General features: G+C 32.1%; 8 protein-coding genes, 1 non-coding gene and 1 pseudogene across 9 annotated transcripts; 5 read left to right on the forward strand and 5 right to left on the reverse strand.

Annotated features, from left to right (window-relative positions):
* Positions 1 to 5,951: 5,951 nt before the first annotated feature.
* On the forward strand, positions 5,952 to 6,800 carry LOC146924085 (lachrymatory-factor synthase-like; annotated as a pseudogene).
* A 944-nt stretch (positions 6,801 to 7,744) lies between these two features.
* Positions 7,745 to 10,970, forward strand: LOC146924086 (laccase-4-like). The gene is made up of 6 exons (XM_085709119.1): positions 7,745 to 7,846; positions 8,152 to 8,303; positions 8,521 to 8,765; positions 8,870 to 8,998; positions 9,178 to 10,098; positions 10,603 to 10,970. The coding sequence occupies exons 1-6, from the start codon at positions 7,760 to 7,762 to the stop codon at positions 10,731 to 10,733; spliced, it is 1,665 nt and encodes a 554-aa protein (XP_085565245.1). The 5' UTR covers positions 7,745 to 7,759; the 3' UTR covers positions 10,734 to 10,970.
* A 103-nt stretch (positions 10,971 to 11,073) lies between these two features.
* TRNAR-CCU (transfer RNA arginine (anticodon CCU)) lies at positions 11,074 to 11,146 on the reverse strand. The gene has a single exon. It is a non-coding gene; the product is annotated as a tRNA-Arg (tRNA).
* A 934-nt stretch (positions 11,147 to 12,080) lies between these two features.
* Positions 12,081 to 12,605, reverse strand: LOC146924088 (uncharacterized). The gene has a single exon (XM_085710924.1). The coding sequence runs from the start codon at positions 12,603 to 12,605 to the stop codon at positions 12,081 to 12,083; it is 525 nt and encodes a 174-aa protein (XP_085567050.1).
* Positions 12,606 to 14,539: 1,934 nt separating this feature from the next.
* On the reverse strand, positions 14,540 to 15,435 carry LOC146924089 (uncharacterized). The gene has a single exon (XM_085710925.1). The coding sequence runs from the start codon at positions 15,432 to 15,434 to the stop codon at positions 14,907 to 14,909; it is 528 nt and encodes a 175-aa protein (XP_085567051.1). The 5' UTR covers position 15,435; the 3' UTR covers positions 14,540 to 14,906.
* Positions 15,436 to 18,284: 2,849 nt separating this feature from the next.
* Positions 18,285 to 21,868, forward strand: LOC146924090 (rRNA-processing protein fcf2-like). The gene is made up of 6 exons (XM_085709123.1): positions 18,285 to 18,474; positions 19,243 to 19,479; positions 19,809 to 19,869; positions 20,623 to 20,700; positions 20,789 to 20,904; positions 21,432 to 21,868. The coding sequence occupies exons 2-6, from the start codon at positions 19,244 to 19,246 to the stop codon at positions 21,541 to 21,543; spliced, it is 603 nt and encodes a 200-aa protein (XP_085565249.1). The 5' UTR covers positions 18,285 to 18,474; position 19,243; the 3' UTR covers positions 21,544 to 21,868.
* Positions 21,869 to 25,306: 3,438 nt separating this feature from the next.
* Positions 25,307 to 27,578, forward strand: LOC146924091 (transcription factor DIVARICATA-like). The gene is made up of 2 exons (XM_085709124.1): positions 25,307 to 26,162; positions 26,899 to 27,578. The coding sequence occupies exons 1-2, from the start codon at positions 25,765 to 25,767 to the stop codon at positions 27,317 to 27,319; spliced, it is 819 nt and encodes a 272-aa protein (XP_085565250.1). The 5' UTR covers positions 25,307 to 25,764; the 3' UTR covers positions 27,320 to 27,578.
* A 3,875-nt stretch (positions 27,579 to 31,453) lies between these two features.
* On the reverse strand, positions 31,454 to 36,336 carry COI1 (RNI-like superfamily protein). Its single transcript, XM_085709125.1, has 4 exons — positions 35,919 to 36,336; positions 35,402 to 35,775; positions 32,880 to 33,351; positions 31,454 to 32,527 (listed from the first exon to the last, which is right to left on the reverse strand). The coding sequence occupies exons 1-4, from the start codon at positions 36,018 to 36,020 to the stop codon at positions 31,694 to 31,696; spliced, it is 1,782 nt and encodes a 593-aa protein (XP_085565251.1). The 5' UTR covers positions 36,021 to 36,336; the 3' UTR covers positions 31,454 to 31,693.
* Positions 36,337 to 44,104: 7,768 nt separating this feature from the next.
* On the forward strand, positions 44,105 to 46,947 carry LOC146924093 (uncharacterized). Its single transcript, XM_085711827.1, has 12 exons — positions 44,105 to 44,139; positions 44,248 to 44,332; positions 44,434 to 44,532; positions 44,701 to 45,141; positions 45,251 to 45,481; positions 45,588 to 45,685; positions 45,824 to 45,917; positions 46,035 to 46,121; positions 46,211 to 46,297; positions 46,408 to 46,545; positions 46,619 to 46,740; positions 46,848 to 46,947. Exons 1-12 carry the CDS (start codon positions 44,105 to 44,107, stop codon positions 46,945 to 46,947), a joined length of 1,617 nt encoding a protein of 538 aa, XP_085567953.1.
* A 1,349-nt stretch (positions 46,948 to 48,296) lies between these two features.
* Positions 48,297 to 51,046, reverse strand: LOC146924094 (protein FAR1-RELATED SEQUENCE 5-like). Its single transcript, XM_085710926.1, has 2 exons — positions 48,705 to 51,046; positions 48,297 to 48,572 (listed from the first exon to the last, which is right to left on the reverse strand). Exons 1-2 carry the CDS (start codon positions 51,024 to 51,026, stop codon positions 48,552 to 48,554), a joined length of 2,343 nt encoding a protein of 780 aa, XP_085567052.1. The 5' UTR covers positions 51,027 to 51,046; the 3' UTR covers positions 48,297 to 48,551.
* Positions 51,047 to 67,201: the final 16,155 nt, after the last annotated feature.

Here is a 67,201-nt window from a genome sequence, read left to right on the forward strand (position 1 = left end):
CGGCCGCCCCAAGAGAAGTGATTTTAATTTCATCATTGAAAAGATGCACACTAGACTAGCATCTTGGAAGAACCGGCTTCTTAACAGAACAGGTAGACTGACTCTAGCTACTTCTGTCCTATCCTCTATTCCTTCCTACTACATGCAGATTAACTGGCTTCCTCAAAACATATGTGATAGTATTGATCAAACTACTCGCAATTTTATTTGGCGGGGCACTAGTAACAAGGGAATTCATTTGCTGAATTGGAAAAAAATAGCTAGTCCTAAGCGCCTCGGTGGTCTGGGTATTAGAGCAGCCAGAGATGCCAACATTTGTCTCCTTGGTAAGTTAGTTTGGGATATGGTCCAATCCACCAACAAATTATGGGTGAATCTTCTTTCTTGCAAATATACAGCGGGGCCTAATATATTTCATGCAAATGCCTCCAGCAGCAGCTCTCCTGCGTGGGCATCTATCATTCGTGCCAAGAACGTTCTAAAAAATGGGTTTACTTGGCGAGCTGGTTCGGGCAATTCATCTTTTTGGTTCAGTCATTGGTGTCATCATGGTTTGCTTGGCTCTTTGGTACCCATCATTGACATACATGACATTCACCTGACAGTTAGAGATGTGCTAACCTTCAATGGCCAACACACCCAAGCCCTCTACACTAACCTCCCTCAAGAAGTTGCTGACACCGTTAATAATTTCCTCACCGCTTTTAATCCTAACGTTGAAGACGCTTTTATTTGGAGTCACAACAAGAATGGTGTTTACTCCACTAAAAGTGGGTACATGTGGCTGCTATCTCTCAAGGAACCAGTTAATATTATCACGCCCCATCACTCTTGGACTTGGATTTGGAAGTTGCAAATTCCAGAAAAATACAAGTTCCTTATTTGGTTAGCTTGCCACGGCGCGGTTCCAACTTTGTCTTTGTTGCATCACAGAAACATTGCAGCTTCAGCAACTTGTATGAGATGTGGTGAACACGATGAATCCTTTATGCATTGTGTCCGTGACTACAGATTTTCCATGGATATTTGGCAGAAAATTGGTTTTTCAAATCATGACTTCTTCTCCACAATCAATGTGTACGACTGGATCAAATCTGAAACCAAAGGGCCTCGTTCTATCATTTTTCTTTCTGCTCTTTGGTGGGCTTGGAGGCATCGTAATTTGATGTGCCTGAACAATGAAACTTGGTCTCTCACTCGGTTATGTATCAATATTCACAACTCTGCTGATACCATCCGTAATAGCTTCCAGCTGGAAGGGGGGAACAGCCATTTGGATCGCATGGTGAGGTGGAATAGCAACAATCATCAGGGTAACATTCTTAATGTTGACGGAAGTTGCTCCGGCACGCCTATACGAGCTGGCTTTGGAGGTCTTTTGCGCAACAGTGCAGGCTTCTATCTTTCTGGTTTCTCTGGATTCCTCGCAGCATCGTCTTGTATCCTTCTTGCTGAGCTTACAGCAATTCATAAAGGTTTGCGGCTTGCTGCGGAAATGGGGCTTCAGGAACTGATCTGCTATTCAGATTCTCAGCTTGCTATCAATCTTATTACGGGTGTTTCCTCTAGGTATCACATCTATGCAGTGCTAGTTCAAGACATCAAGGATATTCTAGCTTGCCGCAATTTTACCGTTCATCATACTCTTAGAGAAGGGAATTATTGTGCCGATTTCATGGCCAAGCTCGGAGCCTCGTCAAATGATGATCTCTTAGTTCATTCTTCTCCTCCTCATGATCTCCTCGATTTGCTCAGGAATGACGCAATGGGAGCCTTGTTCCCAAGAGCCTAGCTTCTAGTCTGCTCTTTCTGTTTTTGTTGTTGGTTTCTTTTCCTTTTTTGTTCTGACTGTTAGCTTTTTTACCAAAAAAAAAAAAACATGTTATTTCTATATTTGCTTCTCAACATATTTCTTAAAATAATTAGGGTTCGCATAATTGTTTCTCATTTTTTATGATAAATAAAGATTTATATTTATTTGTTGAATCTCTATTGTGTCTGGTATTAATTCACTAGTTGCTACCACCAATACTGTTTTCTCTTTATTTACTACCACCAATACTGTTTTCTCTTTATTAAAATAGTGAAAGTACGTGTTTTTTTTTTGAAAGAAGTGAAAGTTTTTTTTTTTTTGAGGGAGAAAGAAGTGAAAGTATGTGTTTATCAACGAAAAGTCGAAAACATATATTTCACAAGAAAAAGTACATGATAGGGTAATAAAATTTTATATCATATTACTAAAAAAAAAAAAAAATTGATATCATATATTCCCCCATATCCTATCCTTATATTCTCTTGTAAGAAAAATTTCAATTTAGATCTTATCGTGACCATCCAATGTTCTATGAAGGCCTTAAATAATTCTGTTAAATATTGCTTGCTTAAAAGATGTTTCCGATCGAACTCAAAAATATAGGATGTCTAATTCCACTCTATTCCATTATGTTTGGCTCCGCTCCCGTCATTTTAAAATATAGAAAGAACCTTATTTTGAAACACTGACACATGAATTTCTTCTACTCGCCAAAGGTTAGATTCAAGCCTTAAGATTGATGAGAATCTTGTAAAGGTGTAGTACAATGATATGTTCCTTTATTCTTATGGCATGGTGTGGTCACATATGCCACAAATTTATCTCATTCATATATATATATATATATATATATATATGAGGAAAATAGCAGCATGTCAAAATCAAAGTGACCACACACAGGGCCGTCTTAACAAATTCATAGGCCCGGTTTTAATTTTATAAGGGATGAAAAAAAAATTAAATTCCGGGCCCCAAAAAAAAAATAAGCCATTTTAAAAAAAAAAATTATAAATCATACTTTGGTGGGTCTTGAACACATGACCTCACACTCAACAAAAAGTGGCCACGCCACTAAAGCAAGCTGTACAGACTAAAATAATTTGGTTTTATTAGATATATAACCATTATTTTTGTGTCTTACATATAAAAAAAATTATTTTGGGCCCCAAAAAATTGGAGGCCCGGTGTCGTCGCCCAACCTCGACGGGCTATGGGCCGGCCCTGACCACACATATTGTTCATTAAAAATATTCTCCTCAGGAAATTTGGTAGCCACATTTGAATATCTCAATTATGACAAGATCTACATTAATAAGTTAAAAATAGATCTGTTATAGTCATTAGTGTAGCAACATTAGAGGGATGCATATGTAAAACTTTTTTACACCGATGTATACAAATTAAATCTTGTAAATCAGTAAATGATGATATCCCTCTAATGTGTTACAAATATTTATAAGAAAACTTACATTTTATGTGTCCTCTCAACATTTGATCAACCTACTAGGTCAGCTACTGAGCTAAAAATACACATTAAAGTAATGCATCATTTTCTGTCTTTTTTCAGGTAAAGTATAAGACACTTAGAGTATGTTTGGATTAGGAAGGAAAGTTTGAGGAAATAAAGTATAAGGAAAGAATGTTGTAGGAATGAAAGTGAAAAGAAAGTAAAAGGAAAGTAATTGTTGTTTGGTATTAGTGAACGAGGAAGGAAAGAAAGATGCTTTTATTAGTAAATGACTTAAATATCCCTAATCATAAATTGATTATTAATTATATAGTATATTTAGAGTTAAATACAAAATTAATATATTAATACATGTAACTTATTGTCAGGATATTAATATATATACATGAATATATACTAATTTATTTGTAGATATGTTATACAAATATAATATGTTATATAACTATAATATTTATTTGTATATATGTGAGGGGTAAAATTGGAACAAACACAAAAATATACACTTTTTCAACTTTCCACGCTGTAGAGGTCGGAAACAATTTTGTGGGTGGGACCCACTTATCTTTCTTTCCTCTATCATTGTTCTCTTGAAACAAACCATGGAAAGATTTTTGATTTGTGTGCTTTCCATCCTTAACTAATCTTTCCTTCCACATTCTTGGGTTCCAAACACACCCTTAATGTGATGTAGGTGTGGATTAGGAAATAGGGTATGGAGGGCTAGAATGGAACCCCTTATCCCTCTTGTGACATTAGGCAACAATGCCATTGGCAATCATACATGACTTTCTAATATAGCTTTGTCTTGATATTCCTTTGGTAAGTTCAATTTCAATTTGTTATTTGAAAAATGCATCAGGAACATTATGAACATGTTATTGCCTATTTCATATTGTAGACATATAAATGAAATATTCATCTTGTCAAAATAAAAATAAAATTGCCTATTTCATATTGTAGACATATAAATGAAATATTCATCTTGTCAAAATAAAAATAAAATATTGATTATGTACCATAATTCCAAGCCTGTACATCAGTACATGTTTTATGTTGTTGAGTGGCCAATGGGCTTGACCAAAAGGGAAATAAATTACCTAAGGTATATTTGGAATATCATGTCATGAAAATCTTTTTGAGATTCATTTTCATGTAGGATGTAAAACCTTTTTACACATGCATTAAATCAAATAACACCAAATATATATGTTTAAAGATATTTTGGAAACTAATCTAAAAAAGTGACATTGGTTTTTTGACTGAATGCTTGTGTAAAATAGTTTTACACTCTTGGTGTATATAAATTAGTTCCAATTAGGCATCAAAATAACGCGTAAATGGTTAATAACTAAGAAATGGTGGAAACATCTAAGTCTGTCTTTGGAGGTATCAAATTATACCTTGAATATCCCGATTAATTTACAAGATAGATGCTACATGCATTTATTATAACAACTAGACCTTGACCCGTGCGATGCACGGGTATTTTTTGTTTGTTTAAATTTTTTTGACAATATAAACATCAAATTGGATAAATGTATTTTGTATTAGATTTCAATAAATACTACAATTATATTATTGAATAATTCAAATTAAAATCATTTTCAATATCACAAATCAAGTTACATTCAGTCTAAAAAGAGTAGATAAGTAACTATTAAACATTCGAAAATACGATTTGGAATTGAAAGTGTCAATAGTAACCATTACAATTTAAAGCATGAGTGTGTTATTACTTAAAGCCTTAAGTGTCTTATTATTTAAAGCATTGACAACCAAGGAAATTAACACAATCACAATAGGATTTCAAGCATCAACTTTCATCAAAACTGACACAATCACAATCCACAAAATCAAAATGAATAAAATAGCATTTATATCAAAATTAGTTTAGTGATCATACCATTAATAAGTTAGTATGGACGAAATATGCATCACAGTCACAATTTTTAGGATAAATTGAAGGAAAAAAGGGAAGAAATGGATGGACACCGCTGCCTTCTGGGTTGAGATCAAAGGAATAAGGGTTCACAAACGTTCAATGTTCAATTTTGTAAAGAAAGAAAAAGGGATTAATTAGTTTTTTAATGAGGGTGTTTGGTATTGGATATGAGGTAGTGGAATCAAAATTATATCACAAAAACAATTATTGACTTAGTGGTTGGAGTGCTTACATGAAACTATAATGTTGTGGGTTCGAATCCTTGCGAAGAGTTTTTTCATAAAGATTTTTTAAACCCTCAAAAAAGGCGGGATTAGGTTAAACAGTGGCGGGATTAGGGTTAATCAGCACTGTTTAACATTTATATATATTAAGATTAAGATTAAGATTAAGATGTGGCGGGATTAGGGTTAATCAGCACTGTTTAACATTTATATATATTAAGATTAAGATTAAGATTAAGATAAGAATTTTTCTATAGAAATATATATTAGGCCCCAGTTATTCTATTCTAGGTTTTTTCATAAAGATTTTTTAAACCCTCAAAAAAGGCGGGATTAGGTTAAACAGTGGCGGGATTAGGGTTAATCAGCACTGTTTAACATTTATATATATTAAGATTAAGATAAGAATTTTTCTATAGAAATATATATTAGGCCCCAGTTATTCTATTCTAGGTTTATGAGCTAAAATTGCTGCTATTTTTGTTGGTAATGACTGATACAAAGATGATATATAGCATTATCCTTCATATAAAAGTGCAAGTAATTACCAGATGAAACAGTGAAAATCTATCACATTAATCAGAAATCAGAAGGAATAACAGAAATTAACATGGTATGTAGATGTGACCTGATATGATTCATTAGCCAATGACCCTCCTTTTATTTTTCAATTTATACATTATGTTAGATGATTATATATACTTTATTTTATTCATTATAGAAAATAAATTGATTATGATATTAACATCACATTAAACCATGTCTTGTAGGCTATTGAAGAGGGGAATGGTAAATGGCATGGTTCAGTTTGCGGCATAATTTGTGCACCTATTGACAAAGTTTGGAACAGTCTCACAAACTAAGAAACTTCCTCAATGGATGCCAATGGTGGAAAGATGCACTACCTTAGCTGGAAATGAAGATGAACCAGGCTATGTTAGGCTAGTTTCTGGTTTCATGTTTCCTCAAGAAGATGGAGAAAGATCATGGATCAAAGAGAGGTTGATTTCAAAGGATTTTTCATCACATAGCTATGTTTATAGAATGGAAGCAAGTAATGTTGGTTTGGATGGATCTGTAAATTCACTAAAACTAGTTGACTATGGTGATGAATCAACTCTTGTTCATTGGTCTTTTGAGATTAATCCTCTAGAAGATGTATCTGAGAATAGCTTAGTGGATTATCTTGGATTTCTTTATAAATCTTGCATTAATAAGATTGAGGGTGCTATAGTAGCTGCTTCAACAAATGTTTCATCACCATAGTGAATAATTTTATTCAAACCATAAGCTTCTTTCCAATTCATATACATGTAAAGTGGAGTCTTTGTTATGTATATAATCTGGAGTTATAATGTGAATGATGAATAATAATTGTCTAGTGATTGTAATTTGTAAGTTACTAATCACAAGAAAGAACTGAATAATCATTGTTGAGTAAAATGACTTTGACTGTCTGCGGTAAATATTGTTACATCTTCTACCACTGTGAATTTTTCTCTGTCCTTTTCTTATGTGGTTGCACTTAATTTTCTAGCATATCTATGGCCAAGTGGCTATACAATGAGTTTTGTGGCATCACTTTCAATCATATTTTTTTGTTCATAATTCAATTCAATACAAGAAAACAGTTAAAAAAACCTTAACTAAGTCTTCATTACCAAATTATGAAACTATTATGACTTAATAAACTTTTTTAGCAATGCAAAAAATGTGAGTTTTGATGTTGGCCTAATAAGGTGAGTATAGTGAAGTACAAAGGCAGCAAGGTGTGACAAGGAATAAGAAAAATCAAATTGAAAAAGATAACCTATTTGAATCATTTTGGTGTGTTTTGATGGTACAACATATATATTTAATAAAACAGGATTTAGACAGGTAAGTCTATCTCCTAGCAGTGTATATTTGAAGAGTAACATTTAAAAATTAAAATATATACATACAAGGGAAATGATAGTCAAGAAAATTGAGAATAATGGTAATTGAAATGAGAAAAACAAGTATTTGTAGCTGAGCAGTATTTTTCATCACTGAAAAAAAATTGTCTGATGAAAATAGCAGCAACGGTTTACATCAAACAGGAAAGATAAGGACAACATTGTGTAGCATGCAAGAAATGGTATAATTTTCCAAAATGTGCATTTTTTTAGTAGTCACCTACCATATGTAAAAGGACACAACATCACAAATTATTCCATTATATATAATGTTAATGTGCTTGGTCATACTTAAGTATTGATCAAACTAGAGGAGATTAATAAGTGTAAGGGAAGGATTGAATTGACAAAGAAAAAATTTAATTGCTTAAGAGAATGGAGCCACGTTTTCTAGCAATTTTTTTGGTAGCTCTTTCATTTCCACTCTTTGTTCAGTCCTTGGTGCGTCATTACAATTTTAGTGTAAGTACACTTCTTATGCTCAATTATTCAGGTTCATTTTAAGTGAAAAATGTGACAATAATTACTAAGAAAAAAGGTTGGCATAAAAGCATAATCAAAATAATGCTTCCTATGCTACTGATAAAATAAGATCATAATTTTCACATATCAACATTTACTAGGTATTTGTATGATTTTTACTTTATTAAAAATTTACTAGGTATTTGTATGATTTTTACTTTATTAAAAAAAATGTCACCCTTCCCCAGCTATATTTAAAAAAATAAAAAATAAACTGAACATTTCATGATGGTCAATGTGTACAGGTGGTACTGAAGAATGAAACAAAGCTTTGTTCAACAAAATCTTTTGTCTCAGTCAATGGAAAATTCCCAGGGCCAACTTTGTATGCAAGAGAGGATGACACTGTAATAGTAACGGTCACTAACTATGTTGATCACAATGTTACAATCCACTGGTGAGAAATTCTTCTTCTTAATTTGAACTATGTAGCACCGACACTTCTGATTGAAGGTGTGTCTCGTGTCCAACATGACACCGACATATGTATTTACATGAAATTATTCAATTTTGTCAAATTATTATAGGCATCAACATGTCAGTGTCGTGTCTGATATATGTTTGTGAACTTCATAGATTTTGACTTGATTAATAATATTTGGACTTAATGACAGGCATGGAATCAAACAACTTAGGACTTGTTGGTCTGATGGGCCAGCATATGTCACACAATGCCCTATTCAGACAGGACAAAGCTTTGTTTACAATTTTACCATCACAGGTCAAAGAGGCACACTGCTATGGCATGCACATATTACTTGGCTAAGGGCTACAATGCATGGTGCTATTGTCATTTTGCCTAAAAGAGGCACTCCTTATCCATTTCCTAAACCTGACAAAGAAAAGATAATCATACTAGGCAAGTTTTACAATTACCAAAATAGTATTTATTTCTTAAACCATAAAAATTAGAAGTTGTGCTTTATGTTCATTTGTGTTAACCTGGATTTGTATGAGTTATAGGTGAATGGTGGAAATCAGATGTTGAAGCTGTTGTTAATCAGGCCACAAGTTCTGGTATGGCACCAAATATATCAGATGCTCATACCATCAACGGTAATCCAGGACCGGTTCCCGGTTGCATTTCTCAGGGTATAATTTACTACTTACATATATAACTAGTTTCTTATAATCTCACTATTTCTATAGTAGCAGTTGCGGCCACTTGACACCGCATAGACATCAAAATCATCTATGTTGCGGCTCAGATCATTGTCAATGACCTTTTATAAAAACTTTTTCGAAATATTGATATTTATCAACTTGTGCAGGTTACACACTACATGTTGAAAGTGGCAAGACCTATCTTCTACGCATTATAAACGCAGCCTTAAACGACGAACTATTCTTCAAAGTTGCTGGCCATAAACTAATAGTTGTTGAAGCAGATGCATCATACCTTAAACCTTTTGAAATCGACACAATATTTCTAAGTCCAGGCCAAACCACAAATGTTCTTCTAACTGCAAACCAACCTATTGGCAAATACTTAATAGCAATAACACCTTTCATGGATGCACCTATTGGCTTTGATAACATTTCTTCGATTGCTACACTTCGTTACAAAGGAACACCGCCTTATACTAAAACATTCTTAACAAATATTCCTCCACTTAATGCAACTCCAATAACAAAAACTTTCACTGATTCTCTTAGAAGCCTTAATTCTAACACCTACCCTACAAAAGTTTCATTAACCATTGATCACTCTCTTTTGTTTGCAATAACTGTTGGACTTAATCCATGTGATACATGCATAACTGATAACAGGCTTGTATCTGCTATAAACAATATCACATTTTTAATGCCTACTATATCACTTCTTCAAGCACATTATTATAATATCAAAGGTGTTTTCACTGATGATTTTCCTTCTAAACCACCTATGGTTTTCAATTATACCGGCACGGATCAGCCGGCTAATCTTCACACAGATAATGGTACAAAGGTTTATAGATTGGATTTTAATTCAAGTGTTCAGATTGTTCTTCAAGGCACTGCAATGATAGCACCAGAAAATCATCCATTTCATTTGCATGGGTTCAATTTCTTTGTTGTTGGACAAGGATTAGGGAATTTTGATCCTGAAAAGGATCCTTTAAGGTTTAATCTTGTTGACCCTGTTGAAAGAAACACATTGTCAGTGCCAAATAATGGATGGATTGCAATCAGATTCAGGGCAGATAACCCAGGTAGCAAAAAAATCACTTTTTCTCTTTCTAACTTTTATCTTTTGATTTTTTTTTTACCTTCATTTTTTGTTGTTGTTTGGGTAAACAACTTAATTAAGCACTTCTTATGATAAAAGATATATAAAATCAAAATGTTTTCATATAGGTTATAAGCTATTATGGAGAACTTATGGAAATAAGCTGAAAACAACTTATGAACATGTAATAGGCTAATTTCGTAAGTTTTTCCAAACAGTCTCGCAAATGTAAAATATAAAATAGGTTACTAAATGTGGCAATGATGTTATGTCATCCAAATAGTAAATCTTTATGGTTTGATAACATCATCATGTTATTTTCAAAATAATTTTGCTAAAGATTGGAATGTGGTATAAGCATAGTTTACACTATATATGAGTGTATGTGCTTTAAAGTCATATTTCTAATCAACATTTAGTTTATTAGGATATTTATATTATATTATGTTGTCTAAATTCTTGTGTATATTGTGTGTAAACATTGAAGGTGTTTGGTTCCTGCATTGTCATTTAGAAGTACACACCACATGGGGACTTAAAATGGCATTCATAGTAGACAATGGAAGAGGCCCCAATGAATCCATACTTCCACCACCAAAAGATCTACCAATGTGCTAGAGTTTTTGTGATGAAAAAGATTTGATATGTTTGTTATTTTGGAAACAAGGAGAGTGTAGAGTACACTAGAGAAATGATTTCAGGAGTGATGAAGAAACATCAAATTGTTTGTGGTAATTTGTATTTGCTGGAGGAATCAATAAAAAATTTGCTGCACATATATAGCAATTTAAGTTTAGGATCAAATATGTGAATTTTGATGGGAAAAAGTATACTAATGCTTCTGTTTTTTCATAATCTAATGTTTGTGCTTGTTTAAAACTCGAATTGATTAATTGATCATTTAGATTTCATGTATCATAGCATTTTGAGCAAAAAAAATGTAATATAAAAAATGAACCGCGCCAGGTAGGGGTCGAAGCTACGACCTTCCGCTTAGGAAACGGACGCTCTATCCACTGAGCTACAGGCGCTTGTTGATAATTATGTTACCAGTTAAGATATATTATCCTAATAACCAAGTTCACAAATAGATCCAAATATGATTCTCTCTACATGTATGTTTGTTTCAACGGTGAAAAAAATGATTTTGAGTGAGTGAATTGATTTTGAATAAAAGTGAGTTTCACGGTTATCGTATTTACCCTTCAATTGTGTCTCTTAAAAAAGAACAAGTGCATATGAATCCCACGCTCCAACAATTCTAAATAAGTGGGGTCGAATGCATTGATCAAATTATGCCATAATGTTTTATTGTACACCATATTTCGATCCAACTCATAAGTTTCTCTGATAGTTTTTCTTAGTTTTCCTCTACAATCTAGCTGTCCTTCATCTAATTATTATCCTTATTAAAGAAACCTATGAAATCGAAGAAGAATCATATATGATCCAAGTGAAACCTTCAATTTGGCATAAAATACATTCTCATGTGCAAGCCAAGGAGACTATTAACATAATTCGGCGAAAATAAAATTTACTATCATAAAGTTTGCAACTAGAATACTCAATAAAATTTGTTATCTCACTTACAAAAATACTCAATAAAATTTGTTATCTCACTTACAAGCATACAACACCACAAGCAATATATATAAAAAAAATGATCACTATTACCTCATGGTTAAAGTTTCGTTTCGATAATGTGTTATGAAATATACTAAATGACAAGATCAAAAATAGAGAAGATGATTAAAGATAGAGAAGAAGAGAGCTTTTGTATTATTCTCTTTACAAGTGTGCCTTTACACTAAAATATGAGTCTTATTTATAGGACACAAATGAGCAAATGAATGATCAAGGCAATTAAAGACCATTAACCATACAGTCGCTATTGAGGATTATAGGAAGGTGTAAGACTAAGGATCCACATCCACCAAGTTTATTATTCATAACACACACATATATTTATAGATGGCCTCCGGCTATCACTACAACATTTGTATATAACTTCATGTCATGATTCAGTGCAGCAATGGAAGAAGTATTAACAATCTTTTCATCAGCCAAGCTACGTTCACACATATCAAGTGCATCGCTAGCATAATTGACAGCCATGCTTATCATTTCCGGATCCTCACGCAATGCACCTTGTACCTCGATAACCACCGTATTGTAATCATCACCACATTCTTTGATGGGTTGAGAAGAAGGATATTTTTTCATAATCTCTTTGACTTGTTGTTGGGATTTTACTGCCTTCTCTATTGCCACATTCTTTAAAAATGACCTGCAAAAGGTAAGATAATCTTCGATCAAAGTAATTTGAGGGTAAGCTTCTATAAGTTTTAGACAACGCTGTTCGAAGTCTTTCTGACCAGATTCTTTGCATACACGTTCGTACAACTTAGGGCTTGGTGTTGGTGAAAGGGCATGACAAATAAAGATCATTGAAATAGTGAGCAAAAAGGATAAATATGTTGAATGTGCCATTTCTATTTTGTTAATTATAATGAACAATATAACTTACTTTAGGGTCGTTAATTTATAGGCAACTTCTGCCATGACATCCCACAAAAGATGATTTTAAAACCATTCTTTTTTTAAAAAGGATTATGCTGGATCCAGCGGGGAAAAAAACTTCCCAAAACTACCATATTGATTGTTGACCCATGAATTGTACCAAATTAGTTTTGAAAGTTGTCTAATGTGTATTATAAGCACAATTCTAAAATAAGGGCACACATTTTCATGAAATTTTGCGATTTTGTTTCTCGCAATATATAACAATGCCCTTAAAAACACTAAAAATATATATTTTCAAAAACTAAAAATGAACTAAAAACAATATTTATTTTTTTTGAAAAAATGCTTTTTCCTCCGCCATAAAAAGACTTCCAAGGGATTATTTTTTTTATTTGCCACACAACTATATGGTTAATTTGGAAGGTTCGCAATGATTTTATTTTTTTTCTCAAAAATAACGTCATCGTCTGATGTTGATTCGATTAAGAGTATCTCTTAACAATGACATTTGAGTAAACATTCATGTGCATCGTTTCTTTTAGTGAGTGGTTTGTCAACTCGATGGATTGTATGATTAGGTAGGCATTTTGCTTGTTGTTTAATTTTTTGGTTGTGGGTGTGTAATGTTACATGTTCTCTTTTTCAATAAAAATCTTTGCTATTAAAAAGAATACAAATTTCAAGTACTATATTATAAATAGTTGTACTGATTTGTAATTTTTTCATGCAAATTATATTTTCGCATTTTTATAAAACTAAAATTATTTTTCATATTTGTCTTTGATGAAAACTGATCATTCACAGAAAACTACACTAGTTTCTATAATTTCTAAAACATATTGCTAATATTTCCAAATTGATAATAACTTAACCAAACTTTTTTTTTAAAAGAACTTAACCTAACTTTTATGAAGTTTTTATTTGTTTATGAAATATGAGTTATTTGATTAAGGTCTAACAAATAATTTAACTGTGTAAATAAGACATTAAATCCACTCTACATGTATAATCAACGTCCAAACATTTTGATTGAGATGATAGTCGTTGTGTGTGGTTTATTAGTGGAATCAAAAACATTAAGGGTACCCTCATTTTGGTTGGAGATGATAGAGCGGAGGAGATAATTATCTTAAATTTGTTTTGTTTGGTTCAATTATTTCGAGATGATGATAGAGGAAGAGAACTTAGCGAAATTTCTTCTAAGTCAATTTACCAAATACAAAAGATTCTATAATTTTTGTAAAAATGAAAATTCTATAATTTCTCCCATCCGCTCTGTTAAATAAAAATTGCTTCAATTTTCATTTTTTTTTAATATGCAAAATTTGTGATAGCCATTTTAATCCCTAAATGTGTAACGATTAACCATAATAGTCCTTCAATGTATTGAAATTTTAAAATAGTATCTGATTGCGCATTGCGGTCCCGTTTAGATTAAACTTATTTTGAGCTTATGCAAAACAACTTCTACAATTAGATAAGGTTTTAGGTATTATTCATAAGTTTGTACCCGTAGTTTATGAAAAACAATTTTTAAAGAAACAATTTTCGTTAGTGAGAACTTATAAATTAAAATAAAAGCTTATTTATTTGCCTAAGTTGTTTTGCATAAGCTTAAAATAAGCCTAATTCGAACGTGTCATGTGCTAGTTAAAATAGACCCTACATTAAAATGCTTTATTAATATTGTCGTTTCAGTCTCTCAATATACTTACTTATTATTATATTGGTTTCTATAAATACTTATTTACAGTCGTATCAGTCTCTTTATGAAAAGAGTTAATGTCAACATTGATAAATCATTTAAATGTCAAGAACTATTTAAACTAACGAAGTACAAAATCATAAACTATTTTAAAATTTCGATACATTAAAGAAATATTATAACCGCTCGTTACGCATTCTAAAATATTATTTCTCTTTATCAAAATCATAACCACCCTCACACAAGACGTGAAAGAGAAAATTGGACAGGAATACAAAACACACACAAAAGCACTACCCCCACTAACAAAACAGGGGAACAAATAAATAACTACTACACACAGATGCATCTAACCAACCACACACCATCAAATGAACCAAACAGACCATAAAAAATTACTACACAACAGAACCAAACTCAGCACAAAAGCAGCAGAACAACACACAAACATTACCCCTTAATTGATACCAAAACATACTAAATAATTGATAACAAAAGTTTAAAATAAAAAATACAATTGGGTGAAAATTGTGGTTTTATTCGATAAATGTGAATTTGCTGATTCATAGATGGCCTCCGGCTATCACTACAATATCTGTATATAACATCATCTCATGATTCAATGCAGCAATGGAAGAAGTATTAACAATCCTTTCATTAGCTAAGCTACGTTCGCACATGTCAAGTGCATCGCTAGCATATTTGACAGCCAAGCTTATCATTTCCGGATCCTCACGCAACGCACCTTGTACCTCGCTAACCGCCGTATTGTAATCATCACCACATTCTTTGATAGGTTGAGAAGAAGGATATTTTTTCACAATTTCTTTGACTCGATGTTGGGATTTTATTGCTTTCTTTATTGCCACAGTCTTTAAAAATGACCTGCAAAACGTAAGATAATCTTTGATCAAGGTAATTTGAGGGTGGGCTTCTATAAGTTTCAGACAACGTTGTTCAAAGTCTTTCTGACGAGGTTCTTTACATATACTTTTGTACAGCTTAGGGTTTGGTGTTGATGAAATAGCATGAGAAATAAAGATCAATATTGAAATAGTGAACAAAAAGAATGAATAAGTTGACGGTGCCATTTCTCTTTTGTTAATTATAATGAACTATAGAACTTACTTTATGGTTCTTAATTTATAGGCAAATTTTACATGTCTTCTCACAAATGACGGTTTTAAAACCCGTTCATTTTAACAAAAAACACTAAAGTCAGTTTTTTCGCTTAAATCAAGTCAAGCAAATTCACTAGCCATTAATACTCTTGGCTTTTTTTGTTGACCCGACTCAATTCACACTAGTAATGACATCTTTTTAAAAAAATTGCCATTTCATTCAATTCATTCAGTTTTCACAAATCACGAGATACTAATGGTTGTCATTTCATTTTCTAGGATACTTGTTACATATGCATAAGCATCTAGGCACAAAATTTAGGCGCAAACACATAATAAAAAAAATTAAAAGATAAATAAAATAGTCATATCAATTACTCCCTTTGTTCCTATGTAAGCACCATTTGCCTCTAATAAAATAGTGCTTACATATAGAGACGAAGGGAGTAATATTAATTCTTTTCTTTTTAGTTTTTTTTTTAATTTCATATATTTTTTTAATTTCATATATGTACGCTCAACATATAATATTTAGTATTGTGCCTAACTAAATATTTCTTCACATATTTCTTCACATGTAGATCACTTTTGCTCACATAGAAGACAAAATACATAAACCGACGTACAATTTACATAGAAAAAATGTAAATTATAATGCATAAATAATTTAATCTCAAAAATCAATTTAATTGACGTTTCTGTATTTCAATTCAACCTTTCATCAAACATGGTCACATAATCATTGAATCAATGTTTGTGATAGAGAAGTGAGAAACTAAAGAGACGTAAAAGAGTTCTTCAAAAAGATTAAATGAATAGGGGTAATTTCGTATTATAATCAAATTTTAAAATGATTTGAGTGTAACTAGGTGTTCTTAGGATGTTACTAGAAAAAATCTTTTTGAAATATGGTAATCCAAACTAAAAAGAAATTTAATAAATAGTTATAGGATTTTTTTTTGACAAAAAATAGTTATAGGATTTTTGTTTCGCTAATAAATATTCTCTCCGTTTCAAAATGAATGTCACTTTGACCAACACACGTTGACTCAGTTGGTAAGGAACAAGCCACTTTCTTGCAGAAGGTTGTGTGTTCGATTCCCTCTGCCGATTTGAGGGCAGTGTTGGTGGGTGATCTGTAAGTACCTCTATAAGTGCCCTTTGGGCCCGGAGGCGTGCCCTGACCCTGGTGGTGACTGGAGCCGAACCCACCTAAACTTTTTTGTTACCAAAAAAAAAATGAATGTCACTTTACTTTTTCAATACAACTTTAATTTTTTTCTTCCTTTATCCTCAATAAATACTCCAAATTTTCTCTCACACAATTTTCAATGCAACTTTAAGTTTGTCTTTTTCTTATAAAGTAAGGGCAGTTTAGTAAAAATATTATATCTAACGATTATTTCATTCCATTCCTTAATTTGTGTGCAATTGGCTAAATCGACACTCATTTTGAAATGGAAAGAGTATATGATTTTGCTTGACCGGAATAAAATAAGATTTTGAATACAATGAATAGGATATAAATGGCAAAAGATCATTCTACAAATTTTGTTATTTCAAAATGAAGATTCAATTTAGTTCATGGGGAAAACTGTTCGATCCAATTTAGTCATTGAAAATAAATTAAAACACCTTTTAGTCTTTTAAAAAAAAGGAATGGGACAATTTATCCATGTCTACATTTTGTTTAATTGATGAAGGAGATATAGGTGAAAGAAAGGAAAGTTAAAAGAAGAGACAAGGAATAAAGACGAGATGATCATTTAGTATGAGAGAAATTGAAAGTAAAACACGAGAAGAAAGAATATCAATAATAAGATATTCTTTCTTCTCGTGTTTTACTTTCAATTTCTCATGGAAAGAATATCAATATTTGTAAAATAGCATAAATATCTACAAACAAAAATTAGAGATGATCTAGGTTGGGGGTTGGGTACCTAAACTGATTTGAGTTAAGGATTAAAACGTTAATAATCTAAAAGATCACGATTCAAGTCTAGACTAAAAGTAAAATAAATATGATTTTTTTTGTCAAGTAGTCTTGCATATATTATGCTTTTTTCTACCAACAAAATAAATATGATTTAAACATTAAAATAATAAGTTTGTTAATTCACACTAGTGATCACATATTTTTCAAAAAATACTTATCTCCAATTTTAAGATGTTAATTTCTAAGTTCTAAAATCAAGAGAGAAGATGTTTAATGGTATAGATTTGACACGGGAGAAAACTGCATATGTTTTCACGGGAGACAATCTATTCCCGCACGAGAAAGGTATAACAAATGGCTCATTATTCCAACTCACCTCTTTTGAAGAGTCCCTGTGATTAAATAAAGACAAAAATAATCACAATTTTACCGGAGGTAATAGTCATTTTGGTCATTGAACATGTAACGAGTAATCACAATAGTTCCAAATGCATCAAAATTCCAAAATAGTCATTGATTGTGTACTTCATTAGTTAAAGTAATCCATGATATTAAAGTAGTCCTTATCGTTGACATTAAATCTTTTCACATAGAGACTGATATGACAATAAGTAATTACTTAGAGAGACTAACATGACAATAAGGAAGTACATTAAAAGACTAATATGACAATATTAATGCAACATTTTAACGTAAGAAACTATTTTGATTAACATAGTGCACTAACAAAGATTATTTTGCAATTTTGTTATATTGGAGGACTAATATAACTACTCCTTACACATTCAAGAATTAAAAAATTTAACGATTAAAATTTCTTGTAATAATAAAAAAAACAATTAAAGTTAAAACCCTAAAAAAATGCAATTAAAACCTATTCATTGAACAAAACTCAGTAGCGCCCCAATCCCAACTGTACTCATCTTGCCGGAAAGCTTGCCGGAGAGTCTTCGGAGCTGGTTTGAAGGGCGCCTGAACCGGTGAGAAAGTTCTGGTCTTCATCTTTCTTAAGATTTTCCTTCCTCTCTCTCACGACGTTCATCTTCTTCTCTCCTTCCGTTCGTCACTGCACAGGTTAGATTTCCCTTTTTCCTTTCGATTTTTCAATCCTACTGTGTTGTTGTTGTAATGAATTTATTTTTTTATTTTGTTTCACCTTCAATTTCCACATAGCTTAATAGTATAATTATTTGTGTTGAATCAATTAGTTGAATCGATTGATAGTTAACCTAGCTGCCTATATTGCTAACAATTGTAAACAACCAACGAAAAATTATTCTTGAGATCCACGTTGTTGTTGATAGAGGCGCTATACAGCGGAAACGCATAGCGTAGCCGATGGCTAATGCGATCATGCGACACTGTCGCGGCCACAAATGACAGTGAAATCGCATCCGGGTGGTGGCTTAAACTTTATATCGCGTATGCGTCTGCTATTAGGTTTTCAGGGCTAAATTTCCAAAATGTTCTTATCTTTAAAAATTGTCTTTTTTAAAGGGTATAATTTTCATTTTTTTTTTTTTTTGAGGAATGGGTATAATTTTCATTTTGAAATCCTTTAAAAGGGTATGACAATCTATATTTTAAGGTTTTCCTCTTCTGGTCATTCAAGCTCTCACTTTGTGAAACTGATTGGTAGATTCTTCTATCTAAAGAATCACTTAGGCCTTAAGTTTATTTCATTCACATCGTTTAATATTTGGTTTTTTTTTTTTTTCATTGCATTTTGTGAATGATTTTATTTTATGTAGTTTTATTAATTATCATTCAGCTTGAGCTTTGATTTTTTAGGCTTAATGTATTTGGTTTTGGAATTTCACTGTGCATTTCATTTTGTTTCAGAATGTTAAATCTAAAGCCAGTGGTTGGCCTCTCATGGCAACCACAGTTGCCTATTCCATCTCTGTCAAAGGCAACAGGTGATCCATCTCATACTACATCTCAAACCAAGGAACCAAGTAGCACTATTTGGAAACCCAATTCAGAATTGGTTAATGGGCTATTTGTTCCTCCAAATGATCCGAGAAAATTAAACAAGTTACTGAGACAGCAAGTTAAGGATACTGCTGGGAAACAATGGTATGCAATAGATTATGATCTTAAGCATGTTACTGTTTCTTAATGAAACCAATGTTGAAATCTTTTGATTGATTGTCTTGTCTATATCATTTTTACGTTACTTAACTGGGGCATTTAGTAATAGGTTTTTTTTTTTTTTTTTTAATCAAATGTATTTCGTTAAGTATATGATGGAGCATTATGATATTGTTTAATCCACATAGCGAACCCCACTTAGTCGGATAAGACTTGGTTGTTGCTGTTGTGTATTTCCTTTGATTTCTCTCTCGGTTTTTTTAAGTTAGAAACCATTAATGGGAATTATCTAATTATATTTAATTCTTTACTAGGTTTGACATGCCTGCTCCAACCATCACCCCTGAGTTGCAGAAAGATCTGAAGTTACTACAGGTGCTTGAATTTGGACATTATATTTTATTATCCTCCCTTCCCTTCAATGTGAATCTGAAATATAGTCATTTTCAATATGCCAATGTGATATTTGCTTAGATTAAGCTGATAAGCATCATATTATACACGTGCGTTAGCATCCTAGATGATAAGAAAGAATGAAAAACAAGTGTAGAATACTGCTTTTCTGCAAAGATGTGGTGCTTATCATTTCAGTTAGATTTAGGAGAGTAGTTATTTTTGAGGTTTTCTTATTAATATCTCACATCAATTCTAGTCCACTTTACAAGCTAGATAGGTTAGTGTTGCCTTACAACTATCCTTCTCACAGCATTGGTCTCATGCTTCTTGCTGGAGATATTAAGTTTTCAATGATCCGTGGATTTGGCTTCTTCACTTGAGTTTTTGCCCCGACAAATAATTATTAGCCCTGATCTATAAATTGAATTTATATGCTGGTTAGAATATTGATGTCAGACTTTCTTGACATTGTGAAATAAACTGCAATGCTGATGGATGTGTACATTGAAAGTGTAATGATAAACGTTACCATAGTTCATTGGTTCTTCTCTATAACATTTTAAAATAATTATAGACATATTTTTACTGTATTTGCTAACATGGATTCCAATGTATCCATCAATTTATGTCAAGCTAACTAGCTTTATTGTGTACACAATTTCTCTCATGGCTTCATTTGCGGGTAATATGATCCTTACACTTTGATATGTATATATTGGTTGATGCTCACAGTTGAGGGATGCTATTGATCCAAAGCGGCACTACAAGAAGAGTGGTTCAAAATCAAAGGCTCTTCCTAAGTACTTTCAGGCAAGTTCAGAGTTGTTGAGCGTCCCATCAAAATTTGATTTCTGTTCAACATCTTTTAACCTTTTTGTTGTGATTTGAATATGATCAGGTGGGAACAATGGTAGGTTCTTCACTGGACTACTACTCAGGCAGATTAACAAATCGTGAGAGGAAAGAATCAATTGCAGATGAGTTGCTTTCCGATCAAAACTTTTCAGCTTACAGGTAAGATAGACATTGGAAAACATATTTGCCTGGTTAAGTTTGAAAGAGCATCCAATGCATCCATTTTGTATGTGCTTGTTCTAGCTAGCCTTCATTTGAGTGAATCAATATTGGAAATTCCCATTAGAGTCTGCTATTATCGTTTTATTTTTGCTGTGGTCCTTCTGCTAAACAAGTGTATGGTATGAAAATGTGCTCATAATGATTTGGCGGTAGCTAGAGTACTGTAGATGCAATTGCATCTGATACGCAATTAAAAATTATGTAACCAGTTTTATAGTTCTTGCTGTTTCATTGGTTAGTCAACAACTTCAATGTTGGTTAAAGTAGTTTCCATGATCAAATATTATGCATCAACAGGAAATAATATTGGTAAACAGAAAGGTTTAAGGTTCAACTTTATATGCATTGTGCATATTAAACTTGTATGAATTAAACAAGAATCTCTATTGATATAAGAAACTTGTTGCTGGTTGCTCGTATGCTTTTTAGGCACTTACTTTACGTCCTATTAACAATTTTTATAGGAAGCGGAAGGTTCGAGAAATTGAAGAGCACAGGCGACCAGCTGGGAATGAAAAGTGGAAGATCCAAGGTAAGAGTACTCGTAAGCGCGCAAAAGAAAGGAGGAAGTACTGAGTTTCACACACCTTTTGGAGTTAATCCATGGCAATTTGAGTTCATTACATTCAACCATGTTCACATGCCAAGAAATTAATGCTATGAAACAGGTTACAATTACCGAGTTCATGTAAAACAACTAAAGAATGTCGTTATATTTTGTAGGTTTATTTAAAGTGTGGTCAATGTTGAGTCTTATTTTTTGTATTATGGAAATTCATTTTCGTGTTTTTATTTCAACATTACTACTATTTTGTATGTTAAGGATTATTACTAGTTATTAGTTATTATCGTTGTTAAACGACTTTTTTAAAATGAAGTAAAAAAATAGTAGCTGAGCAAACAAGCTGTCTTAATCATAATAATATGATCTAGAGTTGGGTAAATTGCGTTGGCCTGTTTATGCAATCCTTGAGATATCCATTTGTCAATTGTCATCAATCATCAAACCTTCTCCTTGAACAGAATATAACCTTTCAGTAGCAACTATTGGTTCTTCATAATTCCACTACAACAGTGTGTCTGCAATGAGGATGGTAATTTTAACTTCATGCTCACTTCTACTGGGAACCTTTACCATCCTTTATTTTCAAAGAGCATCATTTAGTGCTTAATCACCCAAGGCTATTCTCCTTCATTACTGCATCCTACAGAAGAGAAACATTGATTGCTCATAACAGCTGCTTATATGTCACACCATATGCCCTATTAGACTATAACATTATGTTTCCAAAACCCTTTAAATCATCATTCCGAAATCACCCTCAATATGTTTTGTTAAAAATTTGATAGCACTTTGTACATGCACACAATTGGGAATATCGGTCAAAATCCATTCAATCTCTATGGATTCATCTTTTTATGAAAAAGTAGAATAAAGATACTATTACCTCCCTTATGGATGTTCCAATTAGTGTTCAGTGATATCATTCTAGAACTATTTAGAATCCAAAGTTCATTCCATTCGAACCAAGACTTTTGATATTATCATCGTCTCAATCTTAAACTACTTTTCTAACTTTGCATAAATACATGTTTCAAGATATTGCATAAATACATGTTTCGAAATCACTCTCTCTCCCTTCAATACTTTTGAAAATCAGTGTTTCATATCTGGCCTCTCCCATTTCTTCCCATGGAATTGAAGGCAAAAATGATCGAAGATTTCATATGACCTCTTCAACCCCCTTACCTCATCACCCCGTTGACATTAAGACACAAAATTATGTTTGGCCTTCTTCTTTATATGGTCATAAACTACACTTATTGCCTATAAGAAATAGCTTAGGTTGATATATATTTAAAAATGTGTTTTTAATGACATTTTTTTTATCTTTGAAAATAATATTTTCTGTTTAGTCACTTAATCTTTTGTTTTAATATGGTCACCGATCTAATTTTTATTTATTTTTTGATTTAAATTTTGTAATGTACTTTTGTTTTCGTTTTAATCCATCTAATATACTTGTGTAAAAAAATTCATTTAATATACCCCGTCTATCTTTTTTTACAAACACCTTTCACACTTTTTACATTACTAAAAAGCATTGTGTGTAGATATATCCAATATTGATTTTTCATCTTCCAAAAAAATTAGTACCATTAATTTTCTTTTGTCTATAGATGTTTCCAATAATGATGAATATATCTCCCCTCAAAAAAAAAAATGATGAATATATCTATTTAAAAGAATGCTTATATTTAAAGACAATTGTTTTAAAGGATGCCTATAATTAGACACAAAAGAGAATACCTTTTTCTTAGCATTTGAGTCTCTCTATCGTAAGAGTTGAACATGAATGTAAGTTCATAGGAAGGACTAAAACGAAAGTCGTGATTTTATCTAAATGACAATTGTGAAACACAAAAAAAAAAATTATATTGGATTGGTTTGAAACCAAAAATAAAAGTTCAAACACAATTATACAGGACCAGAAAACATATTAAAGTCGTGATTTTATCTAACTTAGGAAAATAAATAAAAGATAACGTGTCAAACAGTCTTTTTATTTTATTGATAAAAAAGGCAGTGTATCAATAATATTATAATATTATGAAAACAAATGCTAGCTAGTGCCCAAAGAATACAGTTAAAGAGATAAAAATAGAATCAATTGATTGAGCCTAGAAAAATGGTTAAATTTTTATAATATGACGAATCAATGTTCAAATCTTAACTGAGAAAAATATTTATATTTGTGTAATGTCTCAAATATGATTATTTGTCAAAAAAACTTATGAAAATGTAGAATATATATAGAAAAATAAATTTATTGGTATAATGAGTGGGGATCTATTGACTTAGAGGTAACTCTGTCATTTTGTCAAAAAAAAGGTAACTCTGTCATAACTCTTTATAGATATTATATTTCTCATCAATCCAACCGTCAAATTAATAGTTTTTATTGAGTATATCAAATCGTTAAACTTTCATAAAACTTTAAAAATATATACGGCACTTTATCAAGTAGGTTCAATTCATAGTGTAATAGTAATTTATAATATATTTTTTTAAATTGCACGTAAAATATTGTATAATTTTTCTATATACATGTTCTTAACAGAATATAAAAAATTTGGTCGGTTAGATTCATGAAATTTAATATCTAGTAAGGGTTATGAATCAGAGTAACTCTAATAGAAGTTACTTTAGCAGGTGTCAATACTTTTCAAGAGATTGTGGCTCTTCTTAAGCTCATGCTTGGAACATTATTTACTAGCAAACAAGTGTCACCTCTTCTTTCTTCGAAGAAGCCATAGTGGATATAGTTCGGTTTTTATTTTTGCTACTTGGTTTATAGCTTCTTGATGATATTAGAGATGTTTGCTTATTTGTTTGGGTTGTTAAGTTACTATCCATTTGTTTTAAAAAATATTGTGTGATTTATAATAAAAGAAAATTCTTAACTCTTTATTTTCTAAATTTAATGAAAGCCCTTAACAACATATATTATAAAAAAACGTATTTTTGTATGTAATTATTCAAGTGTCACATGTATATAAAAAACGGGTGTCGGTGAAACATGAAATGATATTTGTAGAACTATTTTGTAATATTTTTTGGAGAATTCTATCTTTCTCTCTGAGAAAAAAGTTGTCACAAAATGATTGTACGAACATCATTACTCACTTTTTTATATGTATTTCTATAAGACTAGTTTTGTTTTCTTCATATTCTTGAGCTCTTTATATTTCGGGTCTTCCTACTTCTATTTAATTTTCCAAAACTAAATAACACAACCCACCAGATTAAGGTTAATTTGATACTTGCACGACATTACATTCCCACCTTATATCAGTATGTGAATTATATAAATTTATACTCACCCCAAAAAAGTTTGTGTATATTTTACTATTTTTTGAACCATATCCTTATTTAAACTCATTTTTTTTTTTGAAGGAAAAAAAAGTTTGTGTATATTTTACTATTTTTTGAACCATATCCTTATTTAAACTCATTTGAATACTACAATTAATTAAGGACAACACTTTGTCGTTAGTCTTAGGCTTATAGCTATAACCTAGTACCTACTACCACCTAGTGTCACATTCTAATATCAACCTTATTATTATTATTATCTTAATTCTTAACAAAAAAAATACTAAAATCAAATACTTCTCCTTCTTCCTTTTGAACTCACTTCTACTTTCTCAATACTCAATTTTGTATACATTTATGTATGTGACTATGTGTGTAATGCCATTTGCTTTTATTGTTGCTTCCTCATGAAGAAACGACAAAGTGAAATAGTTATATCCATCTTTTTTCCTTTGTTTGATTGAAAAGAATCTATCTTTTTTTCTCTATTGGATTCTTAGCTTTCTACACCCTCTTTCACCCTCTTGCTCTTGAATGTTCCTATAATATTTTCATATCTTCTATCTTTTTTGGTGCTCAACTTTTTAGTTTTACTTCAAATATTCAACCTTTCTTTAAGAGGGTGGTGTATAATATTCTTGGATTCATCCATCAAAATCAATAGTCTCAAAATTCATTATTTTCACACTCACACACTAAATTTTTTAGCACATCATGATTTTCATTAAGATTCTGTATGATACTAAAAGGTATGACTTTGATAGATTCTCAGCTTTATCTTAATAATCACACAAGTAAAAGATTCTTGTTTCTGTTTTCTATGTGACATGTTGATCAAAGTTCTATAATTTCCTCTTTTTTGTGGTTTTTTATGTGTGTTTAAAACCAAACCTTTTGTAGTAGTATTTGTGATTTAAGGTATGGATTTGGAAACCCTTTATTCTCCTTATTTTATGTTGGATACAAATTGGCTTGTTGAAGAGAGTTACCAAACAGAATGGAGTAGAGAAGATAACAAGAAATTTGAAAGTGCTCTTGCTATATATGATAAGGATACACCAGATAGATGGCTTAAGATTGCTGAGATGATTCCTGGTAAGACTGTTTTTGATGTGATTAAGCAGTATAGGGAATTGGTAGAAGATGTGAGTGAAATTGAGGCCGGAAATGTTCCGATTCCTGGTTATCTTGCTTCTTCTTTCACCTTTGAAGTTGTCGAAAAACAAAACTATGATGGAAACAGAAGAAGGCATGTGACTGTTAGAGGTTCTGATCATGAGAGGAAGAAAGGTGTTCCTTGGACTGAAGAGGAACATAGGTGAGTTTCATCAATCTAGAATCTTCAATTGTCCTTTTCTTTTTGTTCTTTTACTCCTTTCTCTATGGAAGTTTTTTCTTAGATTGTGGAGAAAGAAAACCTATAGTATACTACTAGAAAAATTGAAGTAAGACATGGAAGCTAGAGACGGAAAAAATATAATCGGTCACTAAATTTGAGTCTGTAACACTTAATGATGGAGTTTGAGACGAATTTCACATTTTTTTCGTCTCAAGATTTCTGTCGCTATTTCAATTTTTCAAGTAGTATTGATATTTTGTTTCAAAAGTAGTATTGATATTGAAATTTAGCTAATGAATCATATTCATGGATATACTGCAATAGCAACTCAATTTTTCATTTCATTTTCCTAGATTTTAGGTTTTTTATTTCTCATACAATTCTAATCGACTTTTATAATAGCTGATTTCTTAATATAGTGAAATAATTTGATTTTAGTAGCAGTCATGTTGCGATCTTTGATATTGCGAAAAATTACAATCACATGCAGATAATGCAGCCTCAATTGGAGTTTGCCTTTACCCCTTTTAAAAGTTACTTGTTATTGAACTTGATTATTAGTTTGGATAAGTATATTAAATTTTGAACTTCATGCAAAAGCACAAATCAATCGACATGTTAAATTGAGTTGGTTTAGGAGTTTGCCTTTGCCCCTTTTAAAAGTTACTTGTTATTGAATTTACTCTTTGTGCATGTTTGGAATCACGGCGTATAGACGTTTTCTGATGGGGCTTTTAAAGTATGGCAAAGGCGACTGGAGAAACATCTCGCGCAATTTCGTCGTGACAAAGACTCCAACACAAGTAGCAAGTCATGCACAAAAGTACTACATAAGGCAAAAGGTTTCTTCTGGAGGCAAAGATAAAAGAAGACCAAGCATTCATGATATCACAACTGTTACTCTCACAGAAACTTCTTCTCCATCAGATAACAACAAGTCCTTATTAGTCAATGTGTCTCCTATGCAGCAGAAAATGGGTTGGAGTACTAGCCACTACAATGATGGATCACCACAAGGGCAGGATCTCTATGACTGCTCTTTTCATGAGGCTTATGCTAAGCTGAAAGTTTCGGGTTTCGCGACAGCTTCTGGAGACTTCAACAAAGGAGCTGTTTTTGGTATTCATGCACTGTAATGTTGATGACATGAAGCTACTTGGTTCATGAACATCCTGAACCTTAAAGCAAACTGCAATAATGTCTCAATCCTTTAACAGAATTTGGAGTGGACTTCTTTTGTTGTATTTTTTTTTTTCTCTTTATCTTTTAAGTATGATAGTGATCATGTCTATCTTTTGGAGTACTAATTTGTATCATATGATGTCCCATTCAGACATGCTGTGTCTCAAGAGCAATATGACAAACATCACTAATAATTAAATTCTAGTATTATCACATTGAACATGTAATTTATTTCTAATAATAAGTTCTTATCTAAATTTGGATTTTCTGCAATCACAATTTCAATAGTTGAGAATCACATGTGGAAATAAAGACTAAATCACCGTACTTTAAAGTTATATCTTAAACTTGATTCGGTGAAGCCAAAAGACGAACCATCATATCTTCATCCAAAAAAGCGGGACCAACAACAAGGTTTGGAATTGAAATGCCTAATGAATCAATTGTTGGCCCATAATATTCAAGGCCAGGGACGGACCTGAACAAGGCATGGTGTGGCAAGTGCCATACCAGTTCAGGTCCGATTTATTTTTTTATAATTTTGTTTTGTTCAATTCACTTTATATTTTTACTCGTATATTAATACAGACATCTAATTTTTATTATGTTTATACATTTGTATATTTTTACTCATATATTAATACGAAGACATATTTTTTTAAAAATTTATATACGTGTCTATATTTTTACTTATATAAGAGAACTTTTTTTTTAATTTATACATGTGTTTATATTTTAACTTGTATATTAACATGGAGACAGATTTTTATTTTTAATTTATACGCATGTCAATATTTTTACTCATAGTTAATACGAAAATAAATTTTTGTACAATTTGTACATATGTATATATTTTTATTCATATATCAATATAGAGATTTTTTTTTATAACTTATATGCAATTGCGACTTGCTTCCAAATAAAGAGAGAAACACTCTCACCCGTTCGTATGCACGGGTATCCTGCTAGAGCATTTGACATCTCTTATGACTTATATAGAAAGAAATGTTCTTAGCACAAGTAGTAATGATATAATTTTAGTTCATTTTCAACAAATAAAAAATATATTATAAAGAAAAAAATATTTAATTATTTGACAAAAAAAAAAAAAAATTGCCCCACTAGCACTGAAAGTCCAGATCCGCCCCTGTTCAAGGCAAGCTCAAAATTTCTGGTTTATTAGTATCAACTCTTAGGTTAGGTCTAATGTATGAACAATAAAAAACCTCAATTTAAAATTGGCTTATTAGATATTCCAAAATTGAAAAAAGAAATACTAATAATACATGTAACCAACCATACAACAAAAAAATATATATCTTTAGCAGCCAGGTCATTTGCTCATGTGGCTGACTCATAAAAGCACTTCCGCTGAAATTTTGAGCAGCATATGTTACAGTTATAAGCTTTTTTATGTGATTCAAAATGTTATTAATCATTTGTTTTCTTTGCAAGTGCAATATGGCCAAGTTGACCATATTTGTTTTATGAGAATCACTTTGTTAGTAGAATCTGAGTTTGCATTCCACTTAGTAAGAATCACATGCTTCATTAGGTCAGAAATATTGGCAGATTCACGTAAGCATATGCCAATATGGTTCACACAAGATCACATATTACTCTTTTATCAATATCTGATTCTCAACCAATCCAACTCTCTCTTTTTTCTCTCTTTTCTTTTCTTTTGATTTTTTTTTTTTTTTGTTGCATTCTACAATCAACTTTTATTTGGTGGCAGTACTATTGCTTCAGCTAGTGTTTTTTTCTTTTTACTCTATAGTAGTCTTGCAAAGCATCATGCTTTATTTTGATACTTTATTTTACTAGAGAATCCAATAACATATGCAATGTCTACAATTTTGTTGGTATGAACTCTATTACTAGAAATAAAGAGTGTAAATTCAGCACTTCCTAACTATTCTTTGATATGATCAATAGACCATAATGTGTATCTAGTCTTTACTAGAATCGGCATCTATGCATCTATAATTTATTAATCATTGATTTGTTAATTAATGATTTGATATTACTCATTTAATATTTTAAAAATGAGTTGTTCATTTTAGAGAAGTCGAATCCATTTAAAAAGTATATAAGTAATACTTAAGACCAGAAAAATATGATATCTCCTTAAAATTTGGGAAAATAAAGGGCATCAATTGCGTAACGTAAATAGTTGAATTTTATCATAATTGGATTCATACATCGTCTTTGGTTAATGTAACCAACGTTTCTTCATAATTGAATTTTATCTTCCTATATATTCTTTTTTTGGCATCCTTAACCGATGCCTCCGGTACTGGTTAAGAATGTCAAAAAAGGTACTCCATCCGTTTCATAATACTTGTCCATTTTGAAGAAATTTCACATAGGAATAAAATAAATGTTATCATTTTTGATGAAATTCTTTGTATTTTTTCTATAATACCCTTACTCATTTATTATTTCATTCTATTCTTTCCCTCTCTGCAATAAATAGGTAAGGGTATTATTGAGAAACCAATAATTAATGTTGTATTGAAACTTGAAAGGGACAAGTAAAGTGAAAGAAAATTATTCTACAAAATGGACAAGTATTGTGAAACGGAGGGAGTAATTATTATCATAAAAGGAAACATTTTTAACTTTTTTTTATAATATTAATTAGATAGTTTTCAATACAATAACTACTTTTTTAGCATCTTTAACCAGTGCCCGAAGCACCGGTTAGCATTTCCCTATATTTTTGTTATTGTATTGTGTCAATTCTTCACTTCCATACTCCGACCGACACATTAAAAGATTCCTGACCAATCACATCTCTTCTAAAAATATTATATTTTGAATCAATTTTATCCTGAAACAATCTCTAAACCAAGCATGACATTTTTTTAAGGGATCAATTTATCCCAAGCCTTCAACCCTAATGGGTTAGGAAAACTTGGAATTTCTGACATTAGACCCGTACCGTATATGCCTCTTTTATTGAGTATGTATTAGAGCTTCCTCTACACCCTACATTAATGACATCATCGTCCATCTCATACTTATTTACCAACATTCTATACCAAAGAAAGACCGCTCACTTTATGATCCAACTTTCCACTTCCATTTTCCTAAGAGTGCAAGATTAAAAACCCTCAAGTTTCTAACTCACATCCCCCTCTTCTATAGACCTACAAACTTTTGCGGTAGTTACTTTGTAATCTAATAATTACCTTTAAGTACGTAGTGCCATCTTAAATAAAGTATGCTTAGTCCTTCCAAATTAAGATTGACACGTTATTGTTGGATCTTATGCTCACACCAATTAAGTTAGGAATACTTTTTTTTTTTATTAAAATAGTAAAAAAAATATTGAAGAAAACTACGGTAATTAAGAGAAAAAATAGAAAGCCATGTAGTATAATTATCTTATCTCGTCTCCTCATTTAACTTTCTTATTAATTTAAGGATAGTTATCAAAAGATAATGTACATATTGACATATTTAATGTAAAAATAATTATTTTGGGTCTTACATATAGAGATAGAGATGGTACAAAGGACATTTTGCATCTTTTTTTAAAAGAAAACTACACAAATCTTTTTTCTTTTTACAAAAAAAAAAAAGTATGCAAATCTTAACCATTTTAAAACTGCACCCCATATGTATCTACTTCCCAATATGCAATATACAGATCATCCTTTTTCATGCAGTGGTGATGGGTGGCATTGAATGTGTGGGTGCTTACAAAAGTAACATCACTGATTTTAAGGTGCTGCCAAACATGAAAAGATATTTTTCTAAATTAACTGTGTCTGATGAACCCAAACATAACATGTGTAGTTGATTCCACTAGAAAGAAAAGAAAAAAAGCAAAAATCTGAATTCCACGACCACCTTAAAAATTTCTACAATCATTTTAGTTTTAGTTTTTGTGGATACTTCTTTTCTTCAACATGTTTAATTAGAACGGTCCAAACAAACAAATCTCACAATCTCACACATTTGTGAGGGAAAATCCATATCAGTACCCTAGATAAGCAAAATCTCAACTCACACACACAAAAGGACATGAAAAAACCTAGCAAGATTACAAAATAAAAGTAGAGGACAATAATAACAAATGAAAACAATCCTTACTTTTTATTCATAAAATTGAGCAAAAAAAACTAGATGTACGAGTTGGGAGAAGCATATCTGAATTACAAAATAGAATATATGCCTATTACAATACTAATGTCTAGGAATGAAGTGAAAATTGAAACCCTCTAGCTAAAAAAACACTTCAACCACATACAAGCAAGATCAAGGGACAAAAAAAAGACTTCAAAAAAAGGAGTGAATTTTGGTATACAAATACGACTTTACGTGTTAACACCATCTGCTGCTGCAGCAGGATGCAAAGGTCTAACAGTATCAGGACAATCTGCTCTTGGTCCAGCGAGGGAGTAATAAGCAAGAATATGAGCTGGATGCTCAATAACAACAGGCCGCCGATCTTGTTGATTATTAACAACCACACGTCTAGAAGGAATAACCTCAATATTCCAATAGGGTCGTGCCATTGCCAAAAGATCGCGCCCAGAAGCTGATGCTCCATACCCTTGAACCCAAAGATACCTCAAAGATTTTAACCTAGTTGCAGCAACAGCTAGTGCATGCTCACTGAAAAATGAACACCCTCTCATTTCGAGTTTCTGAAGACTCGGACAACCTTTGGAGAATTCCAAGAGTCCTGCATCAGTTTCACCGACATAACCGAGAAGTATCCATCTCACGTTTGGACTGTATTGTCCTATGTAACCTAGGCCTACATCGGTTAAACCACCAGGTCTTAGGTATAGGGCAAATCTTCTAAGCTTTTTGCAGCCTGTCAGTAGAGCCCTCACTCCGTTGTCAAGTGGCAAATCGGTTATCTTCTCCTCGCGGTCGAGCAAGACGAGTCGAAAATCACAAAGGTTTTTCAAGTGAGTACTGATGTGCTCAAGAGAATCGTTTGTGATGTCAGATACATAGACAGCCATGTATTCAAGCTCTGGACAGCCATGTGATAAGGCAATTAGTCCTCTCTGGGAAACAACACCATCTACATCTTCCATTCCTTGATCATCATCACCTCTTTCAATCCTTAACCTTTTCAACTTCTTACAACAGCGAGCAAGTACTTCTAATCCTCTGTCTCCAATTACATTCCTTGACTGTATATGAGTAAAAGGTCATTTATTCATAATTAACATTACAAATGTAGTTTTCGTCATTCAAATCAACATACGTATGTATGCATATTTGTAATTTTGAGATCATAGTTTTAAATTGCGATCAGCAACCACAACATAAAGTTTTTCGAGGTTTCTGTGACTATATTATTGTGGCTGCACCGGAAACAATTATCCAGTTATCCACTACTGTGAAATATACATATACATGGTGGATAAATTTTGAAGGCTAGAGGACTAGAATTTAAAGACCACAAACTATGCCGTTTAAAATAATCATAGCAAAGAAATGAAGGGTGAGCAAATTTAACTTGATTAAGTTCTAGAATCTTACCTCAAGGATTTCCAAGTTGGTGCATTTCTCGATTAATGTACAATGATCCTCTGTATCCAGCAATGCATAGAGAAGATCCAATTTTTTCAGTTGAGTTGCATAAGGGAATGCAATTGGCATTTCTTTCTTTCCAATATATGTCAAACCCAATCGACTTAACTTTGCCGGTAAGGATACAGCAGCATACTTCTCTGGATCTTCATTGTAGGAACCTCCACAAAATTCTTCTAGAGAAGATGCATATCGAAAGAAGTTCACCAGATTCAACATTTCACAATCCGTAATTTTCACAGAGACCAGGTTGGGGCAGTTTTTTGCTAAAAGTTCAAGGTCCTGAATTCTGATATTGGCAATATCAGTCAAGTAAAAATTCAGTGTCTCCAGCACTGTATTATTCAAAGCGAGCTCATGCAGCCATTTGCCATCATTCTCAAGAACCGAGCTTTCCTCCATGAACAAGACTCTTAAATTCCTGCCAGAAAGAAAATTCAGTAACCACTGATTGGTAAAAAAGCAAGCATAGGTTCCTAATACCAAGTTCTAAGAAGAAATGACTTAGACGGGGCCATGCTTGAATCAGCTTATTTGAGTTTATCTACTAAATAAACACTAATGAGACTGTTTGGAAGAGCTTATGGAATTATCTTATGACATGTCCATATGCCGTTTTCAACTTATTTCCATAAGCTTTACAAGATAGCTCATGAAAACAGCTTATTGGTACGGAAACAGTTTGACTTTATTTTATCCTTTGTTATAGAAATAGTTTAAATATAAGCACTTATATGATAAGCGCTTATGTTATAAGCGCTTAATTAGGCTGTTTATCCCAACATAACCCAATAAAGTTGAAAAATTTCATGTCTGCCCTCCCCCACAAAAATAAAAAACTTAATTTGAAGGACTGAGAGCAAATCCATAAAAGAAAAGGCACTAAATGAGGTTTTAAATTAGCTGCTATCTTTGCAAAGAGTCCAATCTAACTGGTGATTAGGGTAGAAGCTCCAAGATAAATAAATTAAAAAAAACTAATTAATCTAAAGGCCTGTGATTAACGAGTGATAGGAGCATATACTTAAAATAAGACAGCTTGAAAAATGAGGTTGAGAAGTGTATGGTGGCAAAGTCAGAACAAAGCAGTCACAAATACAATAATACAATTGGATGTGCAAGTATTAGAAGTGAAGTATATTGGCTAAAGCTAGTTGGTGACTTCTCAGTTCCCACTAATTTGACATATACCAAAAATTTGAATCGTCTGTAATAAAAATTTAATAAAAACAATGTGGTAAGAAATAGAGATGACCAACTCAAACTATACAAGACAAGAAAGCCTTCAAAATCTAGAGTAGAGGAAAAGACAAAAGGATAAAAGTGTAAGGTATTTATTTAATGAAAGCTATAGCATATAATTGGTTGTATCATCCAGATCAAGTGAAAAAGTCAAGTTTGAATTTTCACATAAAACAAATGATTATAAAGACTTGCATGATTATGTTCCTAAGGAATTGGTCAGCATAATTTTAGTTTAAGAGTTATAGTAATTCCATCATTTTCAGTCCTACTCATCAATGATCAATCACTAAAATGTTCTGTTCATTAGCAGGAGTGGGAAAATCCAGCAGCATGAAATGAGCCAATTCAGTGTATTGTTGACAATTGACATTAAGATCTTTTGATCAAACTGAAACTCGAAAAGGCGTGTCTACCCACCATGTAAAGATAATAGAACTCTATACACCAATTTCATTTTTTATATAGATTGAATATCCCCATGCAGCTACTCATTTTAACGTTTTGGATCAAAATGAAATTCAAAAAGGCATTATCTATCCAACCCATATACAATTACCAGAACTCCTCATTTAATATCAGTATTTTTGGTTTAGTCTAGATATGAGTAGAAAGACGTAAACAACACAACTATGGCTCAAAAGTTTTAACACAGACAAATATTATTGATTAGTTGTTAGATTAATTTTTTCTCCTGCCAGGACCTCCAACTTCTTATTCCTTAGCTCAAACCAGTTGAGCTACCGGAACTCCTCATTTAATATCCGTTGCTCGCATTTGATCGTGATTCTCCATAACATCAAGGAGATGGGAAAAGAACAAAAAAAAATCCTTTCAAAACAATCTTTTTTTTTTTTGTGGTGGCCGGGGTTGGGGTTTGAACCCATGACCTTGCATATATTATGCATTGTCCCTACTGAGCTAAGCTACCTTTTCAAAACAATCTGAAATTTTCAAAACAATCTGAAATGCAAGTATGCGACATAAAGATAACGGAAGAAAGGACTTTAATTTTTCATATGAAACAGAGGATTTTCAATACAAATGAAGCACTAAAAACTCATAAAATATAAACGAAAAAATTATTTCTCAAAAGTATTAGAAAAATAGAATTTAATTCAGATCTTTTAAACCTTACATTTGACCACCATTTTCAGCAATACTACACAAAAATTTACTACTTAAACCCTGTATTCTATTATCATCCAATAAAAAAAATTACTACTTACTTGCAAGAGTGACAAATATTGTAAAGTCCATCAGTAGAAAAACCAGAACACTTTTCAAGCTTAAGAGAATAAAGACTCTGATGTCTCGAACGTGCAAGAATGGAAAGATCATCATCGGTAACAATCATTCTCCGAAAGTGCAAAGACTTTAAACAATCAAAATAATTCTCAATCTCTCTAACCCAAGGATTCACAAAACCTCCCCAATTCTCCGGTATTAAGTTAAACATCGCCGCCCTGGGTTTCCCTTTCAGTTTCAAAGATTCCAGATGAGGAAACCGTCGCCTGAGTCTGTCTGGTGTTGTTGTGTAACATAAAGCAATTGTCACGTGCTTTCGTGTTTGTGAATCGATCTCATACCATCGCCGACATACCTATCAAAATATTATTAGATGAAATAGTTAGTTACAATAATTAGTTAAGTTAGACTAGTTAGCTTTTTTTATTTTTTTGAAAACTCGGTATCTGATTCAAGAACTGTAACGAGTTCTATCAAGAATTGTAATAGTAATAATACCTGAGAGACCGCGTCTCGGTCTTTCGGGTCATGGATGTACGGCATCACACAGTCGAGAACCACGTCTGATAATCTTACATTCATTCTTCCGTTATCTTCCATAAAAACGGTTATGAAACTGTTTTGGAAAACGGTTAGCGAAGATCTCGGGATTCTTTTTGTCAGAATAGAATTGTTGGGAAGGATTGGATGACACGTGGCATGAAGGAAGAAGGTAGCGGCGATGGGGGGAGAAAAAGGGTGGATTTAGAGGAAGAAGGAAAGGATGAACGGTGGAGATGATGAGAGAGAGAGAGAGGGTGGAGGTATCGGACGGTGACAGTTGGAGTGGTGTTTTGGGAGATAGGAATTGAAAATGGAACCTAAAGTCTGAGTGAGATGAGAGAAGCTAAAAATAAAATAGGTGTCAGAATTTTAGAACCTTAGTATTGATATTTATTTATTGTAATTTATGATATTATGCTACTAAGGTAAAGTGGAGGGTGGCGTTGGAGATGATAGGTGATGAGAGAGAGAATGACATGAAAGAAAGGGTAAAAAAAAAGCTAGAAATGAACATAGACGGACAAAACGATCGAACTCTTTTCACATGTACAGTTAACAATTACTCCCTCCGTCCCAGAATAACTGACCCATTTTCTAAAAAAAAGTGTCCCAAAATAACTGACTCATTTCAATTTTCAATACAACTTTAATCATTCCCAATACAATATAACACTAAATAATACTACTTTTATCATTTCCAATACAATATATTCCACTTTCCCCTTTATTTATACACTTTTCTTAATCTGTGTGAAAAACCAAAGTAGGTCAATTAAACCGGGACGGAGGTAGTAGTATTCAACTGATCTATAGATTCTGTTGAACTAATAGAAAATGTTAGAAATGGTAAGTTGGACGAAATAGTATACGTCTAAACTTCCTACTTCTAAATTTATATGTATGTGAGTTTTTTTATCGCTATTGTCGTCTCGTTTATTTATTAAAAAGAATGAAAAAAATAATATTCCATTGATGTAATTTACGAACGAAATCATTGAAGAGTGTTGACGTTTTTTGATATACATAAGAACCATAGTGTACATGCATTGTTGTATTGAAACTAAACTAGTTAATTACACTTATGTTCACACGGGTTACATCATAATTTGTACTATTTTAGGTTGAAATAACTAAATGATAACGTAAAATTGGTTTTTCTTACCAATTATGTTGTTTACACCTATAAATAATTGTCGTATTAGTTGGATTTGGTAAATAGATGATTGAACTATTAAATGAGGGAACCTTTTAGTCGAGTGAAAGAAAAACGATGCTAAAATAGTAGAGTGAGGGAGTTGATTTTTCTCAAAGTCATAGGGTCAATAAAGACTCAAAATTGAATCAAAACATGGTGAGACTAGGTAAATACGTGACAAACCCATGATATTTACTCTCAACATCACTAATCGTTGTTGAGGAATAAGAGAGGCGACACGGTCATTAGTGGAGTTGCGTATCAGAGACACGGTTAAAGGATCATGTTGAGAGGAAATTAAAGTCGAACGTGGAGGTGCTACAATACGATTAATATAGTAAAATAAGCATTGTAGACCACATTGTTTGGCTATAAAGCAATAGTTACACTATAAATATATTTATACATTCAATCAATCCTTTTAAAAAAAACACATTCAATTAATCAAACAAGCGTATTTCATATTTTTTGTATCCATTCATCTTTCTGATTTTATTTATGAATTTCTTAGTGTTAGCTTAAACAAAAACAAAAAACGCACCTAACATTCTACTGAAGAAATTAGAGAATCCATAACCAAAGGACAAAATTCATCTCTCAACGTTAATCGCTTGAAGTAAAGAAAATTACTCTTGGCCACTCTCAAAGATAGACAACTCACATTCACAAGATCACATATTCAACTATACACGATCATAACATATTCACACACAATTACATATTGTCACAACATAAAATCAAGAATCAGGGCGTTGCAATTTTAATATTCTTTTAGCTTTAAAAACAGTATTATTGAAATAAACTAATTTTCTACTATTAAATATTTAATATTTACAATTTTATGGTGTATTTTTTTTATGTAAATAAAATATAAAAAAGAAGTACCAAAAACTGATTGGGCATAAACCTGATCTGATAACCACATAATCAACGCTGAAAGGTATTACAGCAAAGATTAATAAAAGTGGTATAAAAAACACAGCCGGACGAAATTCCTGTAAATTAACCCAAATGTGTAGGAGAAGAATACACATCATAAACACGATCCAACAAACTAAAAGTTGTCACGAAACCAAATTTTTAGGGTTGGCTGAGGCTAGCGTGAGCGACCAATATAGGTCTCTCACCATGCAAACTGCGTTTAAACCTTAGGATATACAATTAAAAAGTTGGACGGCTTAGATGGAGGACCTGCAACCCGTTTGGACTGGTTTAAACAGTAATTGATAGATTTTATACATTTGACACATGAAAATGAATAATTAAAATTGTGTAATATTTTTAGAACCCAGATATTGAAGCTATATTAATTTCGATGCTTACATTGGTGTCAAAACTTTGGGTCGGGCCTAGTTTCCAGTTTTTACTATTGACACATGTGATTTGGCATAGAAATAATGTTGTAAATTTGAATTTGTTATAACATGCACATTACATAAGTGTATGTGTTAACGATTCATAAAATCAACTGGGAAACAATAATTTCGTAATTTTATTAAGTCCGCGATATATCCTATTTGTTAAGAATAAGGTAATTTTGAAAACGTTGATAAATATCACGACGAAACGCCGTTATGGTCATAAAAAAATTGTCGTCCTTGACAGTAGACATATAATCCGGATGAATTATTTTTTTCTTTTTTAAAAACTACCGGATGATTTTTCATTTGAGATAGATGAAAATCATATTTGTAGTAAATATTTGATCATAAATTATTGAAGTTATTCTCTTATGTAGTTTAAATTTTTTTATTTACTATCATTATTTAAGAGTCGTGTAATGTTGTGATTAATTCACAACGCAACGAACGCAATTTATATTGGAACACCTATAATGACTGAAAATTGCCGAAATTGGGAAAATCGTATGCGCGGTAGCGACTCGGACCGCGACCATTATCCAAACCCTTGTGTAGTATACCTACGAATCGGTATGCAAACGCATACACTATTAATTTTATACTCATTTTAGGTCACATTAGTTATATGATTGAATTAAATTATATTATTCATATATTCATCTCAATGTGGATAGGTTGAATTTTCTCCCAAATTAAAGAAAGTTTGGATAGGTTGAATTTTTATGGACAAGAATTTGGATGTGTTGATATTAATTCTAATTTTAATTAACCCGTATTTAACCAAGAGTTGCTGATCAGCCCATCCGGCATTTATTTTTGTAATAATCCCCAACAACTTTTTTTATTTTGATTTGGAAAAAATTAGTGTAGTTGCAACGCAGTGAATGGTCCAAGAAAAAATTACATCACCTAACTTTGTTCAAACCGATATCGTAGCAACCAGTGAATATGTTACTCAAACCAGATCTCCATCATATGTTTATTCACAAACCAGCACCACAACAGATGGGAGTTTGGCAGTCAGCGTTGATGAAGAAAATAGGTGCAGAACGGGAAAAATTCATAACAATACCATTACACGAACAGAAGTAAAATGAAAATCTTGGAAATAAAAGTAACGAAACAGAAGTAAAATTCATAATACCATTACACGAACATAAAGGATGTGAAATTGCAACTAAAAAACATAAGAAACATAAAAAAAAAAAAAAAAAAAACTAAAAACTGAAATGAACAAACACCTGAAAAACATAGCAATTTGGGAGGTACAACATAAACCCTAACCCAAACTCACTTAACGAGAACATAAAAAAACACAACAAAAACCATAATCATGGTTGTTGTGTACATGAACCTTGAAAGCTTCACATTGGTTTTGATCTGACCAACATCGAGGATGATTGTCTTCAAATCGTTCTCTACGGTCAAGAGTCTTTCCTCAAAAGGGTTGGTTGACGTCGCAACATCGCGCACAACATCAACATCCAGAGCTTGAGAAGGCTGTGGTTCACGGCAACCACAATCAATTGGGTGAGCCCAATCCAAAAACCCACAGTTATTATCCTTGCATGCATAGAACAGCTTCAGAGGATTGCTGTTTGTGTTTGCGATCTTAATCTCAGCATACCTTTGACATTTGCACTTATATTTTTTGTACTGTAAGCGACATGAATGGTTGAAGGTTGAGCTTAAACTTGAAGAAGGCATCGTTGCGGTTGGCTTGTTTTTTTGCAGTTAATTGTTTGATGGAGAAGATGAGAAGAGAATGAGGTAGAGCGGTTAAGTCTGTGTGTTAAATAGGAGGGATGTAGTGGTGTGTGGAAGAAGATAATGATATCAATTTAATTTTGAATTTCTGCACATTTCCATATGTCTCAGTTGATATATCTCCTTGCACAGTAGTGTCTATGAAGAAATCCAGTCAATAGCGTGAATATTAAGTTGGCACTGTTGTAGAAACATACGATATCAAATTTCCCAAAGTAATTAATTGGACTGAAGTCTGTTGGATCTAATTAATTATGACATTTATTTTGTTAAATGACTTGATTCCCCTAATACACTAAATTTTATTAAGTTTTGTTAATAACAAATATTCCATTCGGTCCTAAATATAAGCAAATTTAACTTTTAGATTCATTCAATTAATGATGTATGTGGTCCATAATATGAAACACATACATCATTGATTAAATGAACCTAAAAAATTAAATTATCTTATATTAAGGACCGGATGGAGTATTTATGATACACCATTCGGTCAGTAAAGTAACCAAAATTTGATTCATTGATGTATGTGGTGTTTATTATAGGCACATGCATCTTCAGCGTACATCTTCCATGTATAGAACCTAAAAAAATATATTTTTCCTTGTAAAAAGTCAATCTTGTAGTTTTTAATCAACGTCTTAAGTTAGGATTTTTTATAAAAATCATGTTATCTAAAAATTATATCTTGATCATTTGATGAAACCCTATTTGGATTAACTTTAAAAAAAAGATTGGATTAAGGATGGGATTAACTTCAGGGATCATAAGAGGCAACATGTTTCTTAACCTATCACCTAAAGAAGATTGGATTAAGGTCGGGATTAACTTCAGGGATCATAAGAGGCATCATCTTTCTTACTTAACCTATCACCCAAAGAAGATTGGATTAAGGATGGGATTAACTTCAGGGATCATAAGAGGCGGCATGTTTCTTAACCTATCACCCAAAGAAGATTGGATTAAGGTCGGGATTAACTTCAGGGATCATAAGAGGCATCATCTTTCTTACTTAACCTATCACCTAAAGAAGATTGGATTAAGGATGGGATTAACTTCAGGGATCATAAGAGGCGGCATGTTTCTTAACCTATCACCCAAAGAAGATCGGATTAAGGTCGGGATTAACTTCAGGGATCATAAGAGGCATCATCTTTCTTACTTAACCTATCACCCAAAGAAGATTGGATTAAGGATGGGATTAACTTCAGGGATCATAAGAGGCAGCATGTTTCTTAACCTATCACCCAAAGAAGATTGGATTAAGGTAGGGATTAACTTCAGGGATCATAATAGGCAGCATCTTTCTTAACCTATCACGAAAACAAGATTGAATATAATGTTCTAAAAACAATACTGCAGATATTTATAGGGACCAAAAACTTAACTAATACTCCCTCCGTCCCACAATACATGACACGGTTGATCCTATTACACATACCAATGCAAAATTTTGATGTTAAATATTTTGAATAATGTATTAGAAAAAGTTATGAAAATTTGGTATTTTGAAAATACTTTTAAGGTTCATTCATTAAAATGATGTATTTGTTCAATATTATTGACTAGATACGTCATTTGACCGTAGGGAGTATTATTTATCTTTACATATTAGTAAAAAAATACAGTCAAAGTAAGTTAGTTCAAAATTGCACGTTTTCAAATGGGTCATCTATTGCGGGATGGAGGGAGTACTATTTTTTTGATTCGAAATGGCTACATTATAAAATCTGCTTTAGGTCTCCTGACATATTGAGTCGGTCTTGATAAATTTTCTTAACAAAGCATTAAATTTTGCCACGTCACATTTTAAATTTTTATTTCTAGAAGGCGTTGATCATGTATTTGTTATAATTTTCAATTAGAAATGTTAAAATAAAATATTAGAGAGAAAGGGAGGGAAAGTTGCCGCCCTTACATTTTCTTGGGTCATCATTCCCTACTATACCTAGGCCTGCAAGTAGAGTGTGTGACATGATGTTTATTACTCAAGTCATGTCATTAAATTGGTGTTTCACAAGGCAACTCCATTGTGAGGATAAATGGACAAACCTACAATTTTCAAATTGGTTTTGTAGGCATATATCTCACGGTACAACACCAGCATTTCTGTTCATCCGTGCATCGAAATAATTTGGCGTGTGGGAAAAAAAAATTGGTCATGGAAAATGTGACATTGGCATATTCGTTTAATAATTGTAACCTTAATTTGTAGTTCTTATATTTATTTGTACTAAGGTAGGTTCCATATAAAAAATATAAATATTATACCATTATGTATTGTTAGTTTTAATGTTCTATCTTGAGTAAATAATGGTTGACTGGAAGTGCTCCACCCATGTCATGCAAGCAAATCTTTATTTCACGTAACCAAAAAAATATCATGCATCTGCTGGAACTACAAACTACAACCATATACCATAATATTTAACGCCATTTATTTATGACAAAATTAATGTAGCAATAAATTTGCCAACCACCATCTTAAATCAACACATATAAAATGGACTGAATGGAATCCGTAGAACAACACAAGCATTTTAGTTTTTTGGTAGTGGATAACCATTTTATCTGATTCAGAGATCAAATAATGAGTTAATTTCGTGTAGTTTAAAACGCAATGGAAATAGAGCAAGGTTGGGTCGTCACCTCCATAGCAGGTTCGCATAAGATTATTTACATATGTTGAATTCAGGATCTGATTCAATACAAGTATGAAGCTTCACCACAGTAACAATTTCTGGACGGTTATGTTCGACGGCTTGAAGCAATCAACATAGTCTTGTTCAGCTAAAGTTTAAATAGAGTTAATTAAGTTATTTTCATCATATTTTTTTTTAAATGTTTTACTACATATAACCTGCCTTCATGAGAGGGTTTACCAAATGTTTAAGGGTTGGTGTTCAATAGTATGGTCATCTGGCTTTATATTATTCCTTGTTGTAAAAAACCTTTTCATTTAGATGTTAATTATAATTAAACACATTACAATGACTAACTCATTTTTATCCTAAAAATGATAGATAATTAAGTAGCTAGTTTAGTTCCCTCAAAAAAAATGAAAGTAGCTAGTTTAGAGGTTAATTATAATTAAATAGATTTAAAAACTTATTATCAACGGAAAATTGGTTTCAAAAAATTTCTTCATTGTTGGCCATATTGTATGTAACCAGTATACTAGTTTTTTTGTCTAGGGCTTGGTTAAGTGATTAGACATGTTGGGGGGATATAAATGTTAACCATGTCTACCATACATAGCCAATACACGTGTGGTGCAAAAAGAAGGAAATTGGATCTCTTAGTGGAAGTTGTCCCATCCAAAAATGGAAGGGGTTTAGGGTGTGAAATTTCTCCCACCACCATTCCTAACGTTACATAACATCACGTGTATCAAAGCCTACCAAAAACCGTTTGATCATGATCTCTCACTGTAGCAAATTGTAAGACACATCCTCTTGTAATAAAATATACTTATCACAATGAGGGTTTTGTGGTTTTAGGTAAATTGCAATGATAAAAAACCCTTATCAACAGTGTAGTACACAGGCTTGCATTTATTAGATGTAACCCACCTCCAATTTTGATTTAACCAAAAATGGTATTCCAACTAATTTTTATTAGTATCAAATTGCATCATTAACATTTAAAAAATAAAATAGAGACTACCAAAGTTGAGAAGACCACTAATGTGGTTGTATTGAGGTGGTATTATAAATACCATGATGCAGATTGCTTACTCACACCACCACTTCTATCTTTCAACTCTCAAAAATTTCTAAGTACCAACACCAGCTTTCGAAAACAATCAGCACTATCCAATGGATTTCATTGCTCAACTTGAAGAGGATGAGAGGTATCGTTTAGACTCTTAACTTAGTTTTCTGTTTTATTAAATTTTGTCAACAACATTTACAGACATAATGAAAGTGTTAACATTTTGTGTTCAAAAATAACAATGAAGCCGGAGACAAGAGGAGGCACCAGATGCTGCGTTTTGTGTTGCTTCTTTCATGGGACCAGCAATACAACCAGTTCCTGCACCACTTGTAAGGAATACTGAATCTGCATATTTTCTTGTGTTTGTATACATGCAGTGGATGACTTGCTCATGGTTAAAAAAATTAATGATGTAACACATGTCTACCAGGTAGGTTCCCAAACTACGGTTGAAGACAAGACCATACCACCCTCAACAGAAATTTCATCACACGAAGTCTTGCTATCTCAAGTAACATCAGAACTTAAGGTATAAGAATTTATTTTAGCTACTGTTTTAAATTAACATTGAAACCCTAAAATAGTTTATACTTTTCACTATATACAAGTTATAGGGTAAAGATAAATATTATAGACATTATATTATTTTTCTACAACTATAGGTTAATAACTATAAATGAAAATTACTTTTTTCAAGGGCCTATCCATGAAGATTGGAGAAATGGGATCTACCAACAAGAAAATGTTGGAGATACTTGTTGGGATGGTCAGACTTGAGCTTAACTCACCAACTGAAAACAAAGGATATAACTTTCAAGTCCATGAGCCTAATGACATGACTAAAAATGGAGATATTGGAGATGTTGTTAAGTCATGTGTATGTACCAAAAGAAACAACTCAAAGGGTGGAACCTCACCAAACCTAACCGGTATCTCCACGGTCATACTATCTGATGATGATAAAACTGACCCAATTAACAACATTCAATTTGGAACCATAAACTATAATGACTTTAAGAAAAGGAAGCACTCTCCAAATGATAAGGGTAAGGAACAAATGGTGTACGATTGGGACGAGGTTGATCCTAAAAACCATGCTGACATTATGGGTAGCAACTACAAAAGATCTTATTATCATGTAACTCATATACTGAAAGTGTGTTCCATAATAACAGAACTTACATACTATATTACATTTTTTGTATTGTTTGTTGTGGTATCTAACTGCACTGATGAATGGTTTGCAGATGGCTATCAATGATGATGTCCCTGCAGCGAAAAAACTGTCATTTACTCCACCACCAGGCAATATGTCTTACAAGAGACAAAGGAACAGTGACTTGGATGTTCATGGAGGTATCAGAAATGGTTTCCCATCTCCTCAGCTAACATTGGCAACATCTCCCATGCAGTCAAAACAAGCAGCCTCAAAACCAAGGCGTTACAAATTTAAGCCAAACAAATCAGTACTTCCAAAGGTGAATTACTTAATATTTAGGGTGATGATCATGTAATTCAAAGTAATTTGAAACTGTTATGAATTTGTGCAAGGTTTATTTATTTCGTTTTCATTGTATATTGTAGTATGTGGATTGCACATTTAGACCAACCGAAGGTATGAGGCTGTGTGGGGCAGAAGCCATAATATGTGCTTACATATTTAGGGATGAATGCAATATATTGTAAGTAGAATGTCAACATACATGCGTTAATTAGTAACTATATGAATTTAATTAATGGTGGGTTGGTATAGTTGTTATAAATAAGTTCTATATTGTTATTCAAATGTGCTTACATTATCTCAATATGATTTGTCGTAGTTCAAGCGATGATATGGTTTTTGCCACGGGACAAGTGATTGGTATTCGGAGTGACTTCCAGTGCTTGGTCCCTAAGTCATGTGTTGGAAGCTCGGTAATGTTATACACATCCTATATATAATATGACTTTAAATTTAGATGCAAACCAACTATTACACAAGTATACAGTAACTCACCAAATTATAATTGTACTGCCTTTGTATTACTACAGATTGTTAAGATGATGGCAATGAGGGTCACATGGAACCAAAAGCATGGCATGTCACAGAAAGTGTGGTGTTTACCACCTGCATTTGCGGTATTTTGATTTCTTCCATTATTCAGTTACTAATCAAAATGAAATGTATACAATCCCAACTGAGTTATGCCCTCTTGTTGTATTAACAGACTGATGCATTGATGGGGTACGACATTGAGAAGATGGAGATGATATATCGCAATGAATGGATGAATCCTTTCGCAACTCTGAAGTTTGTAAGATTTCAAACTATATCAAAATTTCTAAATTAAATACTGCCAATCTAAAAAATGGCATTTGATTGGGTGATCAAAATTTCATCTCTTTACATTACTTTTATTATCAGGTGTACGTGCCTATTGAAGACGAAAATGGCCATTGGTTCCTTATGGTGATTCATATCCCAGAAAGGAGGATCTACCACTTAGACACATTCATGGTGGATGGCAAGAAAGAGATTAGGCGACAACAAATTAAGAAAGTGGTAAGCATTATTACATAACATAACATTTTTTATGCGTGCTATCCCTTACTGACCTCCGACCATTTTGTTTTAGGCTGGAGTGATTTCTCAAATGATGTTGAGTATTTATGATTCGGACGTGCCTTTTTGTGCATTCCCGGATTTTGAAGACTGGAACATTGAAGAGCCTCGTGGTGTGCCTAATTGCGGGACTAGGTAAATCCTTAACAGATCTGCGTTGATTAAACAGCCATGATTACATAAATTAGTTATGACCTCCTTGAACTTAGTTACTAATACCAATTGTCTCAACTAAAATGCAGCGAAAACTCTGGCCTCTGGGTGACGGAGTGGCTGAATATGCAGGGAAGCTTCAACAATCAGATAGTGGGAGTGGTAAGTTGTGCACATCATGAGTCTTGATATGCAATATATAATACGTTAACTTGGTAGCAAGGTTTACTAATTGTTTGTTGTTTATATTGAAAAAACATATGATTGATGAACATGTGAGGATGAGAATTGCGCTTCGTCTTTTGCTTGAGCCCCACAACGAGTACAAGGAGAGCCTTCAGTCAAATGCAAGGAAACACTGGAACAATTTAATGGCTAAGCGTGCTTACGAAACAAGGAAGTGAAGTGCCCTTGCATGTGTTGGTTAGGGGGTGTCTTTTGGAAGAAAGGGGGCGTATTTATGTTGTTTTTGCAAAATTGTGTACTACTATGTCATTTTTAGCATTATGTCTTTGTTTCTGGATAACTGTACTGGCTTTGTTGTTGGAAAACTACGTTTATGGGCTTCATTTTGTGGTTTGATTAGGTGTGGGTTATGGGCTAATGTTGCTTTTGAAGGCTTCCTTGTTTTTTTTTTTGATGGCTTAGGTATGGGCTTCTGTTGTGGTCTGTTTGTATGCAGATCTCACATGTTGCTTGTCTTCATCGCATACCTAGTAGGCCATTTTGGTGTATCCAGTTATTTGTATTACTCTCTATGTACCCCTAAATGTTATTGTCGTAATGATCAATATTTAATGTGTTAATTAATGATGTTTTAATACCCACTAGCAAATGCATAATACAATGTCTAATGAGACATTACCTTATACAGAAACAACTTATTCATATACAAAATATGACAACATTTTTTATAATTTAAACAAATATACATCTAGTTTATTAAATTTGGCTATAAATATTAATGTCGATTATACACTTAAATTAAGAAACATATTTGCAAATCAAGATTTGGCTAAAAGAGATATTTAGCATGGAATAGTCAAAATAACATCACATAAAGGGTTCTTTTGCCGTTTAGTTCAATTTACCATGCAATATATCCTATATGCTTAATAAGGTTACTTTCACTTGACCATGAGAAGCAATAAAGTATTACAATATTTAGTGACATCGTCAATTCCCAGATACTAACACTAAAACTGGTCTAACACAAGCAACAAAGCTATCGCAAAAGCATAATACAGTCGCTGAACAATGCGAAGTTATGAAACTAACAAAATCATGTGATTCCTTCAATTCCAAATCACTCAAACACATTCATCTAACACAAACAACTAATCTATCCTAACAACATAATACAGTGACTGGACTATTAGAAACCATGTTATGTGACAATGTCCACAGACAGAGACACACACAGTGGTATAACACATATATTGTTAGACCACAGGAACCTCAAATGGTAGTTCATTTGATACGTTATAGCATCAACCAAACAATATTCCAAAATACTCATAAGCAGCAACACATCACAATATTCCACATAAGGTTCACATAATTAATATTATTACAAACTTGTCTCAACAGAAACTAGTAGTAGCAGCAACATTCGTGTGCATCAGTCAACATTATTACACTTACGGGATACTCATAAAAGCCCCTAAATTCATAAAACATACATAGTAGCGCACATTACAAAAACACAAATTAGACGCAACACATGAAATTAACCACATCAACCCTTGCACAACACATTCCATAAACGACTCTTACTCATACTAACACTGCATTCAATCTTGTGTGCCAATATCCTACAACGAAACACACTGGAGTTGTTTAATGTATGAAACAATGTCAAAGTTTATGCAAAATTAATGATGTAGTAAAGAAATAATATAAATAACAATCTACGAATTATAACAATCTACGAATTAGATACATACCGTCTGACTGTTGTAGTTGTAGTTCACATCTTCTTCGGTCTCTTCTTCATTGTTGATTGGGGAAAGGGTATGACCACCGAGATTTAAAGTGAGACGTGGACAACATCGCTTGTTATGACCCACTACACCACAAAGGCTGCAAGTTTGCGTCCGTCTGCGCCCGCCTGGTGTGCCCGTGGAAATTGAACCACAACCTTTTGTTCTAACAATATCGGGGTCAAGGACTTCGTTATCCTCGTTCTCAGGTCCTAAAACTGGAGACATTTCTGGTGTGTCAACTTTGTTCTTTATTTTCAATCTTCGGAGTTCCGCACCCAAACTTTCAACAAAATGCTGATACTCGTCAAGATCTTCATACACCAGACCGGCAACAGCTTTGCACATCTCGACTATACCGGAATATCTGGCAGCAGATTGTGAATCCCAGTATAGAGAACCAGTACAATATTTGTCCCGAATTAAATCTTTTGCAAATTTTGACCACCTACGCAAAACCAAACTACTTGGAAGCTCGTCAAAATCAAGATACAACAACACAGCTATGATATGACAGCGTGGCAATCCAAGTGACTCCATTCGCAAACAAGAACATTTGAGGTCAACCGGTTCTTCGCAAAAGGTTACATGCCATTCGCTTCCATCACCATGATATTTTGAAACTTTAAAAATGCACCCTGTAGCCATCTCTTGACATTCAGTTATTCTTATAAGCAGTGCCTTCTTTAGAACTGACCTGAACATGAAAAATATCTCCTTCGTAAACAGCTTTGCTGCTGATCTCTCTATAGACTGTAGACTAGTTTGCAAAACTGGTTGACCATAGTTGGAATGGAAATCAGATTCAATTTCCCTAAACCGAAAATAGGTAAGACACCTATGGAATTGTTGAACAAAGTCAGTCATGCTAATACGAGAATGCACAAAATGTCCCATGTGGCTATGGAGCGCCTCACAACGAGAGGTCGTTCGGATACCAGCGAAGAAACATCCCCTAATGTGAGCGGTTGCCCATATTTTCTTTTTTTCATACATCTCATTGATCCAGCTGTTGTCTTGTAAACCAAACTTTTCAACCATCTCACCCCATAACTCTTCAAACGCACTGATCTCAAGGTCACCCAACATGCATTTTTTTATATAAGACATTACTGCTGGAATTCCAATATTGGATGATGCATTCCGCAACAAATGCCACACACATAGTCGGTGATAAGCGTTGGGGAATACTTTCTTGATAGCATTTCTCATTGCAAGGTCTCCATCAGTGATTACGGATAACGGATGTTTCCCTTTCATTGCACTTAAGAACTGTTCCAACAACCACACATACGTCTCTTCGGTCTCACGTGTTATGATACCAGCACCAAAAACAATCGTCTGATTATGGTGGTTAACACCTGAAAAAATAACAAACGGACAGTTGTACTTGTTTTTTCTATACGTTGCATCGAAGGCAATGACATCTCCAAATATCTCATAGTTCATTCGACTTTCCCCATCACTCCAAAACAATCTCTCAAGCCTTTTATCCTTATCAAGGGTGTGTGTCACAAACATAAGTGGATCTTTCAAGCTCAGATCCTTAAGATACTTCACCGCACCACTTGCATCAGAATAAAGCTGTTTACGTTGCTTACCAACTTGGTTATACAAATCCTTTTTTACGAATCCAACTTTGTGAAAACCACCGCATGCATTGGCCATGGTACCATAGGACTGGTATGGTCTTATCCCTGATTTCCTGTTGCGCTCGATCTCATCGATATCACCTTCGCTCATCTTTCTGTGTGCCGGTAGCATTCCACACAATGTCCCACCCAACAACTCATGGTTATGCTCAATTTCAAACACAGTGACATACCAACGGTTTGAAGCAATGTCTACATGTACTCTAAATTTTGCATTACATCCACATCTTGTTTCATTTCGTGGCTCGCGCTTTCGGTTCTCCCTTGTTAAACCCCTATCCTCTATAAACCCTTGACATGAACATACAAACGTTTGCTGCAATACTACACCTTCACGATCCCTAACCATTTGACCCTTGCGTACAGAGAACCCAGACATTCTAGCAAACCAACAGTAAAACAAGTATGCAACTTCCAGACTGGCAAAATCATACCTTCCAACATCATTCAATGAAAAGTTTTCCATGTCAACCTTCATTATATCAGCCATGTCGTTAAACAAAATTGCTTCATCTTCAGAACCATGATTTCCATCATCACCAGAATTTCCATCCTCTTCAGATTCGGCCGGAAAAGAAACATCTGAGTTTGAACTCGCAGGTTCGGCCGAGTTACTTGATCCACCACTTGACATGTTACTATCACTTTCTGGTGTCGTGCCCTGTAACATTATGCAAGCCGTAACATTAATTCATTTTGCATATAAATTAAATCAGATCAGATCTAATTGCTAATTGCTATTAATGTTGGTGGATGCTTACCGGTGTGATGCCTAAACCTGCATAAAAAAAAAAAGGATTTCCACGATCTGCTCTCCCGTTCATAACTAAAACCCTGAAAACCAAAGTTCAGTTTTTTCATCAATAACTACAGATGGTCTTAACAAATCAGATTAAAGATTAATCAAGAGATTTCAGATTCAAAATATATAATAAATTTCAGATTTAAATTTGATTAATCGGAATGGATCTGGTAGCTTTATTACAGGAAAGAACAACAACAAAGGAACAACAACAACAAATCGATAATTTTCATCAATTCTGGTATCCGAACAGTGGGTTACCTTTGAGATCTTCGAGCTTGATATGCAATCCGTCGAACCCAGCTATTTTCACGATTACGAATTTTGTTTTTCCAGAAGATTTTTTGTATCAATTATTGTGGTTAAAAGACCTAGTGGAGTGTAATTATTTTTAGAGAAAGTATCTTAACAGTGTACTGATATTTTATCAGATTAAAAAAAAAATACAAAATCAAAAGGTTGGAAGTGTAAATAAGGAAGATGGTGTGGAATTATTATAAAAAACCAAACGGGGTCAATGTCTAAATAACTGTAACTAATATATTACTATTAAAACCGGATGAACCTCCACTAAAAGGTTTTTTGCCTTAATCCATGGTGAGAGACCTATAACGATCGCTCACGCTAGCATCCGCCTTTAAAGAAAGTGATGTGTAAAATGCCACAAGCATCAAATCAAACCACAAATGAACCATATGGTGTATTTATTTATTTTTATAATTTATAAAATTTATAACTTGTTACATTTTATACTTAAAAAAAAGGTAATATAGTTTATATATTTTTTTTTTTTTGAAAAAGCCAAAATGGTAAATATAAATATAAACCATAACCTCTCAACGCCTTAGCACAAGGGGTGCCAAAACGCCGAGACACAAACAGAGTTTAGACAACCTGTACAACGCCAATATGGCACAAAAACAAAAGAAAGGAAAGGAGAAAAACAGAAACCAACAATCTAGAAAACTGAGTTTAAGCAGGTTAAAGGACTCTGCCGCCACATTTGATAATCAAAATCAAAATTAACATATTTTGATTTCAACCACCAAAATGACTGAAGCTTTACCCTTTCACCTAACGCTATCAAGTTGTCATGTTTTCTTTTAAAAACTCTATTATTCCGTTCTTTCCAAATTGTCCACACAACTGACAACCAAATATAGTTTATATTTTTAATCATACTTATATTCCCTGTGTCTCACAAGTAGATTTGAGCAATGACATTTTATAAGGTCTATTCAGTATATCATATTTATTAATTATAATTTTCATCATATTATTTATGTTAAATTTATATGTTATCTACATTTTTAAATATATAAGCACGTGTAGAAATATCTTTTTATAAGGTCTAAGATATTTTTAAATAGACATCCGAGATTATATTTTATAATTATAAATTTAATGATGATAGTATTACATTCATAGGAATAAATAAATACCCATTAGGCAAAAATAGTGAAAAATGATAAATATTCTTTTTTTTTTTTACTAGAAATGAACAATATTCTTAATAACTATCTTTAGAAATTCAAGCATGGTAAAATTCAGTCAACATATAAAAAATACTTAACATGATAAAACATTTAAGGTTTGACCAATATTAATGTCCTAATACTTTTTAATTATAATATTTTAGCTGATTCTTCTGTTGCCAATAAATAAGTAGGCATTGCTTTAACATAGCATTTCATCGTAAGATATCTATTTTATTTTTCTTTGCAAACATAATTTGGTTATAATGGAATCTCAATTGAAAATGTTCTTTAAATTTGTCTTGTTACTTGTTGCTATTACAGGTGTTTGTGGTTTGCAATGCCAAAGTTTTACCACCTTGTTGCCCAAATAAACCTATGGAATTGCAACTTGCAAGCCTCCTCCCAAGTGTGATCGATCTGGAGCCTAATACTACGAAGCAATTTTATTAATTTTAAATCAATCATTTTATATTTGAGAAAAGTACATCTCAAATGAAACAAATGTATTAATAAAATGAGTTAATAAATTATGTTTTGTTTTTACGGGAAGAAATTATATTTTCTCATTCTCTATTATTGTTTTTTTGTACATACACATATTTAGTTTGACATCTATTTAATTATAAAGTATCTCTCATAATACTTCTTTCTTAAGATAATCATTTTATTATGCCTAATGGGCACTAGTTTTAGTCATATGAGTATGGGTAAAGAAAGAGAAAGCGTACCAAAATTATTAAGATAATAGTGAGAGTTGTTATATATCGTAAATGAATGTTGCACTTAAAATAACTGATCTGAACAAAATGGTTAAGGTAATATTTCAGCACAAATATATTAGATTAACAACAATTATTTAGGAGTGACAAACTTTAATAATGGGTAAAAGAAATAACACTTACATTTTTTAAGAAGCTAAAATGAATTAAACATTGAGATCATTGAATTTTTAGCTCATGAGAGTGTCGAAAACTAGGATGAAAGGTTCACATTACATCAAAAGTTAGAGAAAAAAAAAAGGGAATAAAAGAGGACAAAACAACCTCAATACAAATTAACTCCCAAACAAGCTAACGGATTAAACCACCACAACACAACTGATAGTTAAAAGTCAAAGAAATTTTATTTCCTTTCAGCCACCAATAAGATTAAAGCTTAATTTTGTCAAGAAGATGTTGAAACGTTTCTTCTTTATGACTAAAGACCCGATCATTTCTTTCACGCCAAACCACTCACACACTAGATAACCAAATAAGTTGAAAAGTAGCACAGATGTTTTTTGAAAACCCACCTAAATGTTCAAATTGAAGTAAGTCGTCTGCTACATGTTCAGGGTGCAACGTAGTGAAACCAAGCCAATTATAGATACCTAGCCAAATTTTCCCAAAAAAGAAAGAGAAATAAATGGTCGATATCCTCCATTTTACCACAACCACCCGTACACAATTGAGCATTCGGATGAAGAACATGCCTCTTGATTAAATTATCTGTTGTTGGTAGTCCGTTACGAAGCAAACACCGGGCAAAAAGATTGACCTTCAAAGGGACCTCATTGTTCCAAATTGCTATTATACAATCAACTACTACAAGGTTAACTGGGGACAACAAGTAATTATAAACACTTGTAACATTATATTTGTGGGAAGTATGTGAGTGTCAAAGCCACCTATCATGAGTATTAGGCTACAAACCAATATTAGTTAAAATCACATGACACCCCCTAACTTGATCTTCCTCACAAGCTAATAAAGGATGCCGCCACTTCCAAACTTCACCACCCTCCCCCCACCCAAGAGAGAACATTTTGCCACTGTTGTCATTTTATTATCAGCAAGATCTAAAAGACGACTAAAACTATATTTTAAGACCATACCATCGAGCCATGGATCCTACCAAAATAAAGTTTTGGTACCATCGCCATTCGTCAACCTTTCTCCCTAAATGATCCCACCAAAATTGTGTTAACCCTTACATTTTTCACAAGAGTAGTGATATTTGAACAACTTTTTGGTACAACTCTTTTGACAACTTTGGTTTTCTCTTCTTTGATTGGTCAAAGATAATAGAGAGAGAAAAAGGAAGAGAGAGAATAAGAAGATAATGTGAGTATGAGAGAGAAAGTTGGCAAAAAAATGTTAGAAAATAGTTGTACAAATATCATTTCTCTTTTTACAATTAATTAAACTCTTGGACAAACTTATATACAAATGTTGTAGAACAAAAAGCTTTTTGATATTCGTTATGGTGGTATTCTTAAACAAAAATTTATTGACAAATAAAAAATAATTACTTATGCTTCTAAACCTTCAAATCACCACACAAAAAAATATTTTACTATTAAAAAATCAGTCCTGGAAATGATTTATCTATTTTAAAATTTTAATCTAATCTAGTGAATCAAAATTTTTAATCTGTGTTGATGGAAAATCTGCAAAAGGTATTTTACAAAAGGATCTTAGTATAAAAACAATTTTTCTTCAAAAAAAATAAAAAGTATAAAAACAATTTGGTGCTACGGGTCCTATATATATAGGATTTTCTGAGATATACCACCCTATATTTTTGAAGGAGTAAATTTAATAAATCATAAGTAAAAAATATGTGACAACTTAGTTGGAATGTCTTTTTTTTTTTTTTGGTACAAATAGTTGGAATGTCTTAACTTTCACTTGATGTTATTATACTCCACTACTTTATAAAAAAAGTTATAATAAAAAAATGTTAAGTATGAATGTCTTAACTTTCACTTGATGTTATTATACTCCACTACTTTATAAAAAAAGTTATAATAAAAAAATGTTAAGTATAACTTGTTAACATACTCCTTCTATAGTGGGTATAAGTTAGTAGTTCTTATAAGCATGTGCTAATATACACCTACTTATTTTGAGAAGAAGAATGTTAGTAGGCGGCAAGTACAAATTTATGAATACATCCTAAGATAGTAAGATGTATGTTGTTGAAGTGTCCTCCGTAGATACTAGTATGTGTATTTTAGCATTTCTGTATAATGTAAATATATAGAATGATTTAAAATTTACTTAAAGAATTTAATGAGATGACTATATAATATAAAATTCAATCGAATCCCCTAAAACAATCAATCAAATAGTATTAAATAATGTTTTTTGATAAAAAGATGTTATAGAGCAATGCAACACAATTCAATTTTTTGTTGTTGTTGAAGGAAACACAATTCAAATATTATTATTTCAGTGTAATATATATGATCCATCTTGTATACACATATACACACATTATTTATGGGGTGTAATATGTTCCATCATGTATACACCCATGATTTCTGGTGCAAAAGTAAATGAAATCCAAGTGTTTGTTTAAAAATAATATTAAAATTAAAAAAATCGAGTGCACCTGAAGATACTAGATCTCAAACCACAAAAGATTAGTGTCAAAGTCAAACAAACATCAAGAAGATATTATTATTATTTGAAAAAGTACCCATATTTCCTTCAACTAACAAAGATCATGCAGCCGTTCACCACCAAACTTGAAGAACGTTGCCTTGATTTGCAATATATTGCAACTTACAATTTTTGCTATGAATTCAACATAATAATTGGAGTATTTGAAACTTGAAAGTACGTCTTGATCAGAATAAAAAAAAAAAACTCGGATGCTCCAATTAAGTTTGAGGAGTACTATAGATGCTCTCTATTTAACATTATCTTTAACATTCACTCTCTTAATAAATGAAATTTTTGAAAATAGATCCAGCATAAAACGGTGAAATTCACATGTGTTCTTTTTTTTTTGCTAAGCAGGGAGAGTAAGGACAAACATCAGAAGGAAACTGTTGTTTTTGGATTTCCAAACTGTTGTAGTTGAATTTCCAAATTTTATTATCTACCGAAGTTGTTACTAGGTTGAGTCACGCCAGGTCGCTCTCTTTAAGACGTTTCGTGGCACTACCCAAAATTGTGCAAGGTAGACTATCAACCAAGCCACCTCCAGGATAAAACAAGCCCAGCTACAACTGTTCGATTAACTACTGCACTGTAGTTAATCGTTCGAGAATTACACCTTCAAATATGGTACTAAGACCACTCTTTAATACTGAAACCACTTTAATATGGTATTATTACCATTCTATTATGGTGCTAAGACCACTCAAATATGGTGTTTCCACCATTCTAACCCTTAAGTTCTCCAAACTATCAATATGGTACTATGACCACTCAAATATGGTGTTACCACCATTTCTCCTCAAATAGAAAAATATTGTTATAATATTTATATACCGTTAAGATCATTCTTGATTCCGACGGGACATTATTATTCCAAATAAGGACTATGATCTTAAAAGTACTCTTTATTCCGAATGGACATATATTACCGAAGGGTGAACTTAAGACCATTCTTAATTCCGAAGGGACATTAAATCGAAAAGGGACTCACTCTTAATTCCGAAGGGACAGAAAGGAGTAGAAAAAGGAGAAGGACTTGTTAAACAAGTCGAAGGAGGGAGAAGAGATGAAATACTCGTCAACACAAGTCAAAAAGGGAGAAGAGAGAAAGAGTTCCCGACAACTCAATGAAACTCTTTGGTGTGTGGAATGCACTATGTGAGTTCTCCATTTATAGGGAAAATTCACAACTAATAAGTGAGAAACTTTGGGAACAAGTAATATGAGAAACTTTGGGAACAAGTAATATGAGAAACTTTGGGAACAAGTAACATATTACTTTGCGATTAAGTAATTCACATATTAGATCTAGTACAAAAATATATCAATTGAGTACCAAAATATATTATATTTAGTACAAAAATATATTATATTATGTACCAAAATATTTTAGCAAAACTTGGGGACTAAGAAAACACTTTCTAATAATGATTAAATTAATTATTTAATTTATCATTTCCAAATAATAAAAAATATATCAATTGAGTACCAAAATATATTATATTTAGTACAAAAATATATTATATTATGTACCAAAATATTTTAGCAAAACTTGGGGACTAAGAACTTTCTAATAATGATTAAATTAATTATTTAATTTATCATTTCCAAATAATAAAATATATATCAATATATATATTTTTCTCTAGTGCTTATGTACCCCCATTAATTAGAGGTACACCCCCACTATATAAACACTACTAATGTGTGTGTTCCATCCGATGTGGGACTTCCACTTTTTTCAATTCACACAACACTAGTTCTACCCAACATGGGAATTTGTGTTTAGTCTTTTTACTCAATTTCCACACATGTTCCTACAGAAACAAAGACATCCCAACTATTCACATGTGTTCTTTTTTTTTTTTTTTCTAGGCAGGGAGAGTAAGGACAAACATCAAAAGGAAACAAAGACATCCCAACTAGGTTGACTCTCCAGGAAACCTCTATCATATGCTGCCAAAACAAATTCACATGTGTTTCACTCAATAAAAGAGTGAGTGTTGGTGAAAACGATAGAAAACAAATGTTGCTAACATTTTTTATTAAGTTTTGACAATAAGTTAACTAAAAAGACAAAGGAGACTAGAAAATAAAACATGATGTGACTTCATATTTTTGCTACCAAATGCTATATTTTCCCTATTGAAGTACTAAATAAACACATTAAATAATTAAAAAAATTGCTAACTTGAATAACTAGTTAAGAGAGTTAAAAATAGAAAATTTTCATTAAAATCAACAAATTCTTTTTTTTAAGCAAACAAATTCTTGACTTTCAGAAATCAAGTTATCAATTGTTTTCTTTTTATTTTTAGGCTTAATTGCACTTTTGCCCCCTATATTTTGTCAATTGTGCGATTTTGCACCCCATTGTTTCAAACGAGCGATTTTGCACCCTATATTTTGCCAATTGTGCGATTTTGCACCCCATTGTTTCAAACGAACGATTTTGCACCCCATAGTTTTCCCCCTTTCTGATTTTGCACCCCAAAAAATCATAAATATATTCAGTTTTTTTTCCAAAAAATTAGTAAAAATTGGGAGAATTTTTTAATAGTCTTTATTATACAATTTTATAAAACTTAATAAAGAATATTCAAGTAAAATTGGGAGAATTTACAATTTTAATAGTTTTTACAATTTGTAAAAACTATTAAATTCTCCCAATAAAACTTAGATATTTTTAATAGTTTTTACAATTTATAAAACTTAGTAAAAACTATTAAAGACTATTAAAGAATATTCAGCTTAGACTATTAAAGAATATTCAGCTTAGATATTTTAATAGTCTTTAATAAATTGGGAGAATTTATCTAAGTCTTTTATAAAACTTAGTAAAAACTATTAAAGAATATTTAAGTTTTACAAATTCTCCCAATTTAATAGTTTTATTGTAAAAATTGGGAGAATTTTTTAATAGTCTTTATTATACAAATTGGGAGAATTTGTAAAATCTTAATAAAGAATATTCAAGTTTTATAATAGTCTTTATTAAGATTAATCTTATTTTTTAAAAATTGGGAGAATAAGTTTAAATAATAAATTAATGAGACGGAAATTTTTAAATATTTTTTCAGTAAAATGTGAGGGATAAAAAATTTGAATCAAACATAATAGAGTAAAAAATATAATCAAATTATTAAGATCCTTAGCTTGCAAGAAAATGACATCGGCAACATGAGTTATTATTATAATGGGCCGCAATGGCCCCATCCTAGGGCACATTCCCTGATCAACTTGTAATCTTATTGGCTTAACAATAAATGATGTATTAATTAATGTTGGAAAATCTTTCTTTTGATCTGTTTATAATCAATTTTGTCAAATTTATCTGCTACTCCCTCTGGTCACATTTATAAGCAACTTTTACCTTTTTAGATTCATTAAATAAATGACGTATCTAGACTATATTATATTCTAGATACATTAGTTATTTAATGAATCTAAAAAAGCAAAAGTTGCTTATAAATGTGACCGGAGGGAGTATTTTATAACCATGAGAAAGCATTTGGTTGACTTTCAGAAACACAAATACTATAAAAAAAAAATTGTATAGAAACACAAATACTATAAAAAAAATTATTATATACAATTTTTTTTTTATAGTATTTGTGTTTCTATACAATTTTTTTAATAATAGTTTTTTTTGGTAGTGCCCGGTTTTTTGGTAGTGCCCGGGATTTGAACCCGGGACCTTGCATATTTTATGCATTGTCTCAACCAGCCGAGTTAAGCTCACGAGGACATATAATAATAGTTTGATATCCAATTATTGCTCAGATGATTATAGATTTTTTTTTTGGTGGTGGTCGGGGTTCAAACCCCGGACCTTGCATATTTTATGCATTGTCTATACCAACTGAGCTAAGCTCACGAGGACGATTACAGATTTTGTTTAGAAAACTATAATCAAATATCAAGAGTTTAAAAAAAAAAGTAATCCATGAAATTAATCTCTAATTTTATGCATATTTTACAAACATATTTGACCTTTTCAAATTTTATTTTTACTAGTCCTTCAAATAATATGTTAGATAATAAATATGCAGGGAGACGTATATTTTGTTCATATCCATAGGACCACATGTCCTTTTTTAATTTTAATGAGCCAACCCTAAAATTTTGTAAAATTTAGGTAGCCATACATATCTTCATCTTGAGACAATTGTTTTTTTAACATCATAAACTTCCTAAAAACACAAATAAAATACTAAAATATCCCCAGCTGTTACCGCTGGCTTATAACTAAAAAACCGGCAGCAATTAACTACCACTGAATTTTTTAGTTATTTACTTATGTTTCCAAGACATATTGGATGTCAGAAAAGCAACAGTCTCATCTTGATAGCCATAGAGCACTCACCAATGGAAGGTGTGTGTGGCATAATTAGCCACGATAAGCTACCCTTTTAAATAAGGGTACTGTTAACTTGTGCCCTTAGGACACATGTTAAGAAGCACAAAAAAGAAATAGTTTCTAAAATTTTGTGCATTCAATTCATTAAAAAGTTAAAGATTAAATATAATACACACATTTCAACAAATAGTTCTATATTTAATTCATTAACTTGTGTCTCAAGGACACAAGTTAACATTTCCCTTTAAATATATCATGTCCTTATTGTGTAGGGTTCTTGATTTCTTAGGAGTCCGGATAGTAAAATTGCCTTCTCGTGGATAAATAAATCTCGAATTAAGTTCGAGCTTACGAAGAAGTGTATACTAAAACCAATTAAATTATGTCACCAACATTGAGAGATTAATCTTCAAATTACAAGTGTAAGAATTTTTTTTTTTTGTAGTGAGAAGTGTAAGAATCTAGTCAATGATTCAACAATTCAAAATTTCAAACAAATTGAATTGATTTGTTTTTGTTGTGTTTAGTTTTTTCATTTTCTGAATCAAAACTGAACCAAACCAGTCAAACTATACATCTATTCATTTGAATATTGATAAAAATTAAATACTGAATTCATTCGTGAATTATTATTGCACAAATCCAACCAAACAAATTGACTATTATTTTTTGGTCCAAATTCTTTTTCATATAAAAGCCAAACTTATGAACCGATAAGTTAAATCCCACTCCAGGTACCTTTTATTAATGATATGAAGAATTGAGATTTAATAACTACTCCCTCCGTTTCAAAATACATGTCCATTTTAGAGAAAATTTTTGTTTCAAAATACATGTCCATTTGATAGTTTTAGGATACAGATTGTCTATTATACCCTTGTATACCAATTAATTGGATTCTAGATCTCCACAATAATTATTTTCCACTAATAAATGTTGACCCAATTTTAAGTGGATGCACTCTCCCAAGAAATTATTTTCCCATGACTACTTACTTTAATCCATCGTAACTAACTACTCCTAATTAATTGGACTCTCTAATTTGTTTATAAAAATAGCAAATTTTATAATTAAAACTACAAAAAAAAAATGGAAAACAAAGGAAAGTTTGTGAAAGTTGAAGATTTGCAAAATGAAAGAGTTGCAGACTCTTTCGACAGCATACAATATGAAAGGGTTGAAGACTCTTTTGATGGGTTACAAAGTGACACAAACATAACCTTACAAGATGATAGAATGCAAAAACATGGTGATTGTGGAGAAGCATCTTCAAAAGCAACAAAGGATTTTGACTTAAATATAAAGGCAGATTGTGGTTTTGATTTGATTTGAATGAATATCCAGTAGCAAAAACAATGTGATTTACTAGATGAACCGTATGTATTGGTATTGCCAGAATGTGTTGGTATTGAAGGATGATTGACTTTAATTAATTTTGGTATTGGTATTGGAAGTAATTATGAGATGGGGTAAATAAATGTAAAATGGAGGAAATCAAAGACAAGGGTATAATAGGAACTTTTGTGTCAAACTAGCTTCTCCTTGGTTACTGCAATTTCTCTAAAATAGACATGTATTTTGAAACGGAGGGAGTAATTACAAACGATGAAACTAATCTTGCTAATGACTGAGTGAGGAAGTGGTCCTCCTCCACTTTATTTACAAATCAAATACAGTGTTTTAACCTCATTCAGACATGTTCTTGTGGGACACAGTGGGAGGTCTACTAATCTTTTGTCGACATATATTCCACAAACATAATTTCTGCAATAACATCATTTCCATGGTGAAAAATATGGTATTTTAGCGTTGGAGACATTATGTAAAATTATGATAATGCATAAGTTGAACTATGATTTTGAAATTTCATCCAACATAACTGTTATTTGTACGAAAACAATATTTGGGTGTATGTCCGCGTGCTGTGTAGGGAACATTATAAAGAAGTGTTGGGAACATATTTTTTTCAACGGTATCCAACACTCGCTCTTTCATTGAATGAACTAGTAATAGACCTGTGCTTCCGCACGGGTCGCATAACATTGTGGTAATCATATAAAAAAAATATAATTATATTGTTAATATTGTCAAATATTTAAGGATAATTATATTATTAATATTGTCAAACATTAATATAATGTTTCTATTGAATATTTTTTTTCTTATATATAGAAAAATATGTTAAATATTTGAATCGCATATGTTGTGGATTTTATTTTCTTATGTACGTGAAAACAAATTTTTATAGAATAAAATATATTTCTTAAAACTCATAATTATTTTCAAAATATTAAAATTAATATAATGTTTCTATTAAATAAATTTTTATTTTATATGCAAAACACCATTCAATGTTTACATCTCATCCGTTACAGATTTTATACGTTTTATCTGCATAAACAAATTTTATGTAAATATATGAGAAGTTTGATATGATAAAATTGTAGAAACTCATTAATATTGTCAAAATATAAACATTAATATAGTGATTAAATAGAATAACTTTTTGTTTTATATGAAAAACACCGTTCAATGTTTGCATCGTACCCGTTGCAGATTTTTTGTGCTTATATATGCATAAATAAATTTTTATCTACATATATGAGAAAATCGATATGATAAAATTTTAGAAACTCATGACTATTTTCAAAATATCAACATCAATGTAGTGTTTCTAGTATAACATTTTATTCTATATGAAAAATACTGTTCAATGTTTGCATCGCACCCGTTGCAAATTTTATGCGTTTTATCTGAAGGAATTTTTTTTTTATGTAAATATATGAGAAAGTTGATATGATAAAATTGTGGAAACTCATTAATATTGTCAAAATATAAACATTAATAAAGTGTTTCTATTGAATAACTTTTATTTATATGCATAACACCATTTAATGTTTTCACCGCACCCGTTGTAGATTTTATGTGTTATATATGCATAAATAAATTTTTATGTACATATATGAAAAAATCGATATGATAAAATTTTAAAAACTCGTGACTATTTTCAAAATATGTACATCATTGTAGTGTTTCTATTAAATAACTTTTTATTTTATATGCAAAACACCGTTCAATGTTTGCATCGCACCCGTTGCAGATTTTATGTGTTTTATCTGGAGAAACAAATTTTTATGTAAATATATGAGAAAGTTGATATGATAAAATTGAACTCATTAATATTGGCAAAATATAAACATTAATACAGTGTTTGTATTGAATTACTTTTTGTTTTATATATGCAAAACATCGTTCGATGTTAACACCGCATCCGTTGTAGACTTTATGTGTTTATATATGCATAAATAAATTTTTACTTACGTATATGAAAAAATCGATATGATAAAATTTTAGAAACTCATGACTATTTTCAAAATATCAACATCAATGTAGTGTTTCTATTAAATAACTTTTTATTTTATATGCAAAACACCGTTCAATATTTGTACCACATCCTTTGCAGATTTTATGCCTTTTATCTGGAGAAACATATTTTTATGTAAATATATGAGAACGTTGATACGATAAAATTGTGGAAACTCGTTAATATTGTCAAAATATAAACATTAATATAGTGTTTCCATTGAATTACTTTTTATTTTATATACGAGAAACGTCGTTCAATGTTTACACCGCATCCGTTGCAGATTTTATGTGTTTATATATGCATAAATAAATTTTTATTTACATATATGAGAAAATAAATATGATGAAATTATAGAAACCCGACTATTTATGTAACGATGTGTGATAGTCGATATGATAAAATTTTGAAAACTCGTGATTATTTTCTGTTATACCCTAATTTTGGACCTAAAAATACTTGATCAATTCTTCTTTTCTTGCATTATCAGCCATTTGAACTGGCTCTGATCAATTACATCTCTCTGCATTTTATTTCAATGTTATTTGCAAAATTTACCTGCAAGGGTATTTTAGTCATTTCCCATGTCAAAATTTCTTCCATTCTTTTAAAGTGTTGTTTGAGTCCTGTCAAGTAGTTTGAATAAGTCTTCATTTCATTCTATGTCAAAACTCATTTTAAAAATTGCCTTTGAAGTCATTTTGAGTCAGTTTTGCCCCTAGGGGCATTTTAGTCTTTTCAAGCGTCAAAGCTCTGTTTAAACTCTTAAAATTGTCTCTGAGTCATTTAATTTTGCTTGTATGAGTCTTTGATTCAATTTCTGTTAAAAATCCATTTTTTAATTGCATCTGAATCATTTTTAGTCGTTTTTAGCCCCAGGGGCATTTTGGTCATTCCGCACGAAATTTTGGCGGAGAGAGGTTACTTTAAAGTACCTCATTTAAGCCATTGGTTCGTTTTAGTCCGTTTTGTCAATTTTATTCATTTCACTTTACGTTATTTTCCAATTACCAATTTTAATTCATTTTATTTTTTATTTTTGTCCTAAATTCCTAAAATTGCATTTTAGTCCCTTGAGTCACTTTATCTTCTTTTAAGTCCTTTTTTGATTCGAATTTTTTTAGGTCAAACTTCTTAATTCTTTTGGTCAATTGCAACTAAGTCCTTTTTGCAGTCCAGTCCTTTTTTTTTTTTTAATTACAAGATTAGTCCTCCAACTTTCAAAATTTGCAGGAAGGTCCCCAGGTCCAAAATAAGCCAAGGCCGAGTCATTTCAGGTCCAAATCCAAGTGTCCTATTCCTATTGGTCCAATCATTACACTTGGCACCTATAAATAAGGGCCAACTCATCATTGCACAGCAGAATCACCATCCATCAGATTACACATCATCAACAACGTAATCACCTTTCTCTCTCTCTCTCTCTTTTCCAACTCTCTCCGCTGTAACAAACTATTACGGCCACCACAATCACCACCGTAACTGAATTGAACCACCGTAACAAACACCAAATCACAACAATTTTTCACGAAATTCGAACCAATTCATCACAAATTCATAGAGCTTCATCACAGAAAACCAAAATCCAGGGTTTGACAGCAAAAACAATTGGAATTGAAGTGTTTGATTCGAAGAGTTCTCAGTGATTCTTACGGGAATCATCATCATTGAACTTCGAATCTCTGCAATTCAAGCATGAATCCGCCACCGAAGTGACGAACCACGCGATCACAGAGAGATTGGGAAGAGAAGAAGAAGGATCAAAGGGAATCTGAACCAGCGAAGAGGAAGAACTGATTTATTTTCAGTTTCGGAGTAAAACTTACCACAGAACATCAAAAGAAGATTCAGAGTCCAAGTTTCTCCGAAGAATCCAGTTCAAATCTCCAATCAAGCTCAAGTAAGTCCATAAAACCTCCTCATTTCTTCATATAATCATCATCGAAGGTTTAATTGCGAAAGTAAGCGGTGAATCAAAGAGGATTTCGAAAAGATTCCAAAAAATTTTGAAACGAAACCCTAGGGCACAAAATCTCAGGGATTCACCGTTTGTTTCACGAAACAAAGTTCAGATTCGTAATCAGCGAAGGAAACGAGTTAGATCAGGGTTTAATTCCAAGAATTTTGAGAAAAAAGTTCGAAACCCTAAAAACGAAGGATAAAAGTCCGATCTACTTCGTTTTCTCCATGTTTTCACAAAAATAACCTTGGATTCGTAAAGAGGGAAGGAAGACGGACGTTTTCATGTAAAATTTTCTTTCAGATCGTCGGAGAAGATGAATGTTCATCTTCCTCCGCCGTTCCTCCGCCGTCCTTCCCAGTTTCCGGCCAGGGTTAGTTTGTAGAGTGTTTAGAGAGAGAAGGAGAGTGAATTTGGTTTAGAGAGAGAAAGGGGAGAGAAGAATGAAGATTTGTGAAAGGTTTTTGCTTATATACTATGTTTGTGCTCCCACGCGCGCGCGTGCATCCTCTTAATGTGTACTTGCGCATGGTGTGGCCGTTGGATCTTGGATCTGATCCAGGTGGATCAATCCAACGATCCCTAGGCCTCCTGTTAACCCGTTTCCCAACTGGACGTGGGCCTGGGCTTGATCAGTCTGTTTGATTCTTTGTTTTATGGTTTTCTTGCTATTTTAACACTGTTCAGTGCTGTTTACACCATGTCTTTACCAAAAATCTCTTTCAAAAAATTCCTAAAAAATTCTATGTGTTCTTGATTGCTTTCTTGACAATTTTTTTGGTGTTTTTATGTGTTAAGTCTTGGTTAAAAAAATAGGTAGTATTTTTCTTGTTAAGAGTTTACCATTGTTTGTTAAAAATTGTGAAATTCACGTGTTTTTTTTGTGGTTAAAAATTCTCTAAAAACTCCAAAAATTTCCATACGTATTTCTTGATAATTTTGTGATGTTCTTGTGATAATTTTGCATAATAAAAGTTGGTAAAAATAATGTGTTTAATTTTCTTGTCATTTTTGTGATATTTTGTGCTAAAAATGAATGGAAACTTGCTTAATTTCAATCCCATTTGCTTGATGAACATTTGTGACCTATGCCACTTGATTTGAGGGAGTTTTAGCCACTGTTTGTGTTTGATATTGCTGCATGATTGTGAATCTTGATAGGTTACTTAGTTTACAAGTTAGTTATATAGTTAAATAATGCAAATATGCTTAAAGTTTGTTTTAAAATGCCAAGTAAATCATGTTGCCTTAATTCCCATTCCAAGACTTGATTCTAAACCTTAAAAAAATGTATTGGAATGTGAGAATTATAGGTCATATGGTTCTTGCATTCTATGAACAAATTTTAGCCATGTTTGCACTCATTTTCCATCCTTTATGTTCTAGTGTTTCTCTTGCTTTATTTCCTTTGATATTG

Source organism: Medicago sativa, chromosome 5 (assembly GCF_051527215.1).
Source record: "Medicago sativa cultivar Bolivia chromosome 5, Bolivia_mono, whole genome shotgun sequence".
NCBI classification, from domain to species: domain Eukaryota; kingdom Viridiplantae; phylum Streptophyta; class Magnoliopsida; order Fabales; family Fabaceae; genus Medicago; species Medicago sativa.

Coding starts and splice junctions, on each gene's coding strand:
- LOC146924086 (XM_085709119.1), top strand. CDS start 7,760: ATGGAGCCACGTTTTCTAGCAATTTTTTTGGTAGCTCTTTCATTTCCA. Junction 8,766..8,869: donor AGAAAAGATAATCATACTAG/GCAAGTTTTACA, acceptor TATGAGTTATAG/GTGAATGGTGGAAATCAGAT. Junction 10,099..10,602: donor ATTCAGGGCAGATAACCCAG/GTAGCAAAAAAA, acceptor TAAACATTGAAG/GTGTTTGGTTCCTGCATTGT.
- LOC146924088 (XM_085710924.1), bottom strand. CDS start 12,605: ATGGCACATTCAACATATTTATCCTTTTTGCTCACTATTTCAATGATC.
- LOC146924089 (XM_085710925.1), bottom strand. CDS start 15,434: ATGGCACCGTCAACTTATTCATTCTTTTTGTTCACTATTTCAATATTG.
- LOC146924090 (XM_085709123.1), top strand. CDS start 19,244: ATGTTAAATCTAAAGCCAGTGGTTGGCCTCTCATGGCAACCACAGTTG. Junction 19,870..20,622: donor AAGATCTGAAGTTACTACAG/GTGCTTGAATTT, acceptor TGATGCTCACAG/TTGAGGGATGCTATTGATCC. Junction 20,905..21,431: donor CAAAACTTTTCAGCTTACAG/GTAAGATAGACA, acceptor CAATTTTTATAG/GAAGCGGAAGGTTCGAGAAA.
- LOC146924091 (XM_085709124.1), top strand. CDS start 25,765: ATGGATTTGGAAACCCTTTATTCTCCTTATTTTATGTTGGATACAAAT. Junction 26,163..26,898: donor TGGACTGAAGAGGAACATAG/GTGAGTTTCATC, acceptor CACGGCGTATAG/ACGTTTTCTGATGGGGCTTT.
- COI1 (XM_085709125.1), bottom strand. CDS start 36,020: ATGGAAGATAACGGAAGAATGAATGTAAGATTATCAGACGTGGTTCTC. Junction 35,776..35,918: donor ACCGAGACGCGGTCTCTCAG/GTATTATTACTA, acceptor ATATTTTGATAG/GTATGTCGGCGATGGTATGA. Junction 32,528..32,879: donor CCAACTTGGAAATCCTTGAG/GTAAGATTCTAG, acceptor ACTCATATACAG/TCAAGGAATGTAATTGGAGA.
- LOC146924093 (XM_085711827.1), top strand. CDS start 44,105: ATGGATTTCATTGCTCAACTTGAAGAGGATGAGAG. Junction 45,142..45,250: donor ACAAAAGATCTTATTATCAT/GTAACTCATATA, acceptor AATGGTTTGCAG/ATGGCTATCAATGATGATGT. Junction 46,122..46,210: donor GTTTACCACCTGCATTTGCG/GTATTTTGATTT, acceptor TTGTATTAACAG/ACTGATGCATTGATGGGGTA.
- LOC146924094 (XM_085710926.1), bottom strand. CDS start 51,026: ATGTCAAGTGGTGGATCAAGTAACTCGGCCGAACCTGCGAGTTCAAAC. Junction 48,573..48,704: donor ACAACTACAACAGTCAGACG/GTATGTATCTAA, acceptor GTTTCGTTGTAG/GATATTGGCACACAAGATTG.